Source organism: Amia ocellicauda, chromosome 8, assembly GCF_036373705.1.
Source record: "Amia ocellicauda isolate fAmiCal2 chromosome 8, fAmiCal2.hap1, whole genome shotgun sequence".
Taxonomy (NCBI): domain Eukaryota; kingdom Metazoa; phylum Chordata; class Actinopteri; order Amiiformes; family Amiidae; genus Amia; species Amia ocellicauda.
This window is the reverse complement of record NC_089857.1, coordinates 5,136,274-5,208,362: the sequence shown is the minus strand read 5'-3', so window position 1 is coordinate 5,208,362 and position 72,089 is coordinate 5,136,274.

Sequence of the window (72,089 nt, the reverse complement as noted above, 5' to 3'; positions counted from 1 at the left end):
GACCTTCTTCATTTCAGTCTATATTTTGGTCTTGCTTTGCCCAATTTCTGAATGAAAAAAAAAGGAAACAGCTCTTAGCTGCTAAGAATTAAATCTATATTAACAGAAACCTGGCATCCAGGAAACAATCAATTCATTTGCAACAAACATTAAATCCTGCTGGGTACAGAACTAAAGCTATTTACATACTATTAGATTAACCAAGAGAAGGCATGATGTATTGTCCCCGTAACAGTTAAAAAATAAATAAAAATAAATTGCATTAAACTAAACACTATGAAAAACAGACGGACAATCATCTTTTTGGAGAGTCATTTTACCCAGTAGTTGGCTCTGTTTGCAAATACACGATGAATCCTAAAAGAAGAAGCTTACTCATCTGAAACACTAGCAGGGTCTCCCAGTGCGGCTGTGCTCAATGGGCTGGTACTGGTTAGGAGAGAGGAGCCTAGGGGACACCAGCTACTCTCACCTGTCCTCCATCTGTCTCTGCAGCCCTCGTGATTGTCTGCCTGCCTCCCTGCGAGGGAAGATAAGTGGAAGAGTGCTGTGGATGCACTCTTGTGGATGTTGTGTGTGTTGTCTTCATCTCCCACAGGTCGCTGTGTAAATAGCTGCACTGAGTAGTGAATAAAACTAGGCAGTTGAGTGAGAATGGTGGGTATAAAAGGGAACGTCTAAGTTGCGATTCAGAATGTATTATAAATACATACATACTGTGACACAGTGTGGGGTGTAGTTTGGGAGATGTGGTATGCAAGGCATGGTCAAAGCCATACCTGGTCTCTGGTCCCCCTGTACCTACAGACATAATGACTGATAGAGAGAGAGAAAGTTAAGAGTAGTATTTGGAATCACTTACTGGCTAACTGAACCACTTCTGTATGAGAACCCGATAATGAACTAATGAACGACCCAGGCCTGGAAAACGACTATGACATTAACTCTAAACCCCGCTCAAGCATTTGTGGTGAACTGTGTCGGAGCCCCACAATGCATAACAACACAGCCTATGTCCCTCAGAATGGGTCTGAAGAATTTCTCATGGAAACTGTTTTTCTTTCTTAGTACATTTAGTACACACATAATAGGAATGTACAGGCCCACCAAAATGAAAATCATATAAAGTACAACACTGCTACCCTCCTTGATCAAATTGACTCATTAAACTAGTAGTGATGATTGTCAGCAATGGATAAAGACACACACTGGAGCCCCAGTCCCATACACAGTGATAGCGATAGGATGTTCTCAGAAATTGGTCTTGATTGAGCAAGTAATTGAAAAGATTATACTAAGCACCATCGGGAACTACCCGAATTATACAATTACCATCTAATTCATAAACCATTTCCTTTCTATGCTGATTGCATGAAATATAAATGACTGAAAGACTTTCTCCTGAAAGAAATAGGTCATAGATGTAAAACGCATTGCTAACTAACATATTTACTGTGGTTATCTGCTGCATAAACCATAGTCATATTGTGTAAAGTAATACATATTAACTTCAGTAACTTCAAGTGGTTTGTTTGGACAAGCCTAAATCATGTTTCTGTCACATTCCCTGTATTGTGCTGGAACCATAGATCCTCCAAGTTGCACTTGCTTACTCAGCAAATATTTATATTTTCTATGTGCACTAAATGAATTAAGACCATGTGTCTCTACAGCAGTGGATTCATTGATTCATATTAAGCCAGTTTGGGGCTAACTTAAGAATATGGCTATATGATATTAAATAAAAGTTCCAGGCAGAGGCAGGAGAAGAATGAATAATGAAAGAATAATAATAAAAGAAGAAGAAACTCTGCAAATAAACACCTAAGGATAAATGACCTTTTGAATAAAAGCAACATTGTGACATATTAAAAACTAAATATATGGTGCATGAGTGAAGAGAAAATACACACAATCCATCATGTAGAAATATTAATATAGAACACAATTAGTTTTGGCAAAAACTTGAATTTAGGAGGGAATAATTAATAAAAACACCCCATGAAAAGAAGTATATGAGTATGAACATTGGCAGCACGCTATTGCATTATTTAAATAGTTCCTGTTCTGGAGACTAAATTAGGCCGGTGAGGATTGTGAGATTTATGGCACAGATGTTTTATATCACAATGAGTTTGCCTTCAGGGATTATACCCCCATTAGATTTTTTTTTGGATAAATTATAAAATGAAAGAAAAATGAAAACCAGAAATGGTCTACACCTCCCGTCTCCAGGGAAAGTACTACCCAACATAATCTCACACTTTCTGTCAAAAACAGATGGTTTAATGTTTTGACATGGAAACCTTATTTACTGTCATTCAATAAAATGGAAGTTTGAATTACTCTGTCATTCCTTTCTCTTTTGGGTGTGGGCGTGGTTGTGTGGGCATCAAACTTCAGTTCTTCCACAGGAAAGCAGGAACAGCAGATGTGTGATCAAGATGATTAAATTGTTTCACAGGTCTGCGGTGAAGAGGAGAGAACTGAAAGCCATGACGATAATTCCAGGAAGCTGAAGCAGATAAGTAGTTTAATATTGATTTGTCATCGTTTTAACCTGTGAAGTGAGAGATTCAAATCTGTATCATAAACCCATCCCAAAACTCAGAACAAGACAGTACAACAAACAACACTGATGGACATACAATGGCTCATGTTTAAAAGTAATATTGAGGTATTCTGGCAGGACAATGAGTTATCTGTCATTAGTCAAATATTAATAGTACCGTATTTGATATTATAAAATATGCATGAGGTGTAATATTTTCTTTCTGTTTACATCCAATTCCACTGTGAGTTTCAGAGCTTCAGTAAGAATGCATATAATAATCTATTAATCTGATTCTGGAATAATTGTAAATACTAGTCAGTAAATATGGTCATTAAACTTTCTTCTATTGTCTTCCTAAGGATATTTTGTGAGCATTTTAACTATTCAGCACACAGCAGCAGGGGACAGATGTACATTTAGCATACCTATATTTTATTAATCTGGTTCTTTTTATCTTACAATAGAGGATAGACTGCAAAGCAAATGCGTTCCCGATGAAAACATAAGCTTTGAATGTAGGTGAAAGGGTCTCTATGTACGACACTTAGTGGAGTAATTAGGTTTGGAAATTCATTTAATAAAAAAACGTGTTATATAAAATGTAAGAACCAAATCCAAGGGAAGCATCTGTGACTTGGACTGTGAACGAATTATTTCTTAAATACATTAACACTAATACTAGATAAAAAAAACTCAGGAAACATAAGATATGTATATGTATTACTTGATCTGCTTATTTGGTACATTATTGATCTGAGTACTGTAATGATAATCAACTTATTTATTTTAACTGAATCTCTGGCTTTAAGGAACTGGAAGTGCAGTCTCAGGTAAGTAGTACTTTCCAAAGTATTTCTATTCCTCCTCAACAACAACACTAGGCACAATATTCAAATCCAAAGCAAGGCATGAAGTCAGCATGGCAACAGTGAGAGGCAGGTCAACTAAGCGCCTAAAACTAGCGAATACCAAGTCTGCATCTCAGCCAATGCTCGGAAGAAGAACACAACCTACGGGAGAGCGCTGCTGGCGTCAGGACAATGCCAGACACATGTCACGAGCTAAGAAACGTAGATTGTCATTCATTCACCTGTTCAGCCTTAGGTTTGACTCATTCAACACTCATTTCCTCTCCACATGTATATTCTTTCCAATACTAATGACTTCACAAACCAGCTGCTACTGAGGGCAAAATACTTAGTGCTTAGTGAAGTACTTAGCTTCCCATCCACCGCTTCCTGACAGCTTAATGCAGTGCCCACGAAAGCCTGCCCTTGGTCCTGATTTCCTGAAGTCACCCTTTTGCTCTGTCCTTCCTCCAGCACTCTGTAGCTCAAATGGACTCGAACACCGATCTGCTTCTGAACCACTCCTTTTTAACCCCCCAGCCCTCCTTGTCTGGGAATGAATGCAAGGATGGGTAACCATGGTGACAAAAGACACCCATTTCAGCAGCAGGTGGATGCAGTTAGTGACACTTCAGCTCAATTGCAACACAAAAGCGTGCAATTAAATAACTAATACAGTAAATAACAATAATAAGGGGGGAAAAGCAATAATAGTGGCAATAAATGAAACAACCCAATACACAGCAAATTAAGCTAATTGTAATTCCATGACAGTAGTCCAAGATTAGTCCTAATCTTGTGAAACTGCTGCTTAAGTTACATATTAGTTTTATTTGTGATACCTGTTTCACCCAAGCCATCACTGGAAAGAAAAGTAATTCCTTTTTAAATGCAAATTTTACAATGTAGGCGTATGTGTACTTTCGTTTGTTGCCCTTCCATCCTTTTAACTTTGAATGTGCATGCTTTCACTACAGCAAGCTCCTACTTTAACTCCTAGACTGAGCCAAGCTCCTCAGGCACACAAGAAATCTCCTTTTATTCCACTGCTGTCATTTCAGCTACAATATTTAAGCCTTCTCTTTGGTTCCATTTCAATTTATGTAGCTGTCACCGCAAAGAGAAGGTTCTGCCATCAAAGCCGCAGCATTCGTGTAGACTTGGGGAGCAAGGACTTCTTCAGGTATGCACAACATTCATTAGATAGTTTTATGCATGACACTAAATTGAACCCACAGACTGTACTGCTGAAGACGGTTCTCAGAAGTAGGTCTATAATTAGGCCTGCCAGATTTTTACACTTATTTTTTTAGAATAGCTGACTATTAAAAACACAACTCAGTATTACAATCGTATATACAATTCGACTCCTTGCAACTGAAACACATACTGTATACTTATAATGTAGTGCACATTAACTTCAACAAAAAATTATAAATTTAGATGTAATGACACATTCTAAATAAAACACAAGGAAGCTTACACTTTCAAAACACTGGGAATTAAGAATATAGTAATTACAGGAATTATTTAATCACAAAAATTAAAATTGTAATAATAAAAATGTCAGGTTATCTGGTTACCAAGTTAACTTAAAAAAAAAATTGTCCCCTTTGGGACTTATGGGACACTGCACACACAATGGGAAGTGGTGAAAATATCATAGCAAAGCTGCCAATAGGCACCGTCACTCAGAGAAGCCTTTATCTGCATTATCTTTTATCTGTCTTAACATAGCCTCTACTACAGAAAGCGATTCCCACCATGATAGGGGTGTCCTTTTTATATCTTAATATATGTGTCTGGATTGCCACTGACCAAGGCTGCGGTCAAGAGAGCATTAAAGCAGAGGTTGCTAACAATCACCAGGTACAGACAGGCTGACTTAGTTTTCTGACCCTGGCTACGTACAACTGCAGAACTCTCTCAAGAATTTGAGGAACTGCTTCACTAGTTAAACAGGACATGATAGGGCTTAGTGAATTAGTTATCCAGCTACAACACAGGTTGTCTCATAGGAATAGTCCCTTTGATTACTCAGTTAAGGTGGTTTAGGTTAAAATTGTGAAGTATTTAAAGCCTCTGCTATATTGTCTTAATTTGCATTGCAAACTGGAAATGTAACAACAAGACTCATCATTAGTAGCAGTTTTTTTGTTATTTTTTTCCCCCTATTTTGACATAAAAGGCTGCATTACTTCCCACTGAGACAACCAGCAGATTGGAGAAAAGATTTGATTTGATCTATGGCACAACGGCCACAGACTGCGTGAGCATGTGAAGCTGTTTGCTCTGAACTCCTACCTACAACTTCTTATTCAGTGCAGATCATTTTCTGCCCACAAAGCACTGCCTGCAGAAACAAATCAATTTCTCTGTCTGTGGGATGTGTTTCTTGAAAATGTTATTATTGTAAGCTTGTTAGGCAAGAAAGTTATGTTATGAAAGAGCCAGCATTTTCTTCCTATATTTATTTATTTATTTATCCCCCACCCCACCCACCCCCCAAAATCATGTGGATGCAATGCAAACAGACTGCAGTCAATACAAAACAATTTCATTTCAGCAAATTTGCCACATTGAAAACAAATAGAACAAACCCAACTTGCCTTATGTAACCTCAGTAATTTGCTTCACCTGGGCATTGAAATTACACTGAAAATGAGATCTCCAGAAACTGCTGGGTGAAATTAAAAACACAATTATTATTATTATTATTATTATTATTATTATTATTATTATTATTATTATTATTATTATTTAAAGTATCTGAAGATACTTTGCATGTGAGAGCATGTTTTACAATATATATGTTTAAATATGTACTATTTTTAAACATGGTAAAATTGTGATACAATATGGTATAAAATGGTAAAACATGGTAAGAATTTTGTAAAATCATGGTAAACATGGGAAAATGTGGTACAAGGACGGGAAAAACAACATGTTAAATCTTGTTAAAAGCATGGTACAATCATAGTAAGAACATGGTAAAATCATAGATTTTATAGAGAAGGTATGTAGCCTATTTGTCTGACCAAATTTTGTAGCACAGTAGTTGTAATGTTAATGATAACCATTACTAAGGGCCCATATATGCTAATATAATTTCACATAATTGATTATAAATCGCTAATGATTAATTATATCGGTATCGGTATTGGCCATGGCACCGTGCCCCCCGCCCTAAATATGGCACTGATTGTGTCGTTAGTCTTTCTTAAAGTTTATATGGACATTTCCAGAGAAAGTAACATTATAGTTACTGAACAGTCTCTGCAGTATTCCATTATTGAATTTACAGTTGGTCTTTTCACCGTTCCAGATTGTATGATAATGCCTGCTAGATCTGGAAGCTGATTGGCTGTTGGCACAAAATAATTTTCTAATAAAGACCTTGCAAGAGAACATAATAATAATAATAATAATAATAATAATAATAATAATAATAATAATAATAATAATAATACATGCTTTAATTCCTTCACTATGTTATGATTACTGTTGAGAAATAAGACTGCACAAAGATTTATAATTATTGTTATTCAATTCAGTTTATATCTAAGAATTCACTTTATCATACAATACAGCAGTCATATCTTTAATTGAGCTTGTGAAATACCCAACTCATATTCCAGTTCCATATTCCAAATTATTTTTCAAGTACATCCTGTACTCAAGAGATTTAAAATAACATCAATGATCTCTGAAAACGGCATTTAGTTCCAGAATTGCTGCAGCACTTTAGCATTTCCCCACACTTAACTGTTAATTAAACTATATTCATATTTGTTATTTTTTTATTGTGTTAAGCCTGTTATTATTGTTTCTTTTCAGATGTACACTGCATAAACATTACAGCATTTATTTATATATAAATGCTGTAACATTTTTTTGTATACAGTATTGTATACACTCACCTAAAGGATTATTAGGAACACCATACTAATACTGTGTTTGACCCCCTTTCGCCTTGAGAACTGCCTTAATTCTACGTGGCACGAAGCTCCCGTTCCACCACATCCCAAAGATGCTCTATTGGGTTGAGATCTGGTGACTGTGGGGGCCAGTTTAGTACAGTGAACTCATTGTCATGTTCAAGAAACCAATTTGAAATGATTCGACCTTTGTGACATGGTGCATTATCCTGCTGGAAGTAGCCATCAGAGGATGGGTACATGGTGGTCATAAAGGGATGGACATGGTCAGAAACAATGCTCAGGTAGGCCGTGGCATTTAAATGATGCCCAATTGGCACTAAGGGGCCTAAAGTGTGCCAAGAAAACATCCCCCACACCATTACACCACCACCACCAGCCTGCACAGTGGTAACAAGGCATGATGGATCCATGTTCTCATTCTGTTTACGCCAAATTCTGACTCTACCATCTGAATGTCTCAACAGAAATCGAGACTCATCAGACCAGGCAACATTTTTCCAGTCTTCAACTGTCCAATTTTGGTGAGCTTGTGCAAATTGTAGCCTCTTTTTCCTATTTGTAGTGGAGATGAGTGGTACCCGGTGGGGTCTTCTGCTGTTGTAGCCCATCCGCCTCAAGGTTGTATGTGTTGTGGCTTCACAAATGCTTTGCTGCATACCTGGGTTGTAACGAGTGGTTATTTCAGTCAAAGTTGCTCTTCTATCAGCTTGAATCAGTCGGCCCATTCTCCTCTGACCTCTAGCATCAACAAGGCATTTTCGCCCACAGGACTGCCGCATACTGGATGTTTTTCCCTTTTCACACCATTCTTTGTAAACCCTAGAAATGGTTGTGCGTGAAAATCCCAGTAACTGAGCAGATTGTGAAATACTCAGACCGGCCCGTCTGGCACCAACAACCATGCCACGCTCAAAATTGTTTAAATCACCTTTCTTTCCCATTCAGACATTCAGTTTGGAGTTCAGGAGATTCTCTTGACCAGGACCACACCCCTAAATGCATTGAAGCAACTGCCATGTGATTGGTTGGTTAGATAATTGCATTAATGAGAAATTGAACAGGTGTTCCTAATAATCCTTTAGGTGAGTGTATATTACAATGTATGTGTTTCATTTACTATTAAAGTAATAGGAAACTAATACATTTTGGAGGTTGTTATTTTGGGGTGAGACTTCAAAGGCATATTACAGCATCGTCCCCTGCCTTGCATAGCTAACACTGAGTGCTAGAGGTCAGTAAGTGTTTTCATTTTTGTCTCCCCACTAACCAAGACAGCACACAATTGTTTTCTTGTTCCTCCTTGTGGGAGAAGAGGGACACACAAAGAGGGTAGTGAGCGCTCAGCAGGACTTTGTTGTGCCCTGAATGAAGTGTTTGTGTACATGGAGGATCAAGGGCCAGTTAGCCAATACTCAGCTGTTGACACTAGGAGGAGTTCAATGCAGAGCCTCAGAATTCCTCAAGTAGAACATGGTGGTGCGGTGGAGGTCCTGATTAAAAAGCTGGGGGCTGTTTGGTTTGGACTGAGTTCAGCCACAATATGAATGCTGTTATTTAAGCAGGGACCGCAGGCAAGTCATTATTGCTGGCTGCCACCCTTTACATGCGTCTTTCAGCAAACAAGAAAGGCTCAGAAAGGATCTTAGAGTTATGTGATAACCCCAGAGGTTGTTTTATTTTCCATTCCTTCTGAAAACCTAGCATTGATTTATTTTTCTGTCCTAAACAAAATACAAAATAACCCTGTTGTATGCATATTTAAAAAATAATATTATGAATGACCCTGAATTGTAGGTTAATATTTAACTGAAGGTCCCCCTTGAGCCATTTCTTCACACATATTTTGTTATAAGAAGATATATTTAATGCACAGAGGGGGGATTTGTGATCTGGCCCCCAAAAAAGCAAATATAGAAGATTAAGCGTTGATGATTCTCAGAGGGATGCCCAGTTTATAAATACATGTGTCGCAGACTTCAGCCCACCCTTCATTTGCACATTTCTCATATATTAATTTATTTATATTTATCACACTTTTTAATTTCAATTCTCCCTTTCCTGTGTCTGTGTGGTGCAAGACTGGTTTAAATTAACTAGATAACTTAACACAAAATAGGATGCTAAAAAGCTCTTGGGTCACCGCCAAAGGGTTGCCACTCCCCAAACAGTGTTGGTGATAGTACGTTCAGATGTTTTCAGAAAAATATAAAACAAGAAAAATATTGAATATGCACTTATATAAAATGTAATAAAGTTTCATTAACAGTTATTCAGTTAAATATTTGTATTTCCTCTCGTTCAACAGTTCACTAGTGGTTTCTGTGGCAGGTATTTCCACTGCAGGTCCTCTGTTGCTGAAGACATCTTGAACAGTCCATTTTCCTGAATGTCATGTACACATTTTCAAAAGCTGTTATATAAATGGATGAATAACTTCACAGATTATTAGAGACATTCAAAACAACAAAAAGAGCAATTACTGGATTGATTTTTGATATTCTAGAATTATACCAACCTTTCACAGTCGTAATTGTAATTTTTTTGTATTACTGTATTCTGCATTTGTTGAATCTCTCTGTGGGATTCTCTTGTAACAGAAGTCTACACTGCAGTAAAACAAAGCCAAATCGTGATAAAGTGGAAGGAACATTTATAACCTGGGGAAAGCTGTGCATAAATCATAAATTCATAAATAAAACTGTGACCCTTGTTGGATTCATCACAGAGCATTTTGACAGAATACATTTAAAATCCCAACCCAATCTTCAAATTATAAACCCATAATCCAAAGCAAGGTACCACATTCAAATGAAAGAAAACAATATAATAGTACTTTTTATACTACATACATGAGCTATGAGTGTCACCTTAAAGGACAACTATTGCAGTTCCTCAAAAGATGGGATTATACCCCACCCTTTAGCACGCTCCTGGGACTTAACTGTATTATGTCTGCACTTGTGGGCTCACCTGTAACAGATGTATGCTTATTGTACACAGTCATCCCCCACAGTTACGTTGTAGTTGGTTCAGAGACCGGCGACGTTAGTCAAGACGAAGTAAGTCTAGACAGCTTTTCCCATAAACGTAATGTTAAAATGGGGAGAGTGGTTCCAGACAATCAATTTTGACCAAGAACAATTATATATTCATACTTATGGAAATATTACAAAAAAATATTAAATCTGACAGACAAATGAAATTTTAAGGAGAAGGAGGCACTTACACTTCAACAGAAGTCCGTGTAGCGCAGATTTCTACAGTTGTGACCGGATCTGCGCTGCGATGGGATTGGTGGAATTCTGCAGATCTGTGCAGAACTGTGGAAATCTGCGCTACAAGAATGAGACCTTAGCAACATTAAAACAAGAACATGTGCCTGCTCAGTGCAATGTTGCTGACGTAAGTGCAGAACGACATAAGACAAGACGATGACTGTATCGCATTTTGAAACCGATTGTATTACGGCACTATGTAGTACTTTGAAATGTTTCAAGTGAAAACTGCAAGTTGCCCTGGGTAAGGGTGTCTGCTAATAAAATAATAATAATACAATTCGAATAAGATACATTAATATGAATGAGTTCAGGACAAATGGTGTGTGCATACTTTTTTGTCTGTTTACTGGGTGGGAGTCTCACAATTGTTTGTCTTCCTGGATCAATAGTGAAAAGTTTGCACTAACATTTGTGCTGGTCATCATGCTCTGATTAATGCAAGACTCTGCATGACTTTTATATGAATCTCAACCAAAAACAATAAAATAAAAAAACTTAGCTGAATAGATTTTAAATAGATGAACATGTACAAAAAATACTTAAATCAATCTTACATATTTAAATTAATTGTACATTAAATATAGAAGATATTTGCACAGTTTTACTTATTTAACTAATATTCTGTCAATGTGAGAGTTTTGTTTTCTTAATTAAAAAAAAGTTCCGTATCCCAGAAGTAATCTGATTAAATTACCAATTTTGGAGTATTGTATGGATTACATGACAGATTATTTTATAAACAAGGTAATTCTTCCTGAAACATCAAAAGAGCACCCCTTTGGGCTTTTGACAGCTGACATGGATTTGGTGAAGGTTCACCTTTTAGTATTTAAAGTTACTAATATATATATACACTCACCTAAAGGATTATTAGGAACACCATACTAATACTGTGTTTGACCCCCTTTCACCTTGAGAACTGCCTTAATTCTACGTGGCATTGATTCAACAAGGTGCTGAAAGCATTCTTTAGAAATGTTGGCCCATATTGATAGGATAGCATCTTGCAGTTGATGGAGATTTGTGGGATGCACATCCAGGGCACGAAGCTCCCGTTCCACCACATCCCAAAGATGCTCTATTGGGTTGAGATCTGGTGACTGTGGGGGCCAGTTTAGTACAGTGAACTCATTGTCATGTTCAAGAAACCAATTTGAAATGATTCGACCTTTGTGACATGGTGCATTATCCTGCTGGAAGTAGGCATCAGAGGATGGGTACATGGTGGTCATAAAGGGATGGACATGGTCAGAAACAATGCTCAGGTAGGCCGTGGCATTTAAACGATGCCCAATTGGCACTAAGGGGCCTAAAGTGTGACAAGAAAACATCCCCCACACCATTACACCACCACCACCAGCCTGCACAGTGGTAACAAGGCATGATGGATCCATGTTCTCATTCTGTTTACGCCAAATTCTGACTCTACCATCTGAATGTCTCAACAGAAATCGAGACTCATCAGACCAGGCAACATTTTTCCAGTCTTCAACTGTCCAATTTTGGTGAGCTTGTGCAAATTGTAGCCTCTTTTTCCTATTTGTAGTGGAGATGAGTGGTACCCGGTGGGGTCTTCTGCTGTTGTAGCCCATCCGCCTCACGGTTGTACGTGTTGTGGCTTCACAAATGCTTTGCTGCATACCTGGGTTGTAACGAGTGGTTATTTCAGTCAAAGTTGCTCTTCTATCAGCTTGAATCAGTCGGCCCATTCTCCTCTGACCTCTAGCATCAACAAGGCATTTTCGCCCACAGGACTGCCGCATACTGGATGTTTTTCCCTTTTCACACCATTCTTTGTAAACCCTAGAAATGGTTGTGCGTGGAAATCCCAGTAACTGAACAGATTGTGAAATACTCAGACCGGCCCGTCTGGCACCAACAACCATGCCACGCTCAAAGTTGCTTAAATCACCTTTCTTTCCCATTCAGACATTCAGTTTGGAGACCACACCCCTAAATGCATTGAAGCAACTGCCATGTGATTGGTTGGTTAGATAATTGCATTAATGAGAAATTGAACAGGTGTTCCTAATAATCCTTTAGGTGAGTGTATATATATATATATATATAAACATAAATATCACAGATTACACTCCTACCACTACATATGGAGATAATCCAATCATGTTTGAAACTGCAATAGTTGTCCTTTCACCACACAATAATGGAGCCTATTCCACAGTTTGCCATAGCATCCATTTCTGCTTAAGGTGTTTCCATTATATGGGCTTTCAGGTTGTGTTTTTGTTCAGAGACATGCATGAAAGATGTTTAATACAATTGTGCCACTTATTACAAACAGTTGGTTAATTCTAGTCATTCTCACCCCTGCCCCTACATTCATAATATGACCACTGTTTGGATTGATTTCCTACACTGTTGTAATCAGAGGCACAGCATTACCATAAGCAAACACTTTCTTTCAGAAACAAATGTAATGAAATGCAAATCAATTTTATTAACAGTAGCGTTCCAGAAAGTGTTATACCTTTTAAATGGATTATGTTACTGCATACTAATCTGAAATTGGGTTGCACGGGTGACTCATTCTTGCACATGAGAAAAAATCCTCCACATTTTCTGGCTCCTCTCAAACAATATGCCGGCCTTTCAGTCAGAAAGCAGTGCAGTAAACAGGCAGGCATCTCATTTCAGTCTGCTGATCATTATTGATTGTGTAATGTTTCTGTCTAGTCTACACATTTCACACCAGCAGCAGAACTTCATCCATGTGGTAATGTATGAGCTGTCTAACGCTTAGTTATGTGCTGTAGCTCTTATAAATCAACGGAGTATATTTACCATTATATATTCCATCAGTAGTTAACAGGTTTATTGTAGTTATCCTCTTGTGCATCGGTCAGAATTGCCTTACATGGTATGGGTTTTATGACTTCTTATTTAGTCTTTTGCAGTGATTTGACATAGGTGTCTATAGGTTTGCATGTCTCTAACAATGGATACAATTCCACAGAGATCAATGCAGTGACAGAGGAGCCATAAATAGCTGCAGTTCATCACACTGTAGAGCACTGAGGTTTTATGCAGCCATGTGACTAACAGACATATGCAGGCTTTACCAAGTGTTGGTACCTGAAAAAGGAAAAAAAAACCTCATACGCTGTTGTATATCCTGCAGTGTGAAGTCAAAGATATTCAAAGTTTTGACAAGATTAATGACAATACAGTATTGCAATATTGCACACATGCCTTTGACTCTCAGAACGGCCCTGTGGACTTACATAGTCTTATTTATGTTAGTCATATATACAGTATATCACCATTAGTCTATATTGATCCACTGCTGGATGAAAGCCTCCCCAAAATGTTTCCTCTTGCTTTGATCTACAGCTTCTCTTTTCCATGTCACGCCTGCAAAGTTTTTGACTTCATCTTCACAACTTCTATGTGGTTGTCTTCTAGGTCTTTTTTCATCTCTTGGGATCCATTCAATAGCTTCCTTTGTCCATCTTTGATCTGTTCTTCTTGCAATGTGTCCGGCCCATTGCCATTTTAACATTTTCACAAATTTCACATTTTCTCTTCTTTTTATTCCAAGCATACATCTTTCCATGGTCCTTTGTGTCGGCAGTGGTTTCTGTATCACTTTTGCATAGCCATTTTGCACAGCCATAAGTGAGAACTGGTAGTATGCATTGATCAAATTATTTTCTCCTCAGGCAAGTCAGTAGAATTCCTTTCAGCAGCATGCTGAATGCACTCCATGCCATTTTTATTTTACTTTTGATTTCTTCCATATCTCCGTCTGCGCTGATTTGTTGTCCAAGGTAGATATAACTTTTGACTTCTTGGAGTATCCGTTGATCTACTTAGTTAGATTTAACTAAGCTGGTAAACATGACTTGTTTTACTTGGGTTCATTTTAAGTCCAGTTTTCTTGCTTGCATCTCAGAGTTCTTGAAATGGATTCCTTGTTTTTCCCAGTCCAAAGTCTTGCACACTTCTTCAAGAGTTGCCGTAAAGAGTTTTGGAGAGATTGTGTCTCCTTGATGTACTCCTATACAGATCTTGATCTTATCGTGAAGTCAGATTGTTGATGTAGCATTGTTGTAGATATATGTAATAAGATTTATATAGGTTTCCTCGATTTCTTAGAGCTCTTTTGAATGAGTTTGTATATATTGAATCAAATGCTTTCTCATAGTCAACAAATCCCAGGCACAGAGAAAGCTCATTTTCTGCATCTGTCCTATACTTCTCATACAACTTACATACAATATATAAGTATCCACATATATATGGATATTTGGATCAATGAATTGCCATGTTTCCTGTTTAATTGTTCTCATTAGGGTGACAATACCTTAGCAATTCTGGAACTCCAGACCCAAGTGCCTTTTATTGTAGAATTGTCCAAATGTCTGTATACTACATAGTCTTATCAGTCTCTTCTAATGTTAATCATATGTATCCACTGGCACAGTGTGTCTTCCTCCTCTGTACTGAACTCAACTGCCTAGAAGCTTAACTCATCTGATGTAGCACAGAGGCAACACTGGCATGGACTTTGGATTTAAAGATTATAATCCCATTCCTCATTTATAGCCGTAGATCGAAGCAGATGGAAACATCTTGAGGAGGCCTTCATCCAGCAGTGGATCAATATAGGCTGATGATGATATGCTGATATCTATATAGTATCTATCTATCTATCTATCTATCTATCTATCTATCTATCTATCTATCTATCTATATATCTATCTATCTATACTTATATTATTTTCACATATCTTGTTTTTGAAACTTGGCAACTTGAAAAAACATTTTAAACAAACATTGATGAATGAAATGAAAGAAAGAAAGAGAAAGATAAAGAATGAATATCTGTCCCACCATAAATAATCCAATATCCAGTCAGACAAATGTGTGTTATTAGTTGTTTATTGTAGAATAGACTTGGCATGAATTGGCATAGCATCGTTAAGTTACTTCTAGAAAAGCGGTGGCTTTAAAATGAGTCCACAAATGGACCAATTCTGAATGTTGATTAGCCTATAAAATAAAGATATCCAATGATCTACACAGCACATGAGTATAATATATGCTTTTCTATGCATTTTTATTTGTGATGAATGGCCACCTTACTTTTTCATACATAACTTAAGAATTCAATCTGAATTATAAAGCCAACTTAGTCTGGTAATAAAAACGTTTCAAGATCTGCCTCTAGTCAAGCTTTCCCAGAAAGCACAGGAGCCTTGTTCCAAAGATCTCGTTCACTTCACTTGTCTCGGAAAACCCGTGTTTTGCACCAAAAATGAGTTGCACACACAGAGGAATGATAAATGTGATAATTATACAGTATAGTGGTTCAGTCTATTAAGAACAGTCATGCCTAAATGATGAATAACCAGGAAGGATATAGTATAGCATAACCAGATTGGAAAACTTTAGCCCAGTGTTTGATAATATATATGAGACGAGTTTGAAAACCACAAGCTTGTATGAACTGCATTACATGACCGTAAAAAAAGGACTGTATATATCTCTATGGGCATATGCAGTGAATACCATCAAGCCCTGGGTTCAAAGACATTTGGAGAGAGGCAAAATGAGTGAAAAATCCTGCTACACTGTAAGCATATACGGTCAAGAAACGACCTGACTTTCCTGTCTTGCTGTTGTTCTAGGATTAACAACTCCTTAACCAATCAATGTTAAGATTACTAAAACCTTGAAGTTGTGGTGTCACATATCAGAGACTCCTCCTCATTTTTAAAACTGAAGCAGCAGTTTTGCAAAAGAAGTGGCAGCCCTGCAAAATGAGGTAAACTAATTTAATATATTTTGGAAGAATACGTAAAATGTTCATCTGAAATTAAGCGAAACAAGATATTAAAGGTTTATTGTGCAAAGTTTGTCCCCAAGGTTGATTTTTTTTTAAATATGAATGCTGTTCCAGGAGCAACATGCTGTGTTTGTCCAGGATCATGTACATCTTCCTGATTTTCAAATATTTATGTTTGTAGGAGCCAAATTATGTTTTAATATACATTTATAATATGACTCTTATAATAAGACTCTGTGCTATGGGTCACAGTGTGTGAGGGGGGACTGAAGTTGCCCTTTGATATAACTATGACATAGAAAACAACAGAGAGAAAAGGGAGAGAGAGGGGGACAGGGGGAAGGCTGAAATGCCCCTTATTAGCAGCAGCAAAACAAAAGACATTACAAATTCACAACAGAGCAACACAACTTTTACTGCCAAATGTGAAGAAATCAAGACACACCAACACGTACATGCACACACACAGTCTCAAACCACACACTTAAAAGTGGCTTTATCAGCAGGTCCAAGTTACCCAAGTGTATTATCTTAAACACTTTTCTCTCACTCTCACTCTCTCTCTCTCTCTCTCTCTCTCTCTCTCTCTCTCTCTCTCACACACACACACACACAATCTCACTCTGTCACACATGCACATACAACCTCTCTGACACTCGGTCAAAATCAAACATCACTATACTGATCACTATACTAATATCAATGTGATGATGCTAATGCGACGCATGGTTAGTACTGATTACAGCTTTACCGCAGGCGCTCCTGTGTGGGTCGCTGTTGTTGTTGCTCTTGCTTCACTTCAGAGGTGCAGGATTTGATTTTGACTTTTGTGTGCCATTGAAAGGCAGAGTTTCATTTAGATGGAAGATAACATGTTTTTGAACAGAGTGTCTCATTTTGTTTGAGACTTCTGAGGTTTGGCCAGTATGGTGAGTTTTTTGTTTTGTGTTTTGAGAAAATGGAGTATAATTTAATGAAATGCTGACAATAAGCAGGGTTGGGGAGTAACGGAATACAAGTAGCGGCGTTACGTAATCAGATTACGGTATTCGCGTTACGTTCCTCCTGTCAGACGAGTATTCTGATTACCGATACTTTTTAAAAAGAGTAAGAGATTACTGATTACTTATACATCATTTACATGAAGTTAAAGTGTACAAGTGTAAGGGAATCTGAATGGGCCCGTGTGTAGTATTTTTGCAACATAGTTTTTATTTATGGTCTCTTGCCAAAGAGCGGCTGATTCGGTGCCATTGTACAACAAGCAGCACAATGGAGCTGCAGTCAGCGATGTCCCAGCCAGTAATACGCAGCTCTGCAACGTCATGGCAACATTGTGTGTGAGCAGGGGTTTAACTCGTGGAAGTACAGGCAATCGTTCACCTCCAAAGAAAGAAAATTGAACAAATATTAAAGTGCAATACAATTTGTGCCAACCACGGGACAATGTCTGCTTCCAAGGACTAAACTTAAAATAATAATGAATAATAATAAAAAAAATATATATTTTTTTAAATGTGTGCAACTGTAAGGCATTATGCTTGACATACGAGCAGAAAATATGAATTTTAATCACAATTATAATAAATACGATTTAATAATTACACATTTGTATGAAAGCATAATAAGCAAAACGTCAGCACAGAAATAGTATAACCAAAAATGTCATTGATAGTTTGTATTTGCAGTAATAAGTTATCCTATTTTAATTTAATATACATCCACGTACATTACAAATAGTTCTTACACTATATCAGTGATTAGCAGAAAACTGAAACCAACTCCTGCATTCAAATGACGGAACGTGATGCACCTTCTTTGACATTAACACATTATTGATATGTCTGATTTATGTCGGTTTGTAAAAAATGTAAGGGTATCAAGATCAGGCCCGGCGCCACAGGGGGCAAAAGGGGGAATATTGTGGCCCCTCACATTATATTTTGATCCGGTTATTAATTGTCCATGTAGAAATGTCTTATGGTAATGTGCATTCTTGTTACAAAACTGACGTGCGTTGCCACAGGTTGTCTGTAATTTTACCACCCACCGCACTTCGCCAGCAACATCCACGACCAAAGACACAATTCGAACACTGACCGCCCACCCACTAATCAAAGACCTACTTGTGCCCCCTTGTCATTTCTTATGCCCCGCTGCAGAGTTCATCCTGCCGCCGGGACTGATCAAGATGCAGTTTCAATGGTTTAAAAAATCATGCACTACTACAAAATGCAAAGTATAAATATGCAAGATAATTAAACTGATGCAAATCTTAATTAGCATTTTAATGTGGATACAAATAAACAATTTCAATCCGTCATCCATATTAGAATGTGTAGTACATGGTTTCACTTCTTGAATTCAGCCGCTTTTGTTTTTTAATTAAGAAAAAAAAGTATTCCAAAAGTAATCTAAAAGTATTCTGATTACGTTACTGATTTATGTTATGTATTGGATTAGGTTACAGATTATTTTCAAAACAAGGTAATCGGTATTCTGTATGGAATACTTTTTAAAAGTAACCCTCCCAACCCTGACAATAAGTTAACTATCCTACACACTTTCCATTAGTATTTCTCTGCTGGAGAATTAAACTTCATTGCATTTTTAAAGGTGAATGTTTGTGATTCTCAAATCTGTCTTGTGTAGCCATGTGTGTGTTAGCATAGCATTATGAAATATACAGTCGCAGTTTTTGTAGCAAGCTGATTGTAACTAACTTGTATGTATTCTTAAGGACAACTAATATAGTATTATAGTATTATGAATACACATTACAAAACTCTGGGATCCATAACTTACTCAGTTTTTCACAAATTCAGTGATTCCTGGATAAGCTGTATTTGGATGTAACATGGACACCGAAGTTGGCAAAATAAAATTTAAAGAACATGGATCTAATAAAAATGTATTTATACTCTAACCAGAAACATTGTAAAATATTGCAACTGTACATTTAACAAACAATGAAATATGAATACTGTATAAAACATTAAACATTTTAATATTCAATACAATAAATCAAATCTGGCACAACTGGCCACAGTTTTTACCATCATTGACCCATTGCTGATGACACACAAGACTTCCTCACAGTTTTTAAGATAATATTTGTGAAACATGTAATTGGCAGATCTTCTGCCAGTTGGCATTGGGGGTTCTATGACACACAAGATTATAAGACTCCCTCAGGTTTAAGGAATTCAATGTCACTTCTTGCGGCCATTAGAAAATCATCATCATCCATAGATTCAGAGGCTACATTATGGACGAAACCTGCATAGATAACAATATTTGAGATTAACATCCAAAATTCACTTTTAATTGTGTGTGGGGAAAATAAGGGTAAATCACCCTAAAATATTGTGGGACAGCAAATTTGACATGTTCAGATAAAAAAAACATTTCAGCAGGAAACAAATAAGAGTATCAAGAAGGACTACATAGAAATTGACAAAATCAGACAAAAATAAAGAAAATTACCTGGGAACCAAGTATCATCGTAGATGACAGCAACTCATCTTCCAGGTTTTAATTCATATGCGGAGTGGGGGATTTATTAAGGTAGCAAACATTATATATGCATTTGCATAAATTAAGTAGATGATTAAAGCCCTGGAACATGCAAGAGATTTTGAATTTTCAATTCAAACAAAAATGTTAAGAATACATGTGACAGGATTTTTTTGGTTCAACACTTTACCCAGATGGTCTTCCACAGCCTGTTCATACAGGATGACAACTGAAGTTTGACTTCTCCCCATTCGCCAACATATTCAGCGCTTGAACATGGACTCTTTTCAGAGATACAGTTCTCACAAAAGCAACTCTAGTGGCTATCATCCCATTTTCAATGCATTTCGCACAATGAATCTGACGAGTGCCAGGAACGGTTTTGATGGCTGTCTGATCCCTATCCCTTACTATTTCATTAGTGCCAACCCAGAAGAATGTTCTTAGGAAATGTGTGCACTCTGTGTCATGTCCATCTCTTGTGAGGTTTTCAGTACAGTAGTGGGAAAGTCCTTCGGCACTTAACAGCAGTACCAGCTGCTACTGCCATTGATGCCTGCCTTTTAACTACTGCACTTTCTCTATTAGACAGTCCTTTCCCATGACGGGACCCAAAAAGCAGTGCTCAATTTGAAAACTGTAGTCATCAAATGCATGAGAGACATCAATGAACGGGCCTTTTGGTTTGACTTGACTGTAGCAGCCATCACTGATTTGGATTTCTCTCAATTTTGAGATGTCTAATCTCTTGTAAGTGAATACTTGCAAGTTTGACAAAGTAACGAACTGCATGGTGATCGTTCTTCTTATCTCCAGATATGAAAACAACACTCTCAATTACCCTCTGGACAGTGAGGACAGCAGTAATAGCAGACAAACCAGTAGGATTTTAGGTTGGCTTGATGGTTTTTGCCATGATGCCCAGTGGAAAAGAAGAGTAATGGGTGCTGCCTGACTTTTGGACTTCCAGGAGGATATTGATGGTTCCAGTTTTAGTTACCAATGTCTTCCTTGTTACAGTGTCTCCATCTTTGTTTTTATGAGACTGGTACTGTAGCCAAGTATTATCATGATTACCCATCACTGTAGCAAGTGGCAGATTGCACAGGTTCTGTGGATGCAATCACTACGATGCCATTTTTCACAAAGTAAATGTTAAAAGTGTCACAGTTGTGAGCTGGTAGACGTCTGTAACATTTTCTTGGACCCTTTGCTCAGTAGTGGTTAATTTATTGAGGGCTCTGAGGAGTAGGTTTACTTTTGTACAGTACTCACATAAACACTGTCTGAATTTATTGTCCTTTGCCAACAGCATGTTTTTTGGCCTAAGGGCACAACATTTTGAAATGCCAATTTCGATTCCAGGATTAACTTTCAAAAAGTCAGAATGGAGTTCTGTCATCATGCGATCCAATACTGATTTGCCTTCTAGGGTCTTCTTGCTAACACATTTTTTGTCAGGCAGTGGAGTAGAAGAAATTTAAAAAAAGTCTCTCACAGCATCAGCAGTTGTCTCTGGTATAGAATCAGTGTGAGAAGTGCAATATGATCTGCCACTGATGTTCTTTATTTTGCTAGCTATACTCAGAAGTCTTACTTTTTTAGGACAGATATTGCACCCCAACAGGGTGCCGTCACCCATTTCCAGAGGATTTTTCTAAGACATTTCAAGGAGGTGTTTAACCACCTGGCAGAGGGCAGGGGTGCAGGAGAACAACTTCTTGCCCTTCGGCAGGGCACATCCTCGGCAGCGGACTATGCCCTCAATTTCCTGAAACTGGCAGCCAGCAGTCGATGGAACGAACCTTCTCTGCTCACCTTATTTTGACGTTGACTTCAGGCTGATTTACAATCAGAGTTGGCTTGTCAAGATGAAGATCTGAGTCTGGAGGAGTTAATCCAACTCGCCATCCATCCGGATCACCTCTTACAGGCTAGGAGAGGATGTTCTCCTACCGACTGTCCACATCAACCTGCCAGGTTTCCCCAAGCTCCCTGATCGACTTGAGCCTTAACCGATGCAAATCGGACGCACCCGTCTGACGACCATGGAGAGACAAAGGCGACTACAATTCTGTCGGTGCCTGTACTGTGGTAACGAGGGGCATTTCCGTGAAGTCTGTCCTGTTTGCCCTGGCTTGCCCCAAGATCCCACAGTAAGTACTAGACACTGTCCAATATAACACAGACACAGAGTGTTATTTGTGCCAAAATCACTTGGACTCCTAACAGTTTATTTCTATCCACATTGATAGACTCGGAGTCTGCAGGGAATTTAGTCTGCCAAGAGACTGTAAAACAACTCGGCATCCCTCTGATCTCCTGTGTTCCGCCACTCGAGGTCAAGGCTGTCAACAATCAACTCATCAGTTCTGGACTCATCTCTCAAAGGACTATACCTATCACCATGCAAATCGGTCTGCTTCACATTGAAGACCTGTCTTTTCTCGTCCTCGATTCCCCTGGTGTTGATGTCATTCTTGGTCTCCCCTGGCTGTCCAATCACAACCCGACCATTTAGGATGGAGAAATACTTGCCTGGGGTGCTTCCTGCTTTTCACGATGCCTAGCCCTTCCATGCTGAGCGACGCATGTGGAAAGTCCCCTTCTTTCTGCGCCGTCCAATATTCCTCCCGAATACACTGATCTGGCAGCTGTGTTCAACAAATCACGAGCTTCCCAACTACCACCTCATCAACCTGGAGATTGTGCATCGATCTGCTCACAGAACTAATGACGTTGAAAGTGGCGAGGTAGCCAGCTAGTTAGCCAATTTGTTTCTCAGCATCAAGATGAAACCAGAAAAGAGACATAAGGTAGACATTAGGGTGTTTTTTCCACACAATGTGAGTGATTATAGCTAAGCTAGATATTCCAAGAACAATATCAGAAGTACAGCTAAAGAGTTGATGTCTGATTGACAATGTATAAGTCTAGCTAGTTATCTAGCTAATGTTACTGCTGGCTGGAGATTTTTTTCTTTTCTTTTTCATCCAAAATCTTTTTATTAATACTTATTAAAAAGTGCACCAGGTTAATACATTTAGCTGTTCAAAATCCGTTTTTTTTCCGGACCCCCTACTTTGGGTTTGGACTCTGGGGTAAGCCCTGAATGTATTGTAATCCTAGCAACGCCTCTGGAAACGTTGCCAATTTTAGTCGCCCTACTGTCGTAAAACCAGAAGTCAGTACATTTGGATTTAATGATTGTGATTGAATCACAGATGTATCAAACTAAATGGGGCATGGAAACTTTGCAGCTATGTAGTATATTTTCCATGAAGTGAAGTACCGATAGTTTTTTTTTAATGCAGTTCGTAACGATATTCAAAGGTATCACGCAGTATTTGAAGGTGGTTGTTAAAGAGCAGTGGACTTGATTATTTGCTTCTATGTTTTTAAAGACCACTGTTTGAGAGGATACAGCATGTTACGTCTGAAACATCAGCTGTGGCCCATGGTTGTTTGATTGAAAAGTTAGTTTTCGTAAAACTTCCTAAATATTCTTAAACCGCAATGTTTTTTCTGTGGAATTGCAGGCTGGCCTCAAACTAACTTTGAAACTGTACATGTCAAAAATAATAATAATTAAAACAAATATTTAACATTTCACTGGTCAAAAAGGACCCATTTCGATGAATTTCTTAGATTTTCTTAAAAACTGGTTGACCTAGGGGGCTGATTTTATGTATATCCTTAGTATGTACCTTACTAATAAACATATTTTTTGCAGAGAATTTGAATGACAATAGATCTTTTGATTAGCCAATTATCCCTATTAGTGTGGAGTGACCCACTATGTTTATTTTCTGAATATCTAAACACTTTGTTTTGCTAGTCCTTTAAATTCTGTATCAAGAGTTTAAAGTTATTCTTAAGATAAGTTATGGAGAGGTTTCCGTAGTCCCCAGTTCAGTCATTCCTGTACATTCTCATATCCATTAATCTGCAAGTTACAAAGTTTTTAATGGATTGTGGATAATTAAATGTAATTGCACTGACATGTGATTCATTTCTAATTTTAAATGTACTTCAGCAGATGTCAAAGAGATTATATTTTACAAACTGTTAGAGTTCTTATAAATCTCTTTCTCTGGTTATAGCTCCTAGTATTTGATTTAATATTTTATTATTTATGATTCACTCACTGCTAAATAGTTTTATTACTATTATTATTATTGCAGAACATCATGAATTTGTAATTTGATTTTACTTAAGATGATTTATATCTTCGTTATGTTCAATTTCAGTTCTGCTCCATACACTTTAGCAAACCATTAATTAAAAATTCACAACACAATTACGTCTCTTCTCTTCTTATTTTACTTCAGTCTCTCTCAGAAGCAGTTACTTCGGTTGAAAAAAATAAAGGGTTTTATAAGATGTTAATGACTTTGGTAGAGCTGATAGCCTTTGTGACAATGCTCTGTGGTCCATTCTGTTTAAAATTGGATTGGTTTATATGATACAATGCTTGTCTCCTCACATCAACTGATCTGAATCATTTTCAATTAATTGTTTAATGTGCTACAGATATGTTCGTAAGTAAGGTATTATTTAAGGGACAAATTAATTGAAGTTATAGTCATGATTGCCCTCACTAGCCTAACCTTACTTTTTCAGTGCATGAATAAAGACTGGAACATTCACCAGAGTCCAGATATTGGTGGTTTTAAGGTAATGTCTCATTGAGCAGATCTTATGAGAACCTTTGTGCCAAATAATTAAATGGAACTATTTGCATTTCCTTACTTTTTAATTACATTTTATTCAATCATCTGGTTCCTTAAAGTTTAAATACAGTCAACATAAAGAAAACCTAATTATAGACATACTGGTGTAAGCCGCTGACATATATAGATATATATAATACAGAAACTGCAGACGACAGACAGGAGTATGGAAAGATGTATGCTTAGAATTACAAGAAGAGATAGAAAAGGAAATGAATGGATCCGAGAACAAACCAAAATATGTGACATAACTAAAAGAGTGAAAATGTTAAAATGACAATGGGCTGGACACACTGCAAGTATAACAGAAGCTATTGAATGGATCCCATTCAATAAATAAAATTAATAATAATAATACCAAGAAATGAAAAAATACCTAGAAGACGACCACATAGAAGATGGGACTCCTCACTTTCCCCATCCAAAAAATGTGGGGAAGCAATAAAAAAGGCAGTCAAAATGCTAGGGTATATTTCAAAAAGTGTAGAGTTTAAAACAATGGCAGTAATGTTCAGAATGTGCAATGCACTAGTTAGTGCTCATCTGGATACTGTGTACAGTTCTGGGCTCCACACTTCAAGAAAGATATCGCTGCTCTAGAGGCAGTTCAGAGGAGAGCAACCAGACTTATTCCAGGTCTGAAGGGAATGTCCTACTGAGAGACTGAGGGACCTGAACCTTTTCACCCTGGAACAGAGGAGACTACGTGGGGACTTGATCCAAGTCTTCAAAATCATGAAAGGCATCGACCACATTAAACCAGAGGAGCTTTTCCAGATCAGCAGGGACACACGCACCCGGGGACACAAATGGAAATTGGGCTTCAAGGCATTCCAAATGGAAAACAGGAGACACTTCTTCACACAGAGAGGCGTCACAATCTGAACAAACTCCCTAACAATGTGGTTGAAGTTGAAAATTTGGGAACATTTAAAAATAGACTGGATAGTATCCTTGGATCACTTAGTTATTAATGGACAACAAACGAGTACGATGGCCTCCTCTCGATTGTATACTCTAGTATGTTCTTGTGTTCTTATGGGAAGATTAAATCATACACTTTGCAGGTGAGACATGTATAAGCTGCAGATCAAAGCAAGTGGAAACATCTTGTGGAGGTCTTCATCCAGTGGATCAATATAGACTGATGTATATACATGGCATAAGTGAATTATAGATCAGCAGAATTTTGCAATCATATATACGTATTAAAAAATCTGATTACCTAAATACCTTGGAGTTTGAGTGAGAAGATGCTGATAGTGTCACGTGGTCTCTCAAAATCTAAAATGTTTTTGTTAAGGTTGTAATGCTCCTGTTAGAGCAATGGTCTTAGATAACTTGTTCTTCTATCATTCAGTAATATGTTTCACAAAAGTATTGTTTAATATGTACAGGAAACAGCTGTATGAATCCCAGTGTAGATGTTAACTATTAAGGACATTTTTAAGTTTGAGTTCTAGTGAGAGTTGTCAACTGAAAGCTAGACTGGAGGTTTTGAAGAGAGAGTCTTCTAGTTTGTTTTAGATTATGTTATTTAGAGTGCAATCAGACCTAAAATTAAGATTTACTGCAGTATTAATCAAATGTTTGAACTGGATGAGCAGTCGCTGCAATTTGTTTGGAGAACCCTGTGTGCCGATACAGCTCTTAAATCAGGTGTCAGATTAGAAAGAGGAGGGAGAGGGGGGAATGGAAAAAGAGTGCAAAACAAAACAGACTTTGTTCTTGGAGATAAGACACAGGGATGAAAAGAGACAGACACAGCAGACCATTAATATGTTTTTTGTCATTACATTTTGTTTAAGGAAATAGAAAATAAATGACTTTCACAGAGAAAGTCCTGCTGGACTATTTGTAATGGCCTTGTCTTCTGTGGGATAAGCTGTCATAAGCACTTTTAGCTGGCAGGTGGGTAGGCAGTATCTGAAACTGCTGAATGCCAGTCCATAATGAGGTCTCTTTTTTAACCATTGTAGCAATATGTATCTTTATGTAAAAAAAATGTCAGGTCTAAATATTACATTGTATCGGGTGCCAGGTAAGACTTATTCTATCAAAAGGACTCAGGAGTTAGCTTTTCCATTGAACTTTAACATTTTCCAGGAGCACAATGGAGGTATATAACTACTGTCTGAACGTAACTTGACTTGAATCCTCCCCCCAATAACAGTTTAAACACAATTAGCCCCACATTTAGCATGACACAACCTTATACATATCAAAACCTATATATGCACAAACAAAATAGATACAGCAGCAGACGCTACTGTGATGACTGAAGAGACTTTTACCAAACTCTCACCAAGTCAAAAATTGCAACAAACAAGTATTGTGCTGACTAGCCTGGGATGTCAATTAAATTCTTTAAGGCAGTTTCAAGCAAGCAATATATATAAAAACAAACCCTATTCCTTCAAACATTTTGTTATTCATGGACAGAGTGTAATTCCACAGCAGCTGAAATGGGATTTGTGAGACGTGTAGAAGAAGTTTGTGTGTGTTTGGGGAGAATGGCATGCTTGCAACCAAACCAGTAACAAAAGAAGGTGCACAACCCTATGCAGACCACACACCCTGCAGAGTACCTTTGTTTGCTAAAGTTAAGGAAGAGCTACAATGAATTGGAAGAAAATTGCATAACTGAGAAAATAATTGAGCAGCAGTAGTAGAAATGTGCCCCCAGGGTGCAAGTCATGAAAAAGATTGGAAAGGTATGCAATTGTGTGGATCTCGGAAAGCTAAATGAAGCAGTCAAAAGGGAGAGGTTTATATTAACAACCTTATGATCTCATTCTCAGATTCCCATTTAAAGACTGGACAGAGCTTTACAAGTCATTGAGTTGGCAGGACTGAAACTGAATCAGGAGAATCAGCATTCTGAGACAACAACAACTTTGCTTCCTGGAACACCTGATTGAAGAGAAGCAATAGCAGAGTTGCCTCCACCAGAAAATGTTCTGGGGCTCAAACGTGTTCTCAACATGAATAACTACTTGGGTAAGTATATTCCCAACCTAGCTACTGTTGGTCAGTCACTCTACAAACTCTTGAAATCGGATACAGTATGGTCCTGGGATCATGCACAAGAACAGGCCTTCCAACATCTAAAACAGAAGTTTATCACCTCACCAGTTATGGGATTGGTGGAGTACTACTTCAGCAGCAAGGGGAGGACTGGAAGCCAATAGCGTATTGTTCCAGATGACTTACAGAAGTTGAGATCGGATATCGGGCTCAAGTTGAGAGAGAATGCCTTGCAAGTGTGTGGGCATGTGAACGGTTTGACAAATACCTCCACTGTTTGTAGGACTTCAAATAAGTCACTGATCAAAAGCCTGTTGTTCGATTTATAAATAGTAAAGATCTGGACAATTTTCCACTAAGATGTCAGAGACTGTTCATGTGCTTAATGCTTTTCAAGCCAACAGCAGATTAAGACCCTGACTGTCGCAAATGCTTTATCCAGAAGCCCAGTGAGTGTTGAGATGACGAAGTACACAGCTTGCCTACTTCACCACATAAGCTTACAAGTGCATATGAGCGGCTATAGCAGCAGATGACCTCTTATATACAGTGCTACAGTTCATGAAGAAGGGATGGCCTGCATAGATAAGGAAAATTCCGATTGATGCAAAAGTATACTTTCATGAGAGAAACCAGCTGTCTGAGATCAATGACATCATCACAAGACAAAACTGCATTGTCATTCCAACAGACCTGAGGGAAGAAATTCTGGAAAGAATACATAATAATTAACTGAATGTCAGGTGAGAGCCAATATATCAGTTTGGTGTCCAAACATGACAACAGACATAAAGAACAAAGTGCAAGCACGTGAATTCTGTTATGAAACAAAGACAATGCAGCAGAAAGAGTCACTCATTCCCACAGAGCTGCTGGAGAGACCCTAGCAGAGGATTGTACTGGACCTCTGTGAAAACAAGACAAGTCCAATTAATAGTTACTGACTACTTCTCAAGATTAATTAAAATACTGCACTTACTGACCTCCACCAGTGAGCAAGTCGTGGAATAATGGATAATGGTCCACAATTTGTAATTTCTGAATTTAGAGAGTAATGGTCACTCTGAGAGAGCAGTGGAAACAGTGAAGAGTTGCATCGATGTGCTACAGATCTACACCAATCACTGTAACTGGGGTCAGCCCCGCAGAGCTTCTGATGGGATGGAAAATTAAGACAACGCTGCCACCCCTAGATACAAACCTTCACCCCTGATGGCCAAATTTGAAAGAAGTTTGTCACTGAGATACTGAACAAGCCAAACAAAACCAAGTATTCTTCATTTATTGGTCGCCATGCAACATTACACCTTTATCCGCTGAAGCCATGATCATACATCATCAAAACGTCACAAGGAGCCCAAATAACACTCACAAACAAAGAAACAAATGAATGAGTAAATATATATATATATATATATAGTCCCAACGACATTTAATGAATTGTCTGCCTATCTGCAAGGCCCATGATTACAATCAAAGTTCTTTAATCTTCTCAGACAAACGATCCCCTGTTCATGGCACTACATCCTGGGTACAATAACCACATCCCGAAGCAGTCTACATTACCAATACAAATCTTCTTAATCACAGAAAAACATCTTTCCATCTGAGCTCATGCCAGCTCAATAGCAGCTAACAAATAAGCTGTATGAAGTCAACGATACTCTTCTATGTAATGAAGTAAATTTTCATCAAACCCACTTGAGGTCTTCTGGTTACATCTTTACAGTCCATGTCCATAGAAACTGCCAGAATCAACGATGAATAATAATAAAGAACAAGTTGCATCTTTGTCAACTGCTGGCTCGGTTGAACTTCAAAAACATGCCTCTCACTCAATACGTTTCTTATTCGCGTAATTTGCCATTTCACTTTTTTTTCATCTATGGCAAGCTTTTTTTTTTCATATTTAAAGACTTTCTTTTTGCAAGGCTACATTTACAATCCCAACTTTCCCAAATACATGTTGGAATACATCTCATGTCGACTGATTGCAGCTGTTTACAATTTACACAAATATTCAAATTAATTCATATGGAAAGGTAGACTTTGCCCCTGAGTCTGGCACCCATGCTGCTTTTTGGTTTGTGAATCCTCACAAATATGATTGCAGAGCAAAAAAACAAACACAAAAACACCAATATGTAGACCAAGCTTTCTAAATTAATATCGCTTTTCCATAATTGTGTCTATTTGTACAGCTATGAAGTCAAAGTATTAATGCATAAGTACATCTATTTTAAAACATGCAGTGAACCCAATATGCAAGTAATTTAAATACAACATTTTACCAGGTAAGACTGATTATCCGGTTATAACCTTTCACATTAACAACACATGTATACGTAAATAGCCTCTGGAGTAATTAGCCACAGAATTTTCATTGATCGCCTAGTGCTACAGAAAGTGACTTCTAGCTCACCCCATGATGCTGAAGCGTGGATAATAGATCATTATTGAATTTGTCCTGTTTAAAATGAATATATCATTTCTGAAGCTGCATCCCAGATATGGGGCAGATCCACACATATCCGGCTTATAAAAAAGAGGTTACTGGACTATCTATTGCAAACATGCAAATGTTTCCATAATCCATCAAAGATTTTGTTGCTCTTCTTGTTAAGATGTTTTCTTGTTTGTCCTTACAGAGCTCCACTATATCATGATACAGACTAAGCTGTGACAGTGCTATAAATTAGATTGAATTTCCCATCTGAGGAAGAGATACAAATACTGATAGCTAGTGCACACGCTATGGACAAAACTTTCAATAATTGGGAATGATGGCTAGTGGAAACATTTTGTCTAACATGGCTGATTACAACAAAAAATAAAACCATTGCCACTAAGGGAATTAATGCTCATTCCTAATGTTTCATTAGAAATTCAATTTCAGTGGCTTCCCTAACATAATGAATTAAAACTGGAAAGCAGACAGCATTTTTTACTGTAGCTGTTCTATATTTGAAAATGTAAATGAGACTCTGTAATTCATACATATGTGCAGTGTGCTGCAACTCTCCCTTTGGCTGCTAATTATATATGTTGCACCTGGGCCTATTTTGCACCTTGGAAATGGTAGCTAGAAATAAGATAACTATACAATATGGTCTATAATGAAGATATGAATAGTTAATATAGGCACTATAAGGATCGTGTTTTGCATGGACATTGTGTGAAAGAGGTATTATGGATATACTTTACACATGTTTATTGAGAGATTTGTTATAATAGATCATGGGCACCTTAGACAGGGAAATTAGTCAAGTGGGAAATACACATACTTGCAGTTTGCTTTCATAATGGTTAAATACTCACATAAAAGCTGTTCACTTTGTGGGAATTGTTAAGCGTGGTTCTAACCCTCAGCCTCACAATACCAAGTGTACAACTCAATTAATCATTTGTAAGTTTTACAAAGAACCATAAGTATAATTAATTTAGCAGCAAAGTTACTAATCAATTTTTCTGCCGGAGAACCTTTAGAACTATTCTGTCAAACTTTCTAACACTGAGAGCACTATATATATATATATATATATATATATATATATATATATATATGGCATGCATACGTATATGTATTCATATTTTTGCAAGAAATACAAATTGAACATGAATTCAAATGTCCTGAGAAAAACATTTATTTATTTTTTTTAAAGGTGGCTGCTTAAATTAGACAGTTGTACTTTTAAAATCCTTTCTGGTTATAGATTACCATATTTCTACATTTCTGTGCTCTGTTATTATAGGTGGCCTACCAGGCTTAGGTGATGTGCAATTACCCTGAGTTTTAAATGTACAAAACTGAAGCTGCATTCAATAATTCCCCACAGGGATCCATGAACAAAAAAAAAGATTTGTGAATCTCATTAATCTTAAAGTTTGTTACTGCTGTGCACCTGCTCTTTATGTGCTTTTTTTGCATTCAGTGCTTCTAAGATGATTGCATGCTAAAATGACAATTATAGGAATTGGCCAAATTTCCAATATTGATTTTCTGGTAAAACAGAACCATCTGGGGCTCATAAATGATTAAATATAGCTATTGTCAGTGTTATATTTTGTGATGTGTCTTTGAAACAACTAACGTGGCCTCTTTTTGGAACTTTATAATATATATAAATATAATTTTATAAGCATGTTTATTAAAGCAAAGCAGTTTTATTAGTACTGAGAGCAAAGGGAGGCTACTCGGAAATTACATACAACAGAACAGAAACTTCAGAATAAACTTCAGAAATTTTAACTCCTGAAGCAACTAGTGTCTTTATCTTAAAGGGTAAGTAACATATATCAAAATATAGTGTTATACCCCACCCGCGATGTTACTTGAACTATTTAAGCACTGTGTACCCAGTGTAATATCCTGAGCACATTTATTTGTAAGCTGAAGTCTGTCTCACTACTTTTTTAATGTCTTCTCTTATGCAACATGTTTTGCAGATTAATGGGGTGGAGCTTTCCCTATTGGTGTTCCCCTGATCTCCTTCCAGGAAAACAAGTATCAGAACAATACAAAGAGTACCTTGTTACACATGCACTGCTGATCTGTGCAATAAACATGTGAGAGAAGAATTGAGATAGAAGAGAATGAAGATACTTGAGCACATTGTATACTGTAGTTTAATTTCCAAGCCTATAAAATCACTAAAATGAGATGACTAGGGTGCAGGTTCTGCAGAAGACATGTGCCATTTGGTAGCCCTGTGAGTAAGAGGTTTAGATGTTGTATTACATTATGTGGAATTGCAGATTATTTTGCAATTTTTCACCCTCCCAATTCAAAATTGCCAATTATATATATATATATATATCCACCTGGCTCTCTCATACAGAAACATTGACGCAGGCATATACTCTCCACAGCCACCTGCAAGAACCAATGGGTATGTTTTCAGACTACGAGCTACACAGGGTTTTTCAAGAGAGCTGATTGGAGGAGAATATCTCACTTACACTCGCAAGTGTGGTTGTAGCGGTCACCTGAGGAACTCCTGGCCTACTTAAGTTCACCCTACCTCAGTGGAACAAGGCTAATTGTGTATCACTGGGGAAAGCCAGTCACAAGTGGTTAATGGCATGGCTTAAACTTGACCCAGTAATGTCTATAGGAATAGAGGGTTTCCCTGCACTCTGGTTGGTTCCCTGGGGAGGCCATATCAAGGGGAGAGTGGGGGTTGAGGGAGAAAGAACACAGATTGGGAAAGGAAATCTGTGAGTGGCAGGGGTTGGAGAAGTGAATGTTGAAATCTCCACAAAGAATCACAGGATTATAGAAGGAATTTGCAAATGAAAGGGAGAGACAAATCCAGGAAGGCAATACTGAACACTGAGGTGGCAGGTGGAGCACTGGACCATGGACTGTAACTTGACCATGCTGATAATGGAGAAAGATGAGAGATCAAGTTGGGGCACAGCAGACAGAAAAGGGAAAGCAGAATATCCTGTCATTTTGCCTGCTTCATGAGTCCAGCCAAGAGAGAGACAGGTCCTGATGACAACCAAAAATCAGAGGGTCCGGCAAAGTGTGCTGTTTAAACTCAACTAAGGAGATGTTCAGCACAGATTAGATTATTCAGGAAAGTTGTTGAGATTATAAAACACCAAATAAATATTGTTTGGCAACTTCAGCACAGGAAATGTGAACTGTATGTCACATCCAGCCTTGCTGATGACAGCTTCTGCTTGATTTCACATAGATTCTCAATTCTTCAAAGCATGAAACACAACAAAAACAGTTGCCAAGATGTGTTTTAAGTGTAGACTTTCATCTTTAATTTGAGGGTAGATACATCACAAATTGGAATTATGTGGTTCCCCCAATGTTAGGGGCTCAAAAGTAATTGGACAGACTAACATAATCGTGAATTAAATTGTGAGTTTCAATACTTGGCTGCAAGTCCTTTGCAGTCAATGACTGCCTGAAGTCTGGAACCCATAGACATCACCAAATGCTGGGTTTCTTCCCTGGTGATGTTCTGCCAGAACCTGTCTCTCTGATTGGTTTGTTTTGATTTCTAAGGCACAACTGAAGGCAAAACACCCCAAGAACAAGCAGGAACTAAAGCCAGCTGCAGTACAGGCAGTACAGCCTTTCAAATCCATTGTGGTGGCGCACAGAGCCAATAAGATGACAATTGTGTCACCGTCCAGATATTTATGGACCTAACTGTGTTTCACTTTGAAAAACAAATAAAACCATGTATGAAACGACTTGTAGTTATTTACGCCTTTCAAGTTGGCCAAAAAAAAAAAAAACTGTTATTGATTAGCTTTCAAACTTGGTTAGGGTTCTGCAAACAAATCAAGATTTCAAAACAAGGCTATTTCTGTTTAAAAGAAAACTGAAAAGCTTGCTTCCAGAACATCACATACACATACACAGCATAAAGAAATCGCTCCAGGGATTTCTAAAGAGGAGATGGTTGAAATTTTCACATTGATCCATGCCCAGTGCTGCTTCTTTTCATTCACTTTCAAATCAAAACTTGTTTTTTAGACTCTTTTTCACAACTTCAAACACTCTGAAATGTGTAGAATGTTAATACAAAGTTATTTTAGTTCATTATGGATTCATTGATGTAATCTAACTGTTAAGTTATGTTTTAGTGTATGATGTTATGAAGTCAATGTCCCTAGCTTTTGAAACATCTCGAAGTTCACTTTAAAATGTGAATACCCCAATACTGTTACTCCAAATGTTTGATTTTCCATTAATGAAACATAACATTTAATTAAATCAGCTTATACTTGTAATTCAAATCTATTGTTTAGGAAGAAGCTGTGCCTGATTTCTCAGTAATTGTCATGCCTGCAGCCCATAGTATTTGACCACTTGAGGCCTAGCTATTCAGTTTGTAGCCACCAGACTGGAACTGATTAGTAGGTTTGTCTATGCTGAAGATTTTAAAAGATTGTACTTTCCTTTATATATCCTTCATGCCCAATCTGTTTTATTTTATAGTACATTCATTTCAGAACACGTTCCTAAAATCATGTTCAATTATTTTTACTCATTGACTCTGGTGAGCTTTTATTCTGTACTTCGATGAATGACACACAGAATGAAATCAAGTTAAAGGTCTTTTTGCAACTTTTCCAAGAACAAAAATGAAATATAGTCACTCTTGTATTGGCTGACTTACACCGATCAGCCATAATATTATGACCACCTGCCTAATATTGTGTAGGTCCCAAAACAGCCCTGACCCATTGAGGCATGGACTCCACTAGACCTCTGAAGGTGTGCTGTGGTATCTGGCACCAAGATGTTAGCAGCAGATCCTTTAAGTCCTGTAAGTTGCGAGGTGGGGCCTCCATGGATCGGACTTGTTTGTCCAGCACATCCCACAGATGCTCGATTGGATTGAGATCTGGGGAATTTGGAGGCCAAGTCAACACCTTGAACTTGTGATTCATCAGACCAGGCCACCTTCTTCCATTGCTCCATGGTCCAGTTCTGATGCTCACATGCCCATTGTAGGTGCTTTCGGCAGTGGACAGGGGTCAGCATGGGGACCCTGACTGGTCTGTGGCTACGCAGCCCCATACGCAACAAACTGCGATGCACTGTGTGTTCTGACACCTTTCTATCAGAACCAGCATTGACTTTTTCTGCAATTTGAGCTACAGTAGCTCGTCTGTTGGATTGGACCACAAGGGCCAGCCTTCGCTCCCCACGTGCATCAATTAGCCTTGGCCGCCCATGACCCTGTCGCCGTTTCACCGCTTTTCCTTCCTTGGACCATTTTTGATAGGTACTGACCACTGCAGACCGGGAACACCCCACAAGAGCTGCAGTTTTGGAGATGCTCTGACCCAGTCGTCTAGCCATCACAATTTGGCCCTTGTCAAAGTCGCTCAGATCCTTACACTTGCCCATTTTTCCTGCTACTAACACATCAACTTTGAGGACAAAATGTTCACTTGCTGCCTAATATATCCCACCCACTGACAGGTGCCATGATAACAAGATTATCAGTGTTATTCACTTCACCTGTCAGTGGTCATACTGTTATGGCTGATCGGTGTATATGAGCAGAAGAAAGATCCTAAAGACTCTATGCTCTTGTGTACTTTTTTACATGTTTCACTGGCCTCTGAATGTTTTTATTGTCTAGAAATGAGGAAATGCGTGGCTACAGTCTTTAACCAAAAGAATCACCAAGATTTGCTTAAGAACATCTGCATGTAGACATATACGTTCACCACTGGAGTTACTATTCTGCTTGTTCTTCTCGGTCTTCTATCATTATTGTTATAATTATAATTCACTTATTGATTGGTTGATTGGCCGTCTTGGGAATTAGTCAATCACCGTAGTAACTGGACAGCCCCACTGCACTCTGGGTATCACTCCAGCCATAACTAGAAGATCTTCACCCAGGTTCTATGATGTACATGTTCTTCTGGATCTGGAGTTTCATTACAGATATAGGCAATATCTCTTCAATTGTTTTATTTATTTTATAGCACAGGTGTAATTAACTGAATACTATGCTTATCCCTGCACAGATACCTATTATCTGGTCTCCTGATCCCACTGGCCTAATTATTTACCCACAAACTACAATTTAATTCCTTGTTCCTCTTCTGGATTATTCTCTGTGTCAGGCTGTTCTGTGGTGTTCAGTATGATAAATGGTCACTACTTTTCTCCATCCACTGCTCTTCATTGTTCCATACCTGACACTGTACAGCTGGGACACTATTTTGAAGCCTTTTTTTCATTTTTCTCTCTAATAAAACAGCCTAGATTCATTTGGTAAGAAAACAGTGGCAGAATTAAGTCATGAAAAGACAATGCTTGATTGAAGTAACGTCTCAGACAGAATAAATACAAACGAATGATTGCTTCATAGATAAACTGAAACAATGTATACTATAACAACATGAAACAATTAATAATATATACAGAATATAAAGGAAATAATATAAGTAAATTTTCCCACTACGCTACTCTCTTTATTCCAGCAGCAACAAATTCTGAGAAGTTCCTCAAAAGATAGACGTGTGCAGCCAATTGCATGGCACAACCCAAAGCTGACGAATCCAATATCATGCTGCTATCCCACACTGAGAGATATCCTCCAGTCTTTCACATTCACCTGTGAAAAAAAGTATTTAGCAAAAACACCAGTGAGTCATACACAACACTGCTATTCCCTAAGATGTGCAACAAGAAATAAAAGTCCAAGGTAAATGCAGATGTTTGGAAGGTGTAGCTCTACTGACATCTGGTGGGTAACATTGTGGAGGTTATAATGAAGCTATGGAATAGGTCACGGGTGGCCAGTAGAGCTCGTTTCCTGCTTAGTAGAGTCAATTGTTGGGCTTAATTAGTCAAAATTCCTGGGTGTTCAAGATATCCATTGATTGATGATCAGAGAAACCTGGAAAAGCTGCAGGATGGTGATAGTGGCTCTACAGGAAAAGGGTTGGCCACTACTGGAATAGAGAGTAGATCCACTGTGTAATTCAACAGCCCTTCTCCCATTTTGGTTCCTTACTTCCCACTGCAATTTCACTTCTATTCTGTACTTCTATACTACTGATAATGATACAAAGCATTTTGCTCAAATAAATAAATAAATAAATAAATAAATAAATAAATAACACCAGATATCATTCTTTCCATACCTAAAGTATCTCTTCCAAGATTATTCATTTTTAAAGCAAATTGTACTGCCAATTTCCACACAGCAAAAAAATATTTGTCTTAGTTTAACATCACATACAGTACATTCATATTTCACAAGTACTTTGATAGATTACTTTTGAGTTATATTCTACCTGCATAATCAATTTCAGTTGCTTATGAAAACAAGCCACTTAATTAGAAGAGTAACAAATGAACATTAGTGTTTTAATAAGCACCCAATTTGTCTTTCTGATCTGTGCTAATGGTATGAAACGCATTACATGAATTCCACTATAACTTCTCAGAGACAGCTTCAAGAAAAGCAGCCTCTTCAATTAAAAGTTTAAAAAGTAACTTTGTACTCATCTCCCGCATGAAACTGAAGATCCAAATATCCTGGAAACTTCAATCCGATTTAATGAAACTTCAATCAAACCGTACCTTTATTTACCGACACAAAAGCTGACTGAGGGCTGTTCTTGTTGGTATGAATGGCATTCTATTGAAAAAAGAATTAGGGAAGACAAGATTTATGGTTAAAAGACAGAATGTTTTAGTGCTGCCTTGGTAAAAGGTCTTAAATAAACAATGTCTAAATTGTATCTCGTAGCAAGAACTGACATTGTAAATGTCTGGAATCATTCCACTGCACCTGTCAACTTACTCTTGAGAGACATGATGCATTTAAACTAACATAGCATTTATACCCTAGTGTGATATGCTGATAAATACATACATACATAATAAGATCAGTATTAACAATCTGAAAAATGTGTCAGTGTTCAGGTATAAGCACATAAATAGTTTGCCACACACACATTTTAAAGGTGGATCCAGATTTTGCATAAATGTCCTTGCAAAACACTTTGCCATTTCTTATCTGTTATAATGATACAGTATATCTGTTTTTACCTCTTCACAAATCCACAAGTATTTTTTAATCTGTTCAGGTAAACTGTTGGATGGACCTACGCTTATTCAGGAATTCTCATGTTTTCAACCAGCTGTGAACAGTAAGCAAATGCAGCTGTGTGCAGTTTCTGTATTAATTACACTGACAAAGGCCTTTTTTAACCTTGGTGATTACTGAATACTAAGAAGGCCTTATCTTGGGCCTGTCAAAGCTAAGGCTGCTCCAACGATTAACATTAGGATGATGTGATGACACAATCTCATCCAAATCAATGTCACTTTGCCCCTTTGGTCCACACATTCTCTGTCCAACACACATTCGTGAGCTTCTTCTCAAACTTGTTAACCAGCTGGTGTATCTATACATTTCATTTTTGTTATGAGAAGAAAATCTTTCAAAGAGACATTTGTTTCCCTCTGTATAGTAGGTGGACAGTATCGTGCGACTTGCCCACCAAAACACTCTAATCGCTCAACAGTAGTTAATTCTGTTTCAAGGCTTTATTCCCATGAATGTAGCTGGACCAGGCAACAACACATGAGTAAATAACTTGTTTATTGTCACTTTCCAAACCTAAATATATGACATATTTCACAAATCTTTCTTTTTAGTTCTAGAAAGGATTTGTTTTGCTGGGTTGTTTGCAAATTTATATTGAAGTGACTCAGGAATTCACTAGAGATTAAGCATAATTTATCTGCCTAGCCCATCTGACTAGTTAATCCAGTGAAAGACTGAAAATCAGCTCCTTCACTGACCAAGGGTAAGTGCTGTGTGTGATTCATTTCTTTAGATTCCATGCACACCAAGTGGCAGCTGCAGCCCAGATGCCTTGTGGGATTGTCTATGCACAACAGTTGCTAACTAATGCTCAGACACCGTTTCAGCCAGTCAGCTGTTTCTGACCCAAAGTACATAACCCAGACAAATACCAGATGTGGACCTTTCAGCTCTACCCCCAATAACAATCCCATCAGGGCAGGCTGACTAAATAACCAGTCTGGGGACAAAAAGTTGAAGACTTTATATTTGAAGTATAAGTTGAACATTAGCTCCAGCAGATGAGGAAAAAAAGAGTAACTTTGAGTATACGAGCTACAAAATAAAGTCTATTGTAAAAGGTAGTTTCACAGCTGATCTCTCTACGGTTTCTTTTTTACACACAGATGCTCAAACGTCTACTGATGCCATATTGGCATGGAAGTCGTTTTTCGTTATGAGTCCCTGGATTTCGGTTTCTGAAATGCTATTATCCTGATCTACATCAAAGCATTCCCTTACTTTGCGGTCTAGTCTCCCAGAGCCACATGTTTTGTAAGTGTTTCACAGCTCTGTTAAGATGTCATTCATTCCATATTGTGAGGTGAAGAGATGTAGTGTATTTCACGTCTCATCTATCTCATGCCTCTTCTGCCTGTTATTTTTATGATTATTGACCTCCCCGGCTTTTCTAGCAATAGTATCTTTTGAAAAACGAGGGATAGACGTTTTTTTTTACATACACATAAATAAATACAATTATATAGGGGCGACACTTTTTTGTTTTGTGTCTTTTTTTCCTCCGGCACTCCATTGTTGTTGCGTTGCCTGAGATCTGAGCACACAGAGGACAAGTTAAATGAAAATGTGAATGGTAACATAATTATTATTGATTAGCACAAAGGCTTTATAAGACAACATATTGACTAGGCCGCATGTCAATCACTGTTTAATAACTGATCCTCCTGATAAGCAATTCCATTAGCAGGGAACATTGTGAGCTATTGGTTCCTATAAGAACACACACGATGTTGCAGAAAGAGAATGAACAAACTTGTACTTGGAGTCTTATTGAGAATACTCTCCCTGTGAGTAAATAATGGATTCTCAAAAATAATTCCTGCATTTTCTGATTAGAAACATTTCAAAATGTGAATTACTTCATGTCCTCTAATCCACCAAATTAAAATGGACCAATGTTATTAACTGTAAATCTTATGTACTGCCAATCATTTAACAACCTGCAAAGTGAAAAACACTACACGAAGCAAAGGTATTATTTATATTGTTTTAAATTGGATTGGATACATTTTATACCCAACAAGCTTAGCTTTCTTTTTAACGTGGGAATTAGATTTTGCTGATGGCTCTCTTCATTCCTGTTTATTGTGCTGGAGTGTTGTCAGCACTGAACTATGCCTCAACAGAAAGATCTCTTAATCACCTCTGAATGATACAGAAAGAGATACTGCTTATTATGCAATAAATAATTCATAATGTGCAATGCACGTTGTTTTAGTAAGTAAATACATAAATAATGTCTGGTTTTACACATCTGTCTTCTCACCAGGACTCAAAAGATCACGTCCTGCACATCAGCCAAAACATTGCATAGTTAATTCTTGTTCTAGAAAAAGTACGGGGACAGAAAATGCTCTGAGCGATGTGGCACATACTGTAATTCAGAACCGCACTTTGCAATTATCTGTCTGAAACTGCTGCCTCATTCATTTCTGCACATTCGGAAATGTAATGTACCCAATGAATCATACATGAAGACTTTAATTCTGTAAATAAAACTGAACACAATGCGATACCATTACATTATAACTGTACTTCTAAAGCAGAACGAGTGCAGTTTCCCCCTGCATCAGCAACTTCAGAAACACATCTATGTCCACCAGTGTAAGTAGGATTTATGTGATTTAATTAAGCATTATTACTGTTTTCTTTTTTATGGTTATGGAGGTCTAGGTTTCAAGGCCAAGTTAAGTCTTTGGAAGGTTATAATTTTAAGTTATTTTAATACTTTTCTTGCTCCTACTTGAAAACAGCATCCTGTTGATAGAATACATTCCACACATTGCTGACGCCCAAACAGTGAAAACATTGTGGCAGCCAATATGGCCATTCTTATTTACCCATATTGAAATAAGCACATTGCAAACACTTCTCAGCACTAATGTCTGTACTTAAAATAGCAATGTGAGATGGATGGTGATGCCTTAAGACTTTCCCTGCTTGCTTGTGAGAGGAGAATGTGTTACTTACAATCACACTTGTTCAACTATTGGTGTTTGGGTGTCAAGACCAAGGAATTTAAACATCATTCTTAATATGAAAGACAGTCAGTAAAAAAAAAATGGCATTGATCTTACTCTCAAGTAACTCTAATATTATTCTCGTTTGAATCCACAATTCTGCCATGCCCTGTTGTATGCTGAGAGCGTAAACTGAAAAGCTTTGATACATTATTGTGGATATATGTCTCTGTGCTACATTGTTTAATTGCCCATCAGTTTCATTTGAAAATAATTCATTCATTGGAGGTAATGACATATTGATTTCCCCCACCTTATTTAATTCCTGCAAATTTGTAGTTCCTCATTCCTTATTTTGCTGCTGGCAGTGTCAGTAAGGGATATTGAAGATTGATGAGCTTTGTTGTCCTTTTAACACAGAGTTCAGTTTAATAAAACCTGATCTGGGTGCTTCTTCAGTAGATATTGTGTAGTGGTGAATAGTACGGAAGTACAGAAGCTTATTAGCACCACAGAGACAAAAATAATCATTGCGTTGATACAAGATAATATTGCATTAATACAAGATATGTTTGTTTTAGATTCAGATAATTCTATAGGAGGATCAAGAATACATTACATTTCAATTTTTTTAGTGGCAGGGGGTTATACTGTATGCACGATATGGACTTGGAAATAAACACAATGAGAAAAAACTAAAATTTGCATTAAATGTTAAATGAGTTAAATGGTTAAATATGCTTCAGACATATTTTTGTATAATTATATTTGCAATCCTCACTGTACATATGCCTACAAAACTTTATAAATAACCCAATATTATCTTGTATTATCGTGATAATGTTTGCAAAATAACGCATTTTATGTTGTATTATCGCAATAATTATTGTAAAATTAAGTCATACTATCTCGTATTAATGCAAAACATGTTTTTGTATCTGTACTGCTAATAAGCTTCCATAGAATAGGAGCCAGAATAACACATTTTTACTTCTTAGCTCATTTAAGCGCAGATCAGTGTTTTGGTTATTTTTCTATTTTAATGTGTATTTATTTTTTACTGTAAATTCACTAAATGTACAGAAATATCCAAAACAAGAAATGCATGAGTTCAGAAACATATATGCTTAGAAATGAAAAAGCTATGACACACTCACACAACTTTCATATTGGAAAAAAAATGTCAGCAATAACCACACTGTTTATCCACATGTAAAGAACCTGCAGGTAATGTATGGCGTTACATTGCATCTAGTAACATCCAGGTCCAAAGTGAAAACACACAAATATAAAACTCTTATTGCCAGTCTGAGGCATAGTTTATCGTGGGAATAAGAATAATCATGGAGGTTTTTGATTTTTATTTTTTGTTTTTTCTAAATTTTCTTCTGCCAGAACTACTTTCTCAATGAAAACTTGCTATCAAAAAAATGAGACCAAATCTATGAGAGGCTGTAGTCTCTTACAAATGAGCCAAATTGGGTAATTTGTTTTTATTTGCGCTTTCCCAGGTTAAGCAACACTGAGTGATTTGTTTTAAATGCAACACATATGTGCATTTTATTTTCTTTAATGCAGGTTTTAAACCTCAACTGCATAAATAGTAAATACAGTGGAATACGATCTTAACATGCATATAGGGGTATTTTTCTCTGAATGGAAGGTAAAGGAGAATTTTTTTTTTTGGATACAAATGTTATATTTGAAAAAGATCATAGTCAATATTGGTGACTAGCTTTGTGATTTCATCATAAGAGATTAACAGAACATATTATTATTTCTGTACAAAAAACTCAAAATTCAGCATTCTTTAATAATCGAATCAAATTTGCCTGAAATGCATGCAATATAGATTAATTTTTTCTGTGTAAACAGAGCCATCTTGTGGCAAGTGTCTGTACTTTAAGATACATACATACACACATCTTTAACAATTACAAACAATATCATACAATCTTCAAAAGACACATTTCCATCTCAACTGTTAGGCTTCACCAACAAACATGACAGCCACTGTGTGTTTTTTTCCTGTATTCTACCCAAGCATCGTGCTTCTGAACTAGACAATTTTAGAGCCTTGTCAGAGTATCAACGTCATGCTGAGATTGGCAACCTCACCCTCATTATTTAGTTTTGTTTACAGCTGGCCTGCTTAATTTGGACACTGCTCATAGCTCTGTTGGCAACAGTGGAAGTTTTACCTAGTTTATGAATAAGTACTGTTCCCCAAAGATGTGTGGGAAGCATTTAAAAGAAATCATATCATGCCTGAGGGATTATTTGTTTGAAAATGTGTTTATATATATATATAAAGTGTATGCTGTTTACATATCATAAAAGCCTTGAATAAAACTATTAAGTATTTTGCAGATAGACAAGCTGTCATTCCTGTAATCCGGAGAGGAAGTTTTTCCAGAGAGATGGCTCGGGGATCTGTGTAAATGTCTTGGGAAGATGACTGGCAATGCATGGGGGTAAAACACGATTTGTTTCTTTCCATTTAGATGTATTTATTTCTTTTTCCTCATCATATTTGACAAGTTTACTTCTGACACAAGATACAGCTCACTGCTATAAATGATTAATACAAATCATTTTTTGCCTGGAACTTTTATGCTGTGTTTTTACTGGAGTTATCTGGGTAAAGACCTTGCTTAGTTGTACAGCAGTGCTGCAGTGAGGGGATTCCCAGGGGATTTGAACCTCCATCCTTATGCCCATCTTTCTGGATTTTGATGCAGTGCTTTGGGTTGATCAACTGTCCAGCTCCCTGATTCTGAAGACCCCAGTGATCCCACGTCCACAGCCTGTACTAGAGGTGTTGATGTCAGGTCCAGTGTGACTGTCTAGACTCTTAATTGTTATTACTTTCTACAGACACAGTTTAATTGAAAATACTATAGCAAAGCCCTTTAGCAGGATTTATTTGGTGCATGACGCACCTTCTTTTAAGCTTCAGCTCATGGACGGACACCTTGATATTCTCCTGTGGAATGTGCTGGTTCAATCCAAAATTCCCTCAATGATTGCCAGCTATCCGGTTCCTGAAGCTCCATAGTCCCAAACCATGATACTCCCACCACCATGCTTCACAGTTGGGATGAGGTTCTTTTGTGGAATGCAATGTTCCGTTTTCACCAAACATAACGTTTCTCATTCATGCTAAAAAAAGTTCCACTTTCATCTCATCTGTCCACAATGCCTGCCTGGATCATCCAGATGGTCTTTGGCAAACTTGAGACAGGTGGCAGTGTTCTTCTTGGAGAGCAGTGGTCTCCTGCTTGGTATCCTCCCATACACACCACTCTTGTTCAGTGCTTTCCTTATGGTGGAATTTGAACACTGAGATCAGCCAATGCAAGAGATGCCTGGAGATCCTTAGATACCCTGGGGATCTTTGTGACCACCTGGAGTATTGTAGTTGGACGACCACGACGATTCATGTCACAGACCTGTGTCATGAAGAGAGGGTTGACAACGAATGTTTCAGGGGGTGCAGGGCAATGTGGGTGTGTGTACTATGAGGTGTGTGCGTGGGGGTTTTCTTTTATATTAATTATTTAATGTTTTGGTTTGGTTTATTATCTTGCTTTTTCTTCACTTATTAGTTGTGTTGATTTCACTATGATTGTAACTTTATATCATTCATTGGACGATCTCCTCCAGACCAGTCAGTCAAACACCCTTCAACCAATCACCTCCCTGCTCCGGACCATGAACTTGTTTTTAAAGGGAGCTAGTCTGCATTTTCAGAGGAGAGCTGGGAATAGAGCAGGAGGACGCAACTCAGCAGCAAAGCCCGAGCAGGTAGGATCAGCGGCGTGACTGAAGCGATCCACAGGATTGGAATGAGATGGATGGAGTGCATATAAGTTGAATATTCGGACTGATCTCAAACTTAGGAACGCATTGAGTGGCTTCTGTAGGCTGCTATGTTGGAGTCTTGACCTGTTCACCTGCAAAAAGAACTTAACCACAGGAGAGTTACTTATCTTTAAGGAGTGGTGGAGGAGAGGGTTCGGCGGAGCAGCGCTGTTGGCGAGACCGGGCACAGGACATTGTGCCTGTGGGAGGGAGACAGGCAGGAGAAAGGAGAGATATTATACATTATAAGTTCAGCTGGCGGTGTGCGGTTCTACTTTCCCAGCCCGATGTGTGTAGCGATCCCTCTGAGTCTCCGTTTATAGTTTTTCATTCCTTGTTCTTGAGGGTCGTGGAGCCACCACTTCAGGCATACACCGCAGCAGGGACCCACTCCCACGGCCTGGGAGGGACTCTGGACTCTCGGACAGACAGCAGAACCCAAGGACATTTTGTTGGCCCGAACTCAGGAGACAAGACAGTATACATTTTGTTCTCTTCCTGGACTCGGTGTATAAAAGACCTCTGTTTTTAGATAAGAAACCACCATTGGTGATAGGATCAGTTAAGGTTTTAGTTCGGTTTTAATTAGGTTTCATTACTTTTAGATTAGAGGTCGGGTGGACCTACAGTTTTCCTTTTTTTTACGCTTTTACAGTATTAAAGGCAGTTTTAAAGGAGGGGGTTAAATCTGTAACTATGTGGAGGGCATGGACTTCGTGTCCCATCCCTCTTGGATTGTTGACAGTGTATAATAAACTGTTACTGGAGTTCATGCAGTGTGTATCTGGGATTGTCTGCCAAACCTGTGTAGAGAGGGGTCTAGTGAGTCCCTCCCCCCTCACTTTTAAGTAAACGGGGAGTTGTGTAGTCTTGGCTACTGGTGGTTAGCTCTCACTGCCAGTGCCACACAAATGTTTATTTATTTTATAGGGAAGGGCCCCTCAAACTCGTATCTGATTGTCATCTCATTGATTGGAAAATCTAACTCAGATTATCCCCTTAATATGGCTGATTATCCTAGAATTTCACACACTTATTCCACAAATAATCTGTGAATGTTGGAGCAATGTGTTCAATAAAGACATGACAATGTATGATTTGTGTTATTTGTTTAGTCAGATTCTCTATCTATTAGGACTTAGACGAACATCAGATCCCATTTTAGGTCAAATTAATACAGGAATACAGAATTCAAAAGGGTTCACAAACTTCTCACCACTGTATGTGATAAATTACTAATCCCCAACATCAGTTGGTTGACTGACTTAAGAATTATGATTTAAGAATGTCTGGCTGTTCAATTAGTCAGTTGGTCATGTCAAACTCAGCAGCGAAAGTGGGGCAGAAGACATTAATTTAGCTGCAGTACAAAAAGAGCCCTGAGGAGGGCATCACAAACACATGTTTTACATGAACAAGCTCAGACAACTCATACAGCCTTGTAGATTAGTAATAGATCAAGAGTTGAATGTTACTATTTAACCATAACTAAATGAATTAGAACTGGACCTATGAAGCCAAACTTCTAAGAATAAATAATTCTGGAAAACAAAATAACATAAAACAATATACTGGAAAATATCACTTCTGAGCCTTGAGTAGTGTGAATAACAGAGAAATATTACCGACCAAGTTTTTATCTGCTGTCCTGATATATCAGGGGATATAGTTTCTTGTGTCATTGTCAAGAGTCAAGAGTCAAGAAGACTATTGTTTGAATCATAGTTTACCTTACTTTAGTCAGCACCTCCTTAAGATTAAGGTTGCTTGCTCGTCTACTGAGTTAATGAGTTTGGTTTAGATTTGTATCAGCCTAGCTTCATATTTAGCTTCATATATCGTGACCTGACACAATACACACTAGTGTAACATTATATTTGTGGTTCCAGTGTAAGCTACACATTGTGGTGTTTCAAGAACGACTCCCCCACCATTTACACCCTATTTTTAAAGTATGATATGGCATGAGACTGGTAGCAATCCCAACAATAAAAACACTTGCTTGCCATGGAAATGTAGACACTCCTGGCTCTTGGAATATCATGAGCAGATGTACTCAGTGCTCAGGCTCATGCTGCGGTCGTGCAAATATATCTTAATATTCTTAAATGCTCCCCCACAACTATGAACTGCTAACCCTGATGCTCATCCTTCAGAAACATAATAAAACGTTTGGAGAGTCGTGCTGCCATGTTGATGTGGCTCACTTGGCAGACAGGCCACTGGAAAATCGGCAGGGATATTATATATCAAGAGTCGCCAAAGTTCTGTTTGTCCCTTGTGGTCTGGTTAAATATTTACCCCAAAAGATCTGTTATTTAAACTGTTAAACAAATTTTGAGACCGGATTACATAGCCTCAGAGGGTATAAAACAAACTCTAGTTTCGTGCTGGAGTCCAATCTGCATTCTTGCTCAGTCTACAGTAAACCACTAGGACAGATTTGAATTACGACAAGTTCCAATTAGACCAATTCTGCGTGTCTTACCCGCCATTTATAGAAAGGTAAACCAGTTGTTTCAATTACTGCAATGTTTATTCCTGCCTATGGTCAAGGACTCCTTTAGGCATTAGGGTCTTCCCCATTGGTCTCTGAGATCACCATTTAATTTAAGGTAATTTCCTGAAAAGCCTGGGGATTTGCTACACCTACATTGTAGCTCTCTTCTATCACGTTCATTTAAGCCACATGTTTCGGAAAGCAAACTTGTTTAATAGTATGAAATTTCAATCTGTAGTTTACTGTTTCATCCCTTACATTAGTGGGATTTTCATACGCTGTTCTTAGCTGCTATGCCAAATCTTACCTTAAAAAGTAGATATCGACCATATTGTATCTTCTCATAATTTCTTGACAATTAAGATAACTGCAGGGCAACATAACTGTGCAGGAACACAGAAACAGCAACATTAATAATAGCATTAATACCCCCTACATTCCACATTAGGACACTTGAGATTAAATGACTAGGTAGAGCTGTTCTGGATCAAGCAGGGAGACAGTTCGTGCAAACAAAGACACTCCTTGAGCCATACAAATGAGCTAATAAGGAAAAAACATGTCAATGCCTTTTCTCATCCAATGTCCAGGTTAACACAATCATACTATACAACCAATTCATTTTGAAACAGAAGGGACGCTTGTGAGAGTTAAATGATGCAGCAACTGAACCACAAGTTAAGCAGGAAGACCAGGTTGGATGGAAAATGTAATACCCTGTGGAGATTTATTTCCCACTATCATTGGCAATACCTAAACAAATTACAAGAGGGATGGGCGGGGGGGAGGGTAGGTAGCTCCCAGTTAAAATGTGAACAATTTTGTTAAGACCTTGTAATACATGTTTCAGCTGCTCTCCTAAACACTCTTTCAAGGTTCAAGGTGTAACTGATTGTATCAACTAACGAGTGTGATCAAAGTGGTAATTACAGTGGCACAACAAGATAATTATAAAGTTATAACACAATATGTTGACAATATTCATATTAGGAAGCAGAATGGGAAATTAACTTACTGACATGCTCAGGTTAATGATGAGGGGCTAGGTAGGGAGGTCCAAGTAACGTAGGAAGAAACAAAAGGAAAAATGCACATTAAAGAAGACCTTTTGCAAACAGCAGGAGCAGTGATCAAGAGAAATATAAAACACAGAAACAAATGAGATAAAAAGAGCGAGCTGGCAAAGGCAAGGGCAAAAAAAACATCACATCCTTAAGGAACACAAATCACATAAATTGTTACATGATTTCAAATACATTTCCACATACAAATATTTGATCTCTTTCTTGTAAGCTTATGTCACCAGTAACTGCAAAAGCACTATGTTAAAAAGAAGTCAGCAAATATAAAATGATTTACGAAGCAAATCATTAAAGGTGGTAATGGTTATACTAATGACATTGAATATAAAAACCTAGTCTTGTTTTATTTTCAGAAATAGATAAACAGCAGAATGAATTGGAACATGTTGCAATAATTGAAAATCAATCCAATCCAGTATAACTTTTATTTGTTATGGTCAGAGGACATTTTTGGGGGGACACATACTGTTTATATTCACAATGCAAAGTTAAACAGCTGAATATATAATGAACTCTCCTGAAGTTGAGTAATGCTCAGTATATCAGTATGTCATGTATTTGGCTAATGGAGCACAACATCTTTAGCTTTGCAGACAATGTGTCTGCTTTTGAACATGACTAGCCAGCCTCCATACCCCCCTCACTGAATATCATCTTTTTAAAAAGCAGAGTTTCATTCCAGCTATGTCTCAATTATTTTTAAAATTTGTCAGGTACATTTTGAGCCATATGAAATCCAGGTGTAAAGTATATTAATTATATTTTGAGGAGTTCAAAAGGAAGTCATTGATCCCTTTTTGCTCAATGAGATTAAAGTAGCATATTGACCTACTTGGATAGGTGGGTTGTTCCACACTCCAACAACTCTTGGAGCCTCCTGTTTTCCATCTTGAATGTACCTATCCTTCATTTTCATGTGTGACTTCTGGTTCATTATTGGGGTTTATATCTGGTCCTTGGGGTTAACTTTTTCAATCCCTTTTAAGATTTTTAATATTTGAATCAAATCCACTCATAATTGTTCAAGATATTCAGTTCCCTTAACCTGTCTCTGTAACACAATCCTTTGAGACAGGGGATTAATCTAGATTCTCTTCTTTGGACTCTTTCCAGAGCAGTAATGTCCTTCCTATAGCTCTTAGTTCACTAATAAAGCCCTGACCAGAATGACTGAATTAAACTCCATACTGAGAGATGGTTTCATATAATTAAAAACACAGACAAATAAGGAATTCACTGAACTGTAACTGAATCTGTTAACAGCACTTTTCTTGTCCCTAAAGTTTATATAATGAATATTGTATTCATAGCAAGTCAAATCCCACTCATTCAAAAAATATAAATGTTATGTTGGAAATCAGCAACCAGGGTTTTCATATTTTCCTTTTACCGCTCCTAAATGCAACTGTAATAGTACATTAAGTTATTAAGAAACGTCCGAAATGTCCCTTGAAAGAGGCCTATCGTTATCGACTGAGTGCCGAATCACACAAAAGAAACAAAACTGATATAAAGCACGGCATAAAGCACTGCTAAGTCTCAGACCTTTTGGGGATGATAGCTACACTTCTTAATTGCTTAATTAGATGCATATTGGCCTTTACTGTATGTGCTAATTGTTTGGTTCATATTGAAAAGATTTGATGGATTCCCCTGGCAGCAGAAAGAACAGGGCCTTGAGGCATCACTTAGGCTTGCAGAAGTGGAGAGAAAGGGATGTGATGAAAAGTGTGAGATGCAACATGTGCTTTCATCAGTCCAGCATGTTATCGTAGATCTAGAATGACAGTCAATGGGACTCAGGGCTTGGATTGTTAAGATGCCCCATTTAACTCCTTGCTATAAATGACAGGTACAATACTATTATATTCACACCCTGGAAATTTGTGAATTATATTATCAATACAGTTATGTTTTAAGGGAGAAAAATGACATCTATGGATTAAATGGCACTCTACTTATAGACCATTGCAGTACCCTTAATCACCTCAATTAGCTATTTTATTACTACAAATGTGTGCACATTAGCACATAGATTAATAGAGTGATGTAAATAACTACTGACACCTCATCACATCAATTAATTGAAATGTTCACCAGAACCATATCATTTCTCAATAGAAAAGTTTGGCATTTTTGTTATTTGGTTATTCACAAAGAGCCTGTAAGTGTAATTTACAGATTAATGAAAGTAAAATCCAGTGCGTAATATTTTGCTATTGAATTTGAGCATCATCAGTTAGTTAATCCAGTCTTCTTCAATGGATTGTCAATGTTGTGTGAAGCATTCCAGTCTATGGAATTTGTAATAACTGACAGATATACACTCACCTAAAGGATTATTAGGAACACCTGTTCAATTTCTCATTAATGCAATTATCTAACCAACCAATCACATGGCAGTTGCTTCAATGCATTTAGGGGTGTGGTCCTGGTCAAGACAATCTCCTGAACTCCAAACTGAATGTCTGAATGGGAAAGAAAGGTGATTTAAGCCATTTTGAGCGTGGCATGGTTGTTGGTGCCAAAAGGTGCCGGTCTGAGTATTTCACAATCTGCTCAGTTACTGGGATTTTCACGCACAACCATTTCTAGGGTTTACAAAGAATGCTGTGAAAAGGGAAAAACATCCAGTATGCGGCAGTCCTGTGGGCGAAAATGCCTTGTTGATGCTAGAGGTCAGAGGAGAATGGGCCGACTGATTCAAGCTGATAGAAGAGCAACTTTGACTGAAATAACCACTCGTTACAACCGAGGTATGCAGCAAAGCATTTGTGAAGCCACAACACGTACAACCTTGAGGCGGATGGGCTACAACAGCAGAAGACCCCACCGGGGACCACTCATCTCCACTACAAATAGGAAAAAGAGGCTACAATTTGCACAAGCTCACCAAAATTGGACAGTTGAAGACTGGAAAAATGTTGCCTGGTCTGATGAGTCTCGATTTCTGTTGAGACATTCAGATGGTAGAGTCAGAATTTGGCGTAAACAGAATGAGAACATGGATCCATCATGCCTTGTTACCACTGTGCAGGCTGGTGGTGGTGGTGTAATGGTGTGGGGGATGTTTTCTTGGCACACTTTAGGCCCCTTAGTGCCAATTGGGCATCGTTTAAATGCCACGGCCTACCTGAGCATTGTTTCTGATCATATCCATCCCTTTATGACCACCATGTACCCATCCTCTGATGGCTACTTCCAGCAGGATAATGCACCATGTCACAAAGGTCGAATCATTTCAAATTGGTTTCTTGAACATGACAATGAGTTCACTGTACTAAACTGGCCCCCACAGTCACCAGATCTCAACCCAATAGAGCCTCTTTGGGATGTGGTGGAACGGGAGCTTCGTGCCCTGGATGTGCATCCCACAAATCTCCATCAACTGCAAGATGCTATCCTATCAATATGGGCCAACATTTCTAAAGAATGCTTTCAGCACCTTGTTGAATCAATGCCACGTAGAATTAAGGCAGTTCTGAAGGCGAAAGGGGGTCAAACACAGTATTAGTATGGTGTACCTAATAATCCTTTAGGTGAGTGTACATTCTTAAATTAATCCAAAACGCATTCAAGATGCTTTTCTTTTTCATATTGGAGGTATTTTTCCATTTCAGATTTACTGTAGCATCAAACACTGGAAAATAATAATAATAATAATAATAATAATAATAATAATAATAATGATTTTGTCATTATTTGTCACTTTTCAATAACATGCATAGAACATGGGTGTTATTGTTACATCATTAATTAACTGTTTTCACACTTAAATCACAATCTGCTTGTGTGTGATATATTTTCTTGTAAACCAAAGGTAAATACAAATAATTTGTCCTGGGAGGGGAAAAAACACAAAAACATCAGTTGACAATATATTATGTATATATTATGTAAGAGCTGCAATATCATATGTTGCATGGTATCTTATTCTAAAGGATATTTTAACATACTGGAGAGTATTTGTTACCAATAGGGACTGTGGAAATAATGTTTCACACATCGGTTTTGGAAACTGATGATTAACTGTGGTAGAATGATTAAATGAAAAACAACAGTGGCAAAATTATTATTGTCATTATTATGTTGTAGTGGGAGAATGTTAAAAGTAGAATGGGCACTGAAAAACCTAGTGCCTCGATGATTCCCTGTTATTCTACTCAAGATACAATCAACATGAAACTAAAAAACAGAAGTTATCACACTCTTTTTCTCACATAGCAATGTATTCTGCTCTTCTATTTCTGATTCATTAAAACTTTCCACAGTGAGCATGTTGGTATAAGTCCAATATTAATCATCTAACAGTGGGATTTAAACTTTTTTTTTTCAGTCAGGCAGTCTCATTAAGATAAAGCTCTGGGTTTCAAGGCAGAAGCTGCAAAAATGACTTTAACCTGCTGACTTTTCTTTTTCTTGCCCCTGCTATGTTATCCAAAGACCAATTGTCTTTACTTATTATTCAGTTCCTTTCATACAGTTCTTCCCTAAATGCAAGTCCAAAAAATACTTAACATAGCAACATAGCTGCAAGCCCCTTTAATATATTTTATTTAGAGTGTAGTTTTTATAATCTCAGAGACAAACAATTAATTCATAATGCAGACCCTAAGGGTACATGGAGCAGAACCCAATGAAACATCTTACTGACAACACATAATGACACCATCGTTAGCCAACGAGGCTAATCAGGTCACAGAAATACTCATGGCAACCTCCTTTCAAGGATATACTTTCATACTTACTGGCTGTATTGCTCTATAAATCAGATTTGGAAATGATTATCCACTAATTGGGCGAGGAGACAAAATAGGCTTGTAAAACGACAATCTCTGCACTTCTTGTGAAATACAGGATGGCAACACCGGTATTCTCTTGTATAACCGAGGGGCTAATATTGATGCATGAAACAAAAGCAATCGCTGAATGAGTTTGCATTATTGTTATGTACTCGTTTTATAACATAATCAATCGACATATGCAGGTAATCTATATGTAGGCAAGGGAAAATCTCAGTTCAGTGTGCATGTCATGAAGTGCAGTATCCGCTGTCCAAACATACAGAATATGTATATTTTTTGTCTTAAGGCAAAGGAAAGATCAGTCATGTAAATAGGAGAGTAAATAAAAGCTGATATGTAATGGTGGAGAAAATATATACTGTATGTAAGAGACTGGATGATACATGAATTGATTAGGTGAATCACTCTTATTTAAACTGAAAAGGGTTATACATTAACTGTGAATTTACTGGAATAGAGATATCATACAATTATTTTGTTGCTCTGTGGTGAACAATTCTTTTCCATACACTCATATTTTAATGATCTCAGGAATGCGGCAACACAACAGATATAATTGCTCATTAACAGATTAGGTCCCTAAACGACTACTACACACTTTGACAAATGGAATACAATCATCTTAGATCAAAAGACATTTCAAAACAACCTTTAACTCCCTCAGTGGTATATTAGTTCCCTGTGTTGCAGTTTCTTGTTCTTTTGGATTATTAATCTGGACTTTAAAAAATTTATAGATCTTTTATGGTTATTTCTTTTTTGAGATGGGTATTTTAAAATAGATGTTCTGTGTTTGCTGCTTACACACACGTCTATTTTAAGAGGAATACATTAGGTATTGGCTAAATATGAGCTAAATCTATTCCAACACTGAGTCCATTGATGACATTCCACAAATAATATAGCGTGTTGAGTACAACAGATATGTAACACTTAAACAAATGTTTATAAGTCATTCAAATTTAATTCACTGATGAATTTTTCAGGGCCACAGTCATGTGATATGGGAGAACCCTTGTAAAACACATTTGCTGTCACCATTCTTGCAAATCAGGTATACACACCTATTCCTGTATTCTGCAGAAATAATACCTGTGGACCCAAAAAAGCACAGTATTTAGACCAACTCAATCTGACAAATATATTCATGATTCAAAGTTAATTTGGTTATTTATCTAGACCTCTGTAACTGAAGGTAACCTGTTTAAGGATCCATAAAAATCACTGTCCTTTCATAAGTGTATGGAGCAGACGGCACAGGCAGCCGTGGCAGAGAGGGTGATGTCAAGAGCGCTGCATCACAGATGGGTGGCTGTCAGAGGAGTTTAGCTTCAGCTGATCACTTTATCATATACTGTACTCCTGAGACGACATTCGTATGCCAACTGAGAATAGGCTGTCACTATTAGTCAGGACTACAAAGCATTTTTCTTTGCCTCTGATACAAACAACATCTAGCTTTCTTGTTTCAAGAGAAGCAAATACAGCTCACTGCTTATTTCAGGTGATTTTTCCTGCAAATCAAAGATAAACTGGTAAAACATAGATGTTTACTATGATATACTAGAGGAAGCCATGTTCCATCACTCGGAAATGTTAATATTTTTTCTTTGCTTGTTCTGAAGATCCTGTAATCTACCCCTGCACATTTTCCTCTGTATATTGCAGAGAAACTAGGTGAAAGATAAAAATAGTTCCTCTCAAGCTGGTAATGGAAAAAAAAAACTGCTGACCCAGCAAACATACTGTACCTCTTCATTAAGAAGAGAGCCAAACACGACAAGATGGTTTTTCTTGTATATTGTGCATTAAAATGCCTTAAATTCAAATGGATATTCAGCGTTCATTTATACTGTGTTCTTTCCTATTGCTGTTGTTAGTCACCCTAAAGAACCTACTGATGTCTGACATCTGTCCATCAAATTAACAATCTGTTCATGAAAATGGAAATCATTTTTGTTGCAGCTCAATTGAAGTTTTCGTGCAATACCACTCTTTCCCCAGGGCCTGAAAATCCATGTTCTAGCTTTGCTATAAATCCTCATGCATATTTATCTGGAGGAAAATTATATTTCAATTGTTTTAATTAATTAAATAAAATAGTTGGAAGAGTCTTTGAGGCATAGGATTGCAGAGCTCATTATACGTTTAACTGTTACCTGAACGAAAGGTATTAGGGTCACACTTTACAATAAGGCACCGTGATTCCTCATTAAATTAATATATGAATACCACAGGATAAACACATGAAAATGTCATGCACTTCATCTGTTAATCACATGTATAACTGGGTTAGGGTTAGGGTCAGGATAAGTGTTCATGTTCATGTTCAGATCATGTTCATGATGTATTGATGTTTAAATCTTATGGTATTCATATATTAATTCATGAGGAATTTGTGTACCTTATTGTAAGTGTTACTGGTATTAGTTTCAGACTTCAATTTATTTACCCTTATATATGTTGACATAATTACAGAATAAAAAATGTCACCACTTTATTCAACAATTTCAAAATGAGTAGAGCATTCATTTAGGATATATCAGATTGTAAAGTCATACATTTAGTGGACAAAGATGCTAATCTTTCAGAGTCACAGATTCACTGACTGAGACAGAAACTGAACACTTCACTGTAGCAGAGGGCTGTATTTTGTAAAACTGAAATTAACCTTTGAAATACTTCTACCAGAGCGTTTTATTTTCAAAAACATTGCAAACGACTCTAAACTTTGCTGTCAAAAGCTGTGGGCCGTGTGTGTGCAATGTGAACCTGGGCTTCTAATAGTATATTCTTGAAATGGATGGTTATATTTCAAGAATATACTATTAGAAGCCCAGGAGAAATTTGTACCAAAACTTAGCAAACTGAGAACCAAAAAACACTGGCCAAAATGGTTTAATAGAAGTATGCAAAAAAATATCAGAAGAAAGAAAATGTTGAATAGCGCATACAAAAGGGATAGAGATGAAACAAAATACCAAGAATATCTAGAAACTCGAAAGATATCTTAAGCAAGTCATCAGGAAAGGAAAGAGGGAAATAGAAAGAAAGATAGCTCTTGGAGCTAAAACTAATGCAAAGAGCTTCTTTCAATACTACAACAGCAAGAGGACAATAAAGGAGGAAGTGAAACAGATAAAGGGCAAAAATGGGAGTATCTTGGAAAACGAACAAGATGTGACAAATGTTCTAAATGAGTATTTCACAGAGATTTTTACAAAAGAAAAAACAGATAACATGCCACAGGTTAACAATCAGTCCAGTCAAACCCTAAGAGAGATCAGGATAAATGAGGAGGAGGTACTAAAGAGACTAGCAGAATTAAAATCAAACAAATCACCTGGGCCAGATGGTATATTTCCAACAGGGAATTACTTATAGGTCACTAACTCAAATATTCCAAAAGACACTTAGAACAGGGATATGTATGACCCCCCCTCCCAACAATAAATATTTTTTGTAATACAACCTGATGATAAACTGTTACACTATAATGATAGGATTATACATTTTGCAAGAGAGGGAGTCCTCCCCAACTCCAAACAAAAGACATCCCCACAACTTGGTCAAGGTACAGCAGGAAAACAAACAAATAAACCAACATAACAAACCATTGCACATGTTTATCTTTAAATTCTGTTGTGATAAATGTTTTATATTTCACTGTGTGAGTTTTACAACAACTTGCATGAAATAACTGATGCATAAAGAGTGGATTAGCTTGGGGCTATAGCAACAGCATGTCATCTTCCATTTTTGGTCTGTTTGTGTCAGGACTTGGAAGTGGGGTAGCCAAGAATGCACCAGCATCGATCAGCCTTAGTCGCAGACACAGGGCAAGATTAATGGTTCCTTAAATGTGGACATCTGGGGACAGTTAAAAACAGAGTTTAAGAGGAACATGCTTCACTTAGATGACAGAGGATATCTCTTAAAAGCTGGTAAAAGTATGAAGGATGGTAAGACTGCTTTGTCCCCTTGGCAGGCATAATTGCATGTTATATTACTGGAGTGGACTCACCAGACAGTGGGTTCCATAAACAGAGCTTGTTTTCTCCTTATTCTATTACTTTCACTTCCTCACTCCCAGCTCAGCAATTCAAGTATATAAGAAGAAGTTTTTTCCCTTTGGTTCTGTGTGATCAAAGTTAATGTCCAGAAAAGCCTAAACCAAGTTAAAAAAAAAGAAATACTGAACCATTTAATTGTACACCCTTATTGATTGTGCCACTTTGACAAATCTGTACTTTGCCTGGGGACCAATTTCGTTATGGGCTGTCTAATTAAAGTCTCCTTCTCTAAAGTCCTGCTACAGATTTAAAATTGTGCAGAATTATTTAACATAAGAAAAGTGAATGATAAATACACGGTGCTCTCTACAGTTCAAAGTAACTGAGTATGTAAATATTCTTCTTATTTCACTTGCTGAAAGCATTAGTTAACATAAAAAAAGATTTAATAAACTAAACAAACAAACAAAACAACATACAGTTAGGTCCATAAATATTTGGACAGAGACACAATTGTCATCATTTTGGCTCTGTATGCCACCACAATGGTGCAGACTTTCATCTTTAATTTGAGGGTAGTTACATCCAAATTGGGTGAACGGTGTAGGAATTACACCCATTTTTAAATGTGGTCCCCCCATTTTAGGACCTCAAAAGTATTTGGACAAACTAACATAATCGTGAATTAAATTGTGAGTTTCAATACTTGTTTGCAAATCCTTTGCAATCAATGACTGTCTGAAGTCTGGGACCCATAGTATCTTCCCTGGTGATGCTCTGCCAGGCCTGTACTGCAGCTGTCTTTAGTTCCTGCTTGTTATTGGGGCATTTTGACTTCAGTTTTGACCAGTTCACTTGGCAGCCATACATGCCCATGCCATAACATGCTTCACAGATGAGGTGCTATGCTTCGGATCATGAGCAGTTCCTTCCCTTCTCCATACTCTTCTCTTCCCATCATTCAAAGTTGATCTTTGTCTCATCTGTCCATAGGATGTTGTTCAAGAACAAGCAGGAACTAAAGACAGCTGCAGTCCAGGCCTGGCAGAGCATCACCAGGGAAGAAACCCAGCATCTGGTGAGGTCTATGGGTACAGAGCCAAAATGATGACAATTGTGTCACTGTCAAAATATTTATGAACCTAATATATGTGGTGATCCCAGTGTTTGTCTGTCTCCTCTGGTTGAACGGTACAAGAGTGCCTGTTAGGGCAACAATGGTGTCAGAGGTGGGAGGTGAAGAAGGTGAAAAACACCTGCTTACTGGGGGGAAGAAAGAAGGCAGGCTTGCTGACAGATATGTGTTGCACAGAAGGACGCTGGACGTGAGGTATTGAAGCAAAAGCCGGTACAGCAGGGGAGCAGGAAAGGGAGGATTGGTCCTCAAATTCCCGAAGATGAGTGATGGCTAAATCCTTAGGTCAAAGACAGAGGACTCTCCCCTAGTGACACAAGGAATAAAACTACAGAGTGACAGGGCTTGCTTCGTGCCAGATCTGCTGCAAATCATAACACTAGATACACCTGCACCATTGTGTGTGTGTGTGTTTGGCAATTGTTCAATTAAATTTGAGTACAATTCCCTATAAATCCTGAATGGAAAGCCTCCTATTTATCTTCTTGCAACTGCCATATAATCTCAACAAAGTGTTTTGGAAGATAAATTGGTATAGGGTAATACAATTTGAGCACAATTTTGTAAATCATCCCTTTCAAAAGGTATTATGGTTTTAATTCATGAAACTGAGTCCAGTGTAGAATTTGAAATAACAAGTCATCTGCTTCTTCACTCAGGGCCTGTGTGGGGATGTCCGCAAACCTGTGGCTGGACTGAGGAGCTCAGGCAATGCCATGTGGGCACCTTCTGTTCAATTCGTAAACTGCTGCTCATTCTCTCCATCCCCCGAGGCGAGAGAGCAAGGCTGAACACAGTGCTCTGAACAAGCAGTGGCACGTGGGCGAACAGGAAATCTGGTATCATGTGCCAGAAAAGTGTGGTCATCTGAGACTAGCTCACAAGTCTCGGGATGTGCTGCCTGTTGTAGCTCCGGATTGAGCTGTAATGATTTCAAATTGACCTTTGTGCGGCGTACTGCAAAACAGGAGAACCATCTGTTAAGCATTGCCTTCAAGCATAATTGAATTCCATTCTTTCTGTGCATCAGTCATTTAAGAGGAGTCCCAGCTCAAACCCATCTGTGGCCCAATGTGCTCTGACAGGCAAAGGTTGAATGACTTGTTGTATTTGTTTCTTATTGTTTAAATCCCGTTCATGGTTGCAAATTGCACCACCGGGATTTAGAATGACTTACTATAGCATTCTGTTCTTTGCAAATGAGAATGGTTTCCAAACTGATCGAACGAGCTGCCAGTATTTTGTACCCCAAAAGTAATTTTGATTTCATATAACGAAGGCAGCACAGTGTAAAACACTTCACAATTGCTCACCTGCCCAACATGGCAACATGTCAGGCCAACTGCAAACTCGTTTTAACTTGATATCCATGGAGAGTTCACTGTTTGCTGTAGCAATACCTGGGACTACTCATATCCAGTTGTAACATTAAGCAATTATATTAAACATTTATTTTTAGTTATGGGTAACATAAAAAAATGCAGATATAAAAAGGATTGTAATAAGAATACACTCAAGAGAAAAGGAAACAGGTGTAAATAATGCTATTTTGTTTGTTATGATACCTTAAAATGCCTAATTTTAAGTATGTGTACAAATCTATCCATATAATTGTATAAAATAATAATATAAGGAATTCAACTTTTGTGTTTTGTATTTTAACCTTACTAGAGTTTTTTGTTTGTTTTTGCATGGTTGTGGTGGAAATGCATTTTTTACAAGGCATTTGGGGGTCTTTAAATTTGATAAGACAATTGTTTTGGTTTTTTTTGCACACAAATTACTGGTTGCACAGCGGCATCAACCAGAGAGAGAGATCAATTGGCTGTTGTTCACTGAATTCCCAGCAGCACATACTGGAGAGATCCAGCGTTGCTCCCTGAAGAATGTAATTCCATTCTGGCCGCTGAAGATGCAATCCAAGCCCTGTCATACCCTTCCGAAGGTAGACAGTAGTTTGCAGCTTTCCAAATGTATATGTTATGTATCCGAGGTTCACATTTCTAAACCTTCAGAGCTCGGATCTTATGGCATACTCTAAATCGATTAAAGAAATTGACTGTTATTGAACCACTTTAATGATTTTCCCCATCTGAAACAGTGGAAAAAATGACTAAATAAATAATCACAAAATGTAATTTGGCATGATTTCCATACAGACAAACCAATGGAGTTTTTGGCCTGAGAGTTCAATTAAGCAAATACTGCAACAGATGCTGTCTTTTTGTAGTGAACCACTAATAAAGGAAATGGGACCTGCTCTCCCAAAATCAGGCGCTCCGGGGTTATTTCTCAGTAATGACTAATTATTCTTACTCACCAGCTCTGCAAGGAACGTTAAAGAGCCATAGCTGACATTTTTATGATTATTAGTTTTGAAGATAAGCTATGACCTTACAGTAGATAATGTGTGTATTTTCAAGAATGTAAATTATTTTACATTATATGTATATATACAATTATATATATATATATATTATATATATATATATATATATATATATATATATATATATATATAGATATATAATTTTATTTCATTATTGTATGTGACATTTGTGATGATTTGTGAAACTGTAACTGAGCTTAATTAAATTCAATCCATTGACAGAACTGTAATATGTATTTTGTTTTGGCTGCAACAACCACATCATAGCCAAGAATTATTTGTATTGCTTTGTTAGAGGTAACGTGCTGCTCCAGAATCCTGTAACTCTAACCCTCTCTTGAATTCCCCTGATTATTTCTTCAGATAAGTGCAACAAAAAAAACCTACCTTCACTAAACCACAGCCACCTTCTTATATCACAATCTTAAAAGAAGTCCGTCACTTGGTTGACAGACCCCCAGATTCCTACTTTGGCACCTCTTTTTCATGCCCTCTCCCCACTTTCAGTTTCTTATTTAAGGTCTAATTGCTTGCCCTTTCTGAAATAAAAGTGCTTTTCATTACCGTTATGTTAGAACATACATATCCATTTCATGGTTAAAGTTTATGTCAAATCCTCTGCAGAAAAGAAATATTCATATTACAAAATTATTTTATATCTTGTTGGGATAATTCAGTATCTTGTTATGATTTAATATGTCGTGGGAATGATTTAATTGTCTCAGGGGAAAATGCAAGATTTCGATTGTGTACTTCCTTATACATCAGCACAGCACGCACACATAGAAATACTAAATCGTTTCCATGAAATTAACTAAATCATGCGCACAAGATACTACCTTGTTTCCACAACAATAAATTGACATTTATGATCAGAAAACCACAGAAACCAAAAAGCTGAAATTGACAGCTATGAGACGGTGTCCTCCAGTAAAAATGATCCCGAACTATGTGCATTTATGAATAAACATGCAATAAAAGCAGAAGCAGTTCTTACAGCAGGTCAACTGAAAAGGGAATACCTACCCCAAATTGTTGATTTGCTCAAGATGAAAACAGTACAATGGGTAAAGATGTCTGACAGTGTATCTGTAGTTACTGATGAGTCTACAGATGTAAAAGATCAGTATGTTTTGCACATTTTGTTTGATCTCCAAGGACAACCTCTTAACTACCTCTGAAACGGAAAGTATTAGCCGATACAGTTAATCTGCACAATCTGTGAATTACTCATTGGTGGCGCAGGGCAATCTGAAATGTTTTAATGCTTTTGAAGTTCATTTTAATAATGTGACTGGATTTGTCTCCAGTAATGCCAGTTACATGATCAAGGCATACAATTGAATTCAATTAAAAGACCTCCTAAAATTATGAATTAATTTTAAAATTAATTTGGTTGAAAGCTGAAGAATAATTTCCCAATTGAACATGAAAGGCAAAAAGATGTCAGTTGTTACCAATTCTGAAGATGCTGAAAGAAGTTTCTTCTCATGGCCAAGTTTTTACAGAATATCAGTCTATGACAGAAGGCTCCAGCTGACGATGCTTCAATGTAACACAAATTCTAATGAAGACATTTTCTTTCATGAAACTATGTGACAATGAATATGCTGCTTGCAAACATCCTTGTAGTATTGTTATTTGTAGTATACAGACATGCTCAAATTTGTTGGTGCCCCTCCACTAAAAATTAATGCACAATTTCCTCTGAAATAACTTGAAACTGACAAAAGTAATTGGCATCCACCATTGTTTATTCAATTTTTAACAGAAATCAGACTTTGCTTTTGATTTGCAACATAATATTGTAAATAAAACAAATTAAAATGGCATGGACAAAAATAATGGGACCCTCAACATAATATTTTGTTGCACAACCTTCACTGCAATCAACCCTTTTCTGTAGCTCTCAATGAGACTTCTGCACCTGTTAACAGGTAGTTTGGCCCACTCTTTGATAGGATTCAGATCAGGACTCATAGAAGGCCACTTCAGAACAGTCCAATGTTTTGTCCTCATCCATTCCTGGGTGCTTTTAGCTGTGCATTTCAGGTCATTATCCTGTTTGAGGACCCAACATTTCATTGTTCCCTGCACAGATTCAAAGCACCCTGTGCCAGGTGCAGCAAAGCAGCCCCAAAACTTAACCGCGCCTCCTCCATGTTTCACTGTAGGCATGGTGTTCTTTTCTTTGAAATCTTCGTCTGTTCGTCTGCTAACATAGAGCTGATGTGACTTGCCAAAAAACTCCAGTTTTGACTCATCTGTCCAAATGACATTCTCCCAGAAGGATTGTGGCTTGTCAATATGCATTTTAGCAAATTTCAGTCTGGCTTTTTTATGTATGGGGTCCTTTTTCCACTCAAAAAGTGACGGATGGTACGATCAGAAACTGACATACCTTGACCTTGAAATTCAGCTTGTATCTCTTTGGCAGTTATCCTTGGTTCTTTTTCTGCCAGTCGCACTATCCTTCTGTTCAATCTGGGGTCAATTTTCCTCTTGCGACCACGTCCAGGGAGATTGGCAACAGTTCCTTGGACCTTGAACTTCTTAATATTTGCAACTGTTGTCACAGGAACATCAAGTTGCTTGGAGATGGTCTTGTAGGCTTTACCTTTACCATGCATGTCTATTAGTTTCTTTCTGATCTCCTCAGACAACTCTCTCCTTTGCTTTCTCTGGTCCATGTTCAGTGTGGTGCACACAATGATACCAAACGGCACAGTGACTACTTTCCTCCATTTAAATAGTCTGAATGACTGCTTACAAGATTGGAGATGTGTGATACTAATTAAAGTTACAAATTAGTTTGGAATATCACTATAATCAAATTATGTATTATCTTTTCTAAGGGATACCAACAAATGTGTCCAGGCCATTTTAGAATAACTTTGTAGAATGAGCAATAATTCATCTCTTTTCACAGCTTCTTTTCTTTATTCTATGACATGCAAGGCATGCAAGGTATACATGATGCACTAGCTTTTCATTTCATCACTTTTCAAGAGGAATGAAGCATTATTTCAATGAGCTGTAAGGGTACCAACAAATCTGAGCACGTCTGTATATGTTACACTATTGATGTTATGAATTCAGTATTTAATATCAATTATTCTGAGAATCAGTGTTGTTTTTGTTATTTTACTCATTTGTTGACAAATTATGTGCTCCTACCAGTAAACTGGAATATTTAAATTATGTATTTATACAGTCTAAGATATAATATTTAATAAGACGTAATAAAGGGATGCATCTCCCTTCAAATGTATGTCCGTAGCTACTGCTTAATCAATGTGCCAATGTGCCTTAATAGAATGACTAATTGCAACGATTAAAGGAATTGGGAGATGATTAATCAATAAGTGGTTTAAATAAACTGACTACATGACCACCTGGGAGGAATGAATTGCAGCCTTAGAAAGCAGGTCACATAAAATGCAGAGTCGTACTGGTAGTACTTTCTTTTAAAGGCTCAATTCTATCATCTGTAGGGCAGAAACTTAAGAATTGAAGATGTTCTGAATGCAAAACTGCTGGGTTCACAGTGCTTGTAGATGCAATGCAGGTCTTTCACAATTTCATAAGATAATCACATATAAGCTCATGAAAAGAAGTGGATTTCAATCATGAAGTTGCAGTGTCGATATATGAATATAAGATTTCTGTAAAGCACATACAATAAAGCTCCATTTTATATATACAAATAGGACACCCGCTGAACATATTCACTTTTTTTACAAAATATACAGAGAAAACTGAATGAAACTATGATACATATTTCATAGTTTAAACATAAAAGAGCATCACAAAGATTAAGAATCATATTCTTAAAGGATATCAAGCATATATCGTATATACTGTTGCATTCTGAAATGCAATTGTGCGTGTTTCACAAAATCCGGTCTCAAGTAAGCACACATCAGCCTAAAAGCTTTGCATACTGTAGGTTTTCAAATGTTATTTACATTAAAATCCTGTGTTACGTATAAGAAGCATTTTTAAATATATACTCTGTCATTTGGATTGTGGGCTACTAACACAGGGATAAGGCGATGGAAGAAAGGGCCATTCTGATTGGGTCTTTTGGGATTTCCTATTATTTACACTTTGTCTTCCTGAGGATTGAATACAAGTTGACAGGAACCATAGGGAGCTCATGAATTAAACACGAGAGCTTAAAGGCAGAAGACACACAGACGTTGTGGTACATGTCGCAACAACCTCAAAGCAGCAAGAATTGCCAGCACAGGAGTGCTTCCACTGACACAGAAAGGAAGTGAACTCATGCTAATATTAGGAGCTATTACCTCATCTGTGTATTGCAGTGGGTGATACAATGTCTCTGAACTGTCCGTCTAATTGCTTCTCTGATGAGGCAGCAGAATTGTCATTGTCAGCTGGTCTTGATGAATCTGCCCTGAAAGGCTCATTCTTCACATTGTGGCTTTTCTGAATTGTAATTTTGCTTGCTCCCCCTTCCAAACACACACTGCTTAATGCAATTAAATGGTTACATCTTCCTCTTTTTGTCTGCAGTTAAGTTATTCTGTTTGGTAATAAAATCTCCCTGTATGTGTGTGATTTTGTGTGCATATAGGATATGTACATATACAGTATGTGCTCTTTATCTAAACGGTGAGATCCAAAAAATAAGAACAATCATCTCTATTTAACACAATCAATGGACAAAGCTTTTGTGGTTCGTGTTGCCCTGGCTGCCCTTGTCTGTTGATTTTCTCTCTCAGTGTTTTAATGCACTTTACGTCATAGCTGGATCAAGGAGTTTACATCCCTTCTGAACAATGATTGTAGTTCAAGAGCCATTCAAGTTTCTTCATCTCAATACAGGCTTCCTGTACTCTAGCTCTATCACATCAGCTTCTCAAAGACATATCTGGATTGTTATCTTTGATAAGGACAGATTTGGTGTGGAAAGTCACCAGTAAATTCAACTCAGGTCAGAGTTAAGCTGAATCTGTTGACTGTGGTCTTCGTTCCAAGCAGTGGGTCACACTTTTACTTTGGTTTGGGCCTAAGTTAAAATATAGTAATGTGGAATAAATAAGTAAATAAATAAATACATGAATACGACATTATGACTTTTTTTTTTCCAAGACACCCATGGCAGTCCATTGAACAGAGGCTTCTGTTTTTAGACTGTGATGGAACAGTTTTAATTGCACAGCGATATGAAAGCAATGGAGGTGCACATCTCAGTGAGTCATCCTGCAAACAGGTGGTTTTGTCCTTTTTATTTATGTACTGTGTGTGGCTGATTGACCTTTATTGCTATGATTCACTTCAAGGAGACATTTTAGGCTTTCCCATTTGAAACTTTCTTCTTGGAAGCTTTTCTATTAAATAAAATAACTCACTTACAGATATCTTCTATTTCAGATTGAATGCAAATAGCGACATATACATACATACATACATACATACATATATACATACATATTCATCTCACAGCAGTCATTTTTTCACATTATACACATCTTTTGATGTCAGTGAGCTAGGAAATATAGCTCATCCTAACACGTTTTCTGTTTTCAAAGACTTTCCAACAGCCAGTTCTCTTATAATAACTTTCAGGTTCATGCTTAACTTATGAGAACATACACATTTAATCAGCAAGGAAAGAACTTTCACCAGCCATGCTTGTTGTATAGCTAGCATCATTTGAATCCTATAACTAGAGCCTGTTTAGTGGTGTATAAATGTTTCAAATGATATTTCCATGAAACAGTTATTTTCTATGTAAGCTGGAGAAAGACATTGAGAACACATTTGCACTTACAAGAGTAACCTTCTTAAGAATGCTGATAAAACTACAGCTACATACATCTCACCCAGATGATGTTCATGTCAGGAAGTTACTGGATGAGAAACAGCAAGTTTATTATTTGATATCTTCAAAAGCCTCATGTTTCCCAGAGAGGTTTGTGTGGGTGGGTGGGGGAAACTAACCTTTAACAGACTGTGGAAGGGTTTGTACCAGAGATGGCTGGGTTTAAGCATGATTTTCTTAGTATCCCATGATGCCCCACAGCAGATTGTGTGCACTCCACGAAAAAATAAATGTATAAACTGTTTTAAATAAGAAACTGTTTCTTCTAAATTTGTTTCACAAAGATGACTTCAGACTGAGAATGCTGTAGCTCCGGTGATATCATCTCATAATGTGATCAGCCTCGAGGCTGCCGGCCATTTGACGCATTTTCAGAAAGTGACCAAACTGTGTGTATTTTATTGATCCCTCTGCTGAAATTAAATTGGCGCGTAACGAGATATCAGTGAGGGGAAGTAATAAGTCTGCCATTTACCTCTGCCGGGATTGTTCCATCTAGATGCATTCACTTCTGAGTAAGTCTAAAACCAAATAGGCAATCATGCAGTGCCAGTAATTATTGTTTTGTGTGGTGTTGCTGTTTTTTCAATACATTAATTCTTTATAATTAAACATTTTCCATATTTAATAACAAACCAGCAGCACCAGGATTTCTTTTCATTCTGCAACATGCCTTAACTTGATTAAGTCTGCCTGGGGACTGCGATGATGCTGTTAATGCAATAACATCTCGCCATTTTGACTGCCATGTTGTTTCACTGCAAGGGTAAACGTAATGTTGCATATCAGGACACAGCAGTAAAGATATTTTTAAAACATATCTCAAGAACGACACCTACCAGACAGGCTTGCCATAGGTCTCAGAAGGCTACTACTTTCCCATGAGTCTTATTATAGGTGTATTTTCAGTGTTACATCATGTACCTTCCTGCCAGCCAGAAATGACTCAGAGGTCTTGGAACATGTCTGCTTTATTTATATAAAGTTATTTATATAAGAAGTCTTGCTGTTTGAGAAAAGTGGATATAGGGATCTGAGTCTTAATGTCACAGTGATAAACATTTGCCCTCAGAGCAGACTGTGACCTTCATTTCAGTCTCCACCTGTGATGTGATCAATGCATTTTTTAACACTGTTGGACTGTTTTACTTTAATGTCCAAGGAGCAATGCAAACGGATTGGGGAAAATACATGATTTTACATCCATGTGACTGTCTCAAGTGACTGCACATTTATTTTTTTGTTTTCCCCCTGTGCACTTCATTTGTATACACTCACCTAAAGGATTATTAGGAACACCTGTTCAATTTCTCATTAATGCAATTATCTAAGCAACCAATCACATGGCAGTTGCTTCAATGCATTTAGGGGTGTGGTCCTGGTCAAGACAATCTCCTGCACTCCAAACTGAATGTCTGAATGGGAAAGAAAGGTGATTTAAGCCATTTTGAGCGTGGCATGGTTGTTGGTGCCAGACGGGCCGGTCTGAGTATTTCACAATCTGCTCAGTTACTGGGATTTTCACGCACAACCATTTCTAGGGTTTACAAAGAATGGTGTGAAAAGGGAAAAACATCCAGTATGCGGCAGTCCTGTGGGCGAAAATGCCTTGTTGATGCTAGAGGTCAGAGGAGAATGGGCCGACTGATTCAAGCTGATAGAAGAGCAACTTTGACTGAAATAACCACTCGTTACAACCGAGGTATGCAGCAAAGCATTTGTGAAGCCACAACACGTACAACCTTGAGGCGGATGGGCTACAACAGCAGAAGACCCCACCGGGTACCACTCATCTCCACTACAAATAGGAAAAAGAGGCTACAATTTGCACAAGCTCACCAAAATTGGACAGTTGAAGACTGGAAAAATGTTGCCTGGTCTGATGAGTCTCGATTTCTGTTGAGACATTCAGATGGTAGAGTCAGAATTTGGCGTAAACAGAATGAGAACATGGATCCATCATGCCTTGTTACCACTGTGCAGGCTGGTGGTGGTGGTGTAATGGTGTGGGGGATGTTTTCTTGGCACACTTTAGGCCCCTTAGTGCCAATTGGGCATCGTTTAAATGCCACGGCCTACCTGAGCATTGTTTCTGACCATGTCCATCCCTTTATGACCACCATGTACCCATCCTCTGATGGCTACTTCCAGCAGGATAATGCACCATGTCACAAAGGTCGAATCATTTCAAATTGGTTTCTTGAACATGACAATGAGTTCACTGTACTAAACTGGCCCCCACAGTCACCAGATCTCAACCCAATAGAGCCTCTTTGGGATGTGGTGGAACGGGAGCTTCGTGCCCTGGATGTGCATCCCACAAATCTCCATCAACTGCAAGATGCTATCCTATCAATATGGGCCAACATTTCTAAAGAATGCTTTCAGCACCTTGTTGAATCAATGCCACGTAGAATTAAGGCAGTTCTGAAGGCGAAAGGGGGTCAAACACAGTATTAGTATGGTGTTCCTAATAATCCTTTAGGTGAGTGTATATAATAATTGTATTCCTTTAAACATTGTTATTTAATCATTTTCATTCTACATGGTCACTGAAATTTATATTATGAGGTTTATTTCATATTTCATATTTATTTGTGTGTAAATATTTGCCATCCCCATTCCCTGCCTTGATTGCATTGCTCCCTGTAGACACAAAACATTTTTTAACAATAACTTTGTCTGGCTAAATCTACTTCTACCCTGCCCTGGTGTTACATGGGGATTTTTGACCCTGCTTGGGGAGTTAGGAATTGACTGGATATTTGAGGACCTTCCCTCATGAAAAAGGTGTTGTAATCAGGGTCAGGGCATTTTAGTCTTTGCCTGTGACAGCGCTTTACTGTGTGACCCAATCATATCCCTGCATTCCACACAAAAATCTGTCAGATAAAGAAACTTCCTTGGAGACAAAAAATAAACACATTTAAATAATGATGATAATAATAATAATGATAATGAGACATCAACTCTCTGTTTAAATGTCCTCATTAACATAAAATACATTTTTATTATGTCCAAGGATTTCACTTTTTTTGGTTTCCACTGAAATATAATCAACAATATTTCTAATGAGTATTGTGAATGCTTCTCTGTATAAATTATACTGTTAACCAAAAAATAGTGCTGGCAGAGTTTTGTCACTAAGATCAGCATTTACAAATGTGTTAACATGAATTCATGAAATTTTCCAAATCTGTTTAAAAAACCTGTTTGTATCCAATCTGAGGAATACTGTAAATTAGTTTTGGCACCTATGGTGGTCTCACTATATGCACAATCTACAATGCCTCATGTCTCCTTCATAGGTACTTTTTCATAATTTCAGTACATTAAGATATCATGTCTGCAGATAAGAAACTGAATTGACAGAGTGCCTATACAATATATGTATGTGATATATTTGCAAACTGATATATATGTAATGGTTCCACGTTGCTGATTAAATATATATGTGTAGAAATTGGCAAGAAGAAGCTTGTCAATATATATGTGCATTTCTTTGCTACTACTTTATTGAAATTGCTATTTTACATTAACTGCACTAGACAGACAGAGGGACAGAAAAAGCAGCATTCAAATGCTCAATTACTTTCTTGTTTTGCAAATGAAAAAAATAAGAGACCACTGCAAATGTTTCTTAAATCAGCATCTCTACATGTATGGCAGCCATTCCATTCCAGTGTCTGTTGAATTCCAACACAGGCACACCTAATTCTACTGAATGAGGTACTGATTAGGTGATCACCTGAACCAAATCTTATTTTAATTTAATGAGGAAAAGTATAAAAAGAACTGCTGTGGTCATCACTATCCTCTTGCAATAGGACCAGCTGGATGGCAAACAGTGCTAGTAGTACCTCAAAAGTAATTGGAATCAGAAAATAACTATTGACCATGCCGTAAATTATGGTTAAATTCTGGCAGAGGGATACAGTGAGTGTCGGGTTGCTTCCATCCTTAAAATGTTAAAGACGGTGGTTCATAAGAACAAGGTCAAGCAGCAGACATTGAGGACAACACATCTACAGACCTGCAGAAGGCGAAAATGGCACTTCACTGACCCGGATGACTGCCAACTCATTCGAATGTCACTCAACAACCATAGGATGACAACAAGAGACCTACAGAAAGAATGGCAAACGGCAGCTGGGGTGAAGTGCACGGCGAGGACAGTTCTAAACTGGCTCCTAGGGGCAGGCCTGAAGTGCAAAGCTAGAAAAAAGCCCTTCGTCAAAGAAGAGCCAGGCTGAGGTTTGCAAAAGACCATAAGGATTGGACCGTAGAGGACTGGAGTTAGGTCATCTTCTCTGATGAGTCCAATTATCAGCTTTGCCCAACACCTGGTCATCTAATGGTTAGACGGAGACCTGGAGAGGCCAACATGCCACAGTGTCTCGCACCTGCTGTGAAATTTGGTGGAGGATTGGTGATGATCTGGGGGTGCTTCAGCAAGGCTGGAATCGGGCAGATTTGTCTTTGTGAAGGACACATGAATCAAGCCACGTACAAGGTTGTCCTGGAAGAAAACTTGCTTCCTTCTGCTCTGACAATGTTCCCCAACTCCGAGGATTGGTTTCTCCAGCAGGACAATGCTCCATGGCACACAGCCAGGTCAATCAAGGTGTGGATGGAGGACCACCAGATCAAGACCCTGTCATGGCCAGCCCAATCTCCAGACCTGAACCCCATTGAAAACCTCTGGAATGTGATCAAGAGGAAGATGGATGGTCACAAGCCATCAAACAAAGCTGAGCTGCTTGAATTTTTGTGCCAGGAGTGGCATAAAGTCTGGTGGACTGGTGGAGAGCATGCCAAGATGCATGAAAGCTGTGATTGTTATTCCACCAAATATTGATTTCTGAACTCTTCCTAAAGTTAAAACATTAGTATTGTGTTGTTTAAAAATTAATATGAACTTATTTTCTTTGCATTATTCGAGGTCTGACCAGTTGTCATTTTCTGCAAATAAATGCTCTAAATGACAATATTTTTATTTGGAATTTGGGAGAAACGTTGTCAGTAGTTTATAGAATAAAACAAAAATGTTCATTTTACCCAAACACATACCTATAAATAATAAAACCAGAGAAACTAATAATTTTGCAGTGGTCTCTTAATTTTTTCCAGAGCTGTATATGCTTCTCAAAGCAGCTTCTTAGCCCCCA